At 44.7% G+C, this 71,233-nt stretch overlaps 4 protein-coding genes across 23 annotated transcripts; 1 reads left to right on the top strand and 3 right to left on the bottom strand.

Annotated features, from left to right (window-relative positions):
* Window positions 1–81: 81 nt before the first annotated feature.
* LOC120643996 (probable carboxylesterase 18) lies at window positions 82–1,616 on the bottom strand. Its single transcript, XM_039920522.1, has one exon. It carries the CDS (start codon window positions 1,413–1,415, stop codon window positions 327–329), a length of 1,089 nt encoding a protein of 362 aa, XP_039776456.1. The 5' UTR covers window positions 1,416–1,616; the 3' UTR covers window positions 82–326.
* An 11,116-nt stretch (window positions 1,617–12,732) lies between these two features.
* Window positions 12,733–25,120, bottom strand: LOC120643995. 20 transcript variants are annotated; one of them, XR_005663292.1, is made up of 11 exons: window positions 24,595–25,105; window positions 23,712–23,754; window positions 23,338–23,371; window positions 22,411–22,595; window positions 22,181–22,228; window positions 15,224–22,048; window positions 14,768–14,887; window positions 14,629–14,697; window positions 14,408–14,435; window positions 14,146–14,311; window positions 12,733–13,418 (listed from the first exon to the last, which is right to left on the bottom strand). XR_005663292.1 is itself a non-coding variant. In XM_039920519.1 (6 exons), the coding sequence occupies exons 1-5, from the start codon at window positions 15,442–15,444 to the stop codon at window positions 14,261–14,263; spliced, it is 450 nt and encodes a 149-aa protein (XP_039776453.1). In that variant the 5' UTR covers window positions 15,445–16,247; the 3' UTR covers window positions 12,733–13,418; window positions 14,146–14,260. The 20 variants fall into 20 exon arrangements, 2 of the variants coding, with proteins under 2 accessions (XP_039776453.1, XP_039776452.1); XR_005663291.1 differs by having other exon boundaries at window positions 12,733–13,322; window positions 13,391–13,418; window positions 13,674–14,311; window positions 14,408–14,697; window positions 14,807–14,887; XR_005663293.1 differs by having other exon boundaries at window positions 12,733–13,241; window positions 13,391–13,418; window positions 14,408–14,697; window positions 14,807–14,887.
* Window positions 25,121–38,745: 13,625 nt separating this feature from the next.
* Window positions 38,746–56,994, top strand: LOC120643994 (CCR4-NOT transcription complex subunit 11-like). Its single transcript, XM_039920517.1, has 12 exons — window positions 38,746–39,041; window positions 40,748–40,852; window positions 41,814–41,897; window positions 42,869–42,922; window positions 47,256–47,395; window positions 47,504–47,630; window positions 47,713–47,850; window positions 54,213–54,284; window positions 54,361–54,434; window positions 54,526–54,667; window positions 55,246–55,324; window positions 56,434–56,994. Exons 1-12 carry the CDS (start codon window positions 38,784–38,786, stop codon window positions 56,529–56,531), a joined length of 1,371 nt encoding a protein of 456 aa, XP_039776451.1. The 5' UTR covers window positions 38,746–38,783; the 3' UTR covers window positions 56,532–56,994.
* Window positions 43,397–47,150, bottom strand: LOC120643993. Its single transcript, XM_039920516.1, has 4 exons — window positions 46,476–47,150; window positions 44,321–46,327; window positions 44,123–44,241; window positions 43,397–44,037 (listed from the first exon to the last, which is right to left on the bottom strand). Exons 1-4 carry the CDS (start codon window positions 46,501–46,503, stop codon window positions 43,531–43,533), a joined length of 2,661 nt encoding a protein of 886 aa, XP_039776450.1. The 5' UTR covers window positions 46,504–47,150; the 3' UTR covers window positions 43,397–43,530.
* Window positions 56,995–71,233: the final 14,239 nt, after the last annotated feature.

Below are 71,233 nucleotides of genomic sequence, written 5' to 3'. Positions count from 1 at the left end.
ATTTACAAAACAAACTATAAAATTAGTTTTTTTATTTTATTTAGATTTAATATTCTATGTATTTACCGCAATATTCGATGCGATAGTTTTGAGATTTAATTTTATGCAACTAAACGAGACGGTAGGAAAAAAATGTCACCTCTGTGATCCCACACTAGTACACTTGTGACGGATCCCGCACGCCTGACGCGCCTTGTTCGATGAGGTCCACGTCACGCAACATCCCAACGACCCGGTCCGCGTCACTGACCCCAGTCACTCACCCGACGCAATCACCCATCCACCAACCTAATCATCCGCTACCCCCAACCAGAAGCTCGGCGTCATCACTCGCTGCCGCTGCCGCTGCCGGCGACGATGTCCTTGATCCTTAGCATGAGGTCCTTGGCGTCCGCGAACTCCGGGAACACGTAGAAGGCGTGGATGGCGCCGGGGTACTCGAGCACCCGCACCTCCTTCCCCTTGGCCCGCAGCGCGTCGCAGTACCGGCGCTGCCAGTCCTGCAGCGGGTCGTACCCGCCGACGACCACCGTGGCCAGCGGGAACGCCGGGGCCGACTCGATGCCGGCCACCGCGGCGTCGGGCGAGCACGCCTCGTGGGCGCGGTCGGCGCCGGGGGGCAGGAACGCGCGCCACATCCAGTCGGTGCGCGCGACGCTGACGATGGGCGCGCCGTCGAGGCGGAGCTCGGCGGGGGTGCGCTCCTCGCCGCCGAAGAAGGGCTGGATGGCGACGAGCCCCGCGAGGCGGACGGCGGCGAAGCGCGACGGGTCCAGCGCGTAGCGGCGCGCGACGTGGTGCGCGATGTTGCCGCCCGCGCTGTCCCCGGCGAGGAAGCAGCGCGACGGGTCGAGCGGCGGGTCGGCGCCGGCGGCGGCGGTGTCGTCGAGGAAGCGGAGCGCGGCGAGGCCGTCGTCGTAGGCGGCGGGGCAGCGGTGCTCGGGCGCGCGGCGGTAGTCGACGGACAGCACCGCGGCGCGCGCATGCCGGGCGATGCGGCGGCAGGCGGCGTCGTAGGCCGGGGACGCCGCGGAGAGGTACGCGAAGCCGCCGCCGTGGAAGAACACGATCACGGGGAGAGGCCGCCGGCCGTCCTGCTCCCCCCGGGAGCCGCCGCCGCCGCCGGCGGCGGCGGCGGGGGCGGGGTAGAAGAGGCGCGCGCGGAGGGGTGCGGCAGCGTCGATGACGACGTCCCGGGACGCGACGCCGTTGCGCGGGGCCGCCGACGCCGCGACGCCCTTGTCGAGCACGCCGAGCAGGCGGCGGTTGACGGTGCCGTCGGCGCGGCGGGTGGCGTCGGTGAGGTACCCCGCGGCCAGCACCGCGAGCCGCGTCCGCCACGGCATCGGTGGCGCCACGCGGACGCGGCCCGTGACGGCCGCCGGCGCCGGCGCCGGGTCCGCGGCCTCCCCCATGGCTGTCGCTCCGGGCGCAGGAACCGGCAGAGTTCGCCGAGTGGTGCTGGACTCTTCGAGTGGGAGGATGGAGAGGACACGACAAGGCTGTGCGTCGCCGTCGCCGTCACCTCCCTCTCCTCCAGATCGGCCTGCGCTTAAAATAAGCGGAGACGGAGACGCGCACGATCTTGGGCGTCCGTCCTTCCTTTCGTAGCGCGGGTAGTTACCCAGTCTTCCTGGCAGGTGGGTCCGTCCGCGTGCGCGGCGAGCTGGCAGTGGGTCCGGGTCGCGGTCCCAGGTCGGCGTTCCTGCCGTGGCATTTACGAGGTGCCCGGGTAGTGGTGGGGCCGAGGCGTCAGGGAGCGGTGACGGAGGAGGCCGCCGGGGCGCTCGCCTTGCTGCCCACCGCCGCGGCCGGCCGGTTGGTTTTGTTTCTGGTTGGCGGTGGCCGGTGGGTGGTTGGCGTTCACCTGTTCGGTTGGCTTGTACCTGTGGTACAGTAACACCGTTATTATAGTACCACCGCATATGGTCAGAATCTCGGTATTTGAAATTCTATAGTAACCTTTTGCTATAGTAATCAGTCGTTATAGTACCACCAGTGCTACAGTGCTCCTTTCTCACATAAATTAGCTCTAGCCAACCGCTCCAGCCCAGCGAACAGGTGATTGGCAGAGTCCGTGGTGGCAAGTAATGGCCATGGCCCCTTGCAACAGAGGCGCCCAGCACGTCACGTGCCGGAGGCGGATCCCGTTGCCGGGAAGTAAAGGACATCGGCGACCACAGAGCATGGATGAGGAGTGTTGTGTACAGACAGGACTTCTTCCAGAAGGTGGAGCCGTAGAAGGAAACTCGTCGGCTAAACTGGGGCCCGGTTACCCAGGCCCAATTTTATTACCAGGGCGCCGGTCCAGGAATGTGTTCCGCCTTTTTTTCATTTTAATATTTAAAAAACTTAAAATTTCAAAAATATATGGCCGTTCCAAAAAATTTAAAAAATGGGCCCCTGTCGCCCATGGAGAGGGCGACAGGCCCCCTGTCGTCTAGGCAGGGGGCGACAGGCCTTTTTTGTAAAAAAAATTTACAAACCGGTCCTCGGTAGGGGGGCGATCTCCCCCCCCCCCCCCCTCGGGCGACAGGGTCCCCTCCTCTATATAAGTCCCCTCACCCCCATTCCATCCTCATTTGAACCCAAAAATTCCACCAAAATCTAGAAAAAAAAGAGGAACTTCCACCAAAAATCCTGAAAAAAGAGAGGGGTGTGGAGAAGGGAAGCGGCGAAGCCCTGCCGGATTACGCACTTGTGATCTGCAGATAATTATATTTGAATCCATTGATATTGTATATCAATTTAATATAATTAGTGCTATAGTAGAAGACGTTTGTCCGGACATGTGATGACAACACCACTGACTTTTCTATTAACATAGGCCTACACCAGGGGTCAGCATTGAGCCCTTATTTATTTGCTTTAGTGATGGATGAGGTCACAAGGGATATACAAGGTGAGATCCTTTGGTGTATGCTCTTTGCTGATGATGTGATGCTAGTTGACGAGAATATGGCAGGGGTTAATAGGAAGTTAGAGCTGTGGAGACGCACGTTAGAGTCGAAAGGGTTCAGACTTAGTAGGACCAAGACCGAGTACATGATGTGCGATTTCAGCGCGACTAGGCATGAGGGGGGAGACGTTAGTCTAGATGGGAAAGTGGTGGTCCAGAAGGATACTTTTCGGTATTTAGGATCGGTGCTACAAAAGGATGGCGACATTGATGAAGATGTTAGGCATAGAATTTCAGCTGGCTGGTTGAAATGGCGGCAAGCTTCTAGTATCCTTTGTGACAAGAGGGTGCCACAAAAGCTAAAAGGCAAATTCTATAGGACAGCAATTCGTCCGGCGATGTTATACGGTGCTGAATGTTGGCCTACAAAAAGGCGACATGTGCAGCAACTGAGTGTAGCAGAGATGCGGATGTTGCGGTGGTTTTGTGGGCACACAAGGAGGGATAGAGTCCGGAACGAAGTTATTCGGGATAGGGTCGGGGTGGCACCAATTGAGGAGAAACTTACTCAGCATCGGCTGAGATGGTTTGGACATGTCCAACGAAGGCCTCCTGAGGCGCCGGTGTGTAATGGGGTTCTTGAGCGGGTCGATAATATAAAGAGGGGTAGAGGTAGACCTAAACTGACGTGGGATGAGTTGGTTAAGAGAGACCTTAAGGATTGGAATATCTCTAAAGAGATAGCTTTGGATAGGAGCGCTTGGAGACTAGCTATCAATGTGCCTGAACCTTGAACTTATTTATTTCGGGTTTCATCTCTAGCCTACCCCAACTTGCTTGGGAAAAAAGGCTATATTGTTGTTGTTGTAGTGCTATAGTAGAACAATTTAAGTACGAGTTCGAGGATAGAATTAATTTTTGGATAATGAAATATAGAATTGTAAATTTATAATGATAGTACCTTATTGATATTACAGTATAAGGCAATGGCTGCCTCCAATTCTGGAGGATTTTCATGGACCGAAGAAAAATCTAGTATAATACTTGATATCATGACACATCTTTTAATCAGTAAAAAGTTGGATCCATTAGCGAATGGTATGATAGAGATGGTGTTGTCCAAAATAGTAGAATTTGAATATTTCACAATGTTTCGAGGTATTACAACGCAATATGTAAAGGGACACCTGCTAGAACGTCGAAATATATACATGAGACAATGTGAACTAGCGAATCATCCTAATGTCATTGGATTCTTACAAAGTTCTTGTAAGATATGGATGCGGACAGAGATGTATGAGATGCACATTAAGGTAACTCTCATTCAGTTCTAATTCTGTCCGTCATTTGGAATCTATATTTATAAAATAGTAAAATTGTTGTTTAATTATATGCTAAGATTACCCCGAGGACACGGAGTTGATTAACAAATCGATGCCAAATTTCCGTAAATTGGTATGTATCTTCGGTGGACTTATGCCGCAAACTAGGCGAAGGAGGTGGAGAAGATCTTCGGGTGATAGTACTTGGCCTCCACAAGAACAAATGACCGGAGGTTCGTCAAGTCATGCTGCAGCACCTCAAGCACCAAGTTGTGTTAACTAGAATGACGACATTGATGAATTTATGCCCCCCCCCAAACCATGGCCTCCAACACATGATGTTCCTCCCCCTAACATGAATCTAGATCCAGAAAAGAGAGAAACGGAAAGAGAAGAGGTTCGTCAAGTCATGCTGCAGCACCTCAAGCACCAACTTGTGTTAACTGGGATGACGATATGGATGACTTTATGGCCCCCAAACCATGGCCTCCAACACATGATGTTCCTCCCCTGTACATGAACCTAGATCCAGAAAAGAGAGAAAGGGAAAGGCAAGAGGTTCGTCGAGCCATACTACACTACCTGCACCACCACCATCTGTCAACTGGGATGACGGCCTAGATGATTTCATGCCATGATCTATAACATATGATGTTCATCGGTTTAAGATGTATTCGCATTTAGTATTGTTAATGTTGTATTATGCTTGTATGTATGTCTCGTACCTAACTTGCATTCGCTGGACATGTACATAATGTCGAGTTTGAATTGTAGTTAGTCCTAATCGAGCATCGAAGCATAAACATACCATCTATTGAATGACCATTTCTCCTTAGGTGCACCTCGAATGCAGTGTGAAAATGGCTTCTCAATTGAATTCCTAGCCTCTGCAGCCTGACTCGTGCTGGTTCCTTATGCCCTTACCTTCACTTGCTCTGCAGTCAACTGATCAAGCATCTGACATAAAGTATTGAATTTTCTCTATTGATTTTGGATGCACAACCTCTTAAACATGTTCTTAAGATCCTTGTTTTTGAAGTGGTCATAGAAGTTTGCGCCCATATGCCTAATGCACCACCTGTTGTGGACATCGGGCCATAATGGAGGCGTTGTCGCAGTTCCGCGTTGCAATTTCATTATTGATTGTAGCAGACCTGCATGCCTATCACTAATAAGGCACACATCTGGACGTGCAGCAACAACATGAACATCACTCGTTCAAGGAACCAATACCAACTGTCTAAGTTCTTATTCTCAATAAATGTAAATGCAAGCGGAACTATTTGGTTGTTGCAATCTACCCCGATTGCGGTGAGTATCTGTAGGGTCGAGATGGCGGACTAGAGGGGGGTGAATAGTCCTTTCTAAAACTAATTGCGCCGGCTAACCGAAACTTATGCGGAATTGAAACTATTCGCTTAGCCAAGACTTCACCCCTCTAACTATGACTCTAAGGCACCTCCAAAAAGGTCCTACACAAAACAAATGGAGTGCCAAACTAGTAAGAGCTCTCCTAACAATTCTAATGCCAAGTCATACAAGCCTAAGCACTAGTACTTCACAAACCGGGGGAGCTCCTACACAATTCTAATGAGCAAAAGCACAAAGCCAAACCTAAACTCACTAGATGCTCAAGGATAAGGATACACAAACTAAATCAAAGAGCTCAACATGCTTAGCTACACAATTTAAACAAGAGCAACTAATTAAGCTACACAAGCTAACTAGTTACACTAGGATCTCTACTTCTAGCTACACAAGCAAGAAGATGATTAGCAAGCTACACAAGCTAACTAATCACTAGAGAGAAACTATACAAGCACAAGATATAGATGAATGTAAACACAAGACTTGTGATTTGGAGAATGCAAACCACCGAGAAGAGTAGACAAGATTGACACGGTGATTTTTATCCCGAGGTTCACTTGGTTGCCACCAAACTAATCCCCGTTGAGACAAGCTCCAAGGTTGCCGCCGATCCTCTTGCTAGTGGTGACTCTCAAGTCACACTATCTCACATGGAGTGCTCACACCGAGCTCTAGCACATGATCCGGTCGGACCACTTGTTGCTCTTCACGTCTCGCTCAACTAGAGTTGCTCTTCGCGGCTCTCGCGGGGTGAGCACAATACCCCTCACAATCTCTTCTCCGGAGCACCGCACAATCTTCTTGCGGGCTTCAACGCAGCCTCTTGCCACCAAGCCGTCTAGGAGGTGGCAACCTCCAAGAGTAACAAGCACACCGGCTTGCAACACGATCACCTAGTGCCACTCGATGCAATCTCTCAAAGCAATCGCACTAGAATCGCTCTCTCACTCGATCGGATTATTACTTATCAAGTTAGAGTGAGTAGAGGGCTCTCAAGCACTCTCACACATGGACACCAAGTCCCCAAGGTGCTCAGCCACCTCAAATGGCCGGTCACACCCTCTATTGATAGAGGGAGGCCCCAAACTAGCCGTTACACTCAAATCCCGTGAAAACAGAGCACTCGCGGACTGTCCGCCTTACAAAAACCGGAATGTCCGCCATTCAAACCCAACGGCTAGATCTGTAAAGATAATGTGTCAGAGCCGACCGTTAGAGCCCTTCGCGGACTGTCCGCGCCATATTTGCGGACCGTCCGCCGTTCAGATACTCCGAGCACTCAGAGAGATAGCGTCTCTGGACAAACTTAAAGTTTGAGGGGCGGACCGTCCGCACCCCTTGAGCGGACCGTCCGCCCTTCACTCTTAAATCCCACCAGGGACCCAACACGTCTCTGGTCAAAATGTTAAGTGACCTGCGGACCGTCCGCGTCCATGGGCCGGACCGTCCGCAGTCCAACCTTTCATCCCAAGCCAGAGAAACAACCTCTCTGGACGATTTCTCTAAAACACCTTCGGACTGTCCGCGCCCCAGGAGCAGACCGTCCGCAGTATAGCCTTCAAGCCCAAACAGAACTGCAACCTCTCTGGACAAAAAGAATTAAGCTAGCGGACCGTCCGCACAACAGGGCCGGACCGTCCGCCCGTCAATTCTTTTTCCCTCAAGTTGATCAACATCAACTCCAACTCTTTCTCCTTTGCAAATGTGCCAACACCACCACGTGAACAACACCATGTGCATGTGTGTTAGCATTTCACAATCATTTTCAAAGGATTTTCACTTGATCTCACCACGCCACTTGATCCTAGCAACATCGCAATGTTAGATTGCTCAAGTGGCACTAGATGACCGATATGCAAACAAGTTTGCCTCTCTTAATAGTACGGCCATCTATCCTAAATCCGGTCATGCACTTCTCTACACAACCTTTGACCGGTGAAATGAAATATCCTACAAGTCATACCTTTGCCTTGCGCATTCCATTCCATCTTCCCAAATGTTGATGCCACACAAGTACCAAACTCCATCAAGCCTTTTGATCATCTTCATGAGTCAACACTTGGCTTGATCTTCCTTGAATGATATGATCCACTTCATATCATTACATGACCTCTTTGGTCCATCGATCTTGACCTTACTCGCTCTTCACCGTTGCATTGGTCCATCGGCGCCAAATCTTGCCCAAGTTTCACCGCCTCGTGGTCCCTCGCTTCAAAGCCTTGACTTGCTCTTCTCCATTGCAACCGGTCCATCAAGCCAAGCCTTGTCTTGATCTTTTTCACTTTGGTCACATAACTTCATATCATGTCTCATATGCAATGAGCTCCTCGATCACACTATATGAGCATAGCATCAACCTTTAGCCATTTCTCCTCCATGGCACACGTTGCTCATACTAGTGTCTTTGTGTGGACTAATCTCCTGTGTATCTCAACATAAACACTTATTAGTCCACCTAAGTTGTCACTCAATTACCAAAACCAAACAAGGGCCTTTCAGTATCTGACATTTATACCTTCCAGTCAGAAATGTGCCATCAATGCATATCACCGGAAGACAACACTGAAATGCCCTGACACAGGCACCTAAGCAAAAGAAAGCTCGTTGCACAATGCTTTGCCCCCTAGTCACGACTGGTATGAGGTATGTATCATAAAAGCTTCCAGGATTTCTAGCAGCAGCCTGGGATAACATACGAGGTAGGTTATCATATGATGCCTCGTATGTGCTGAACCGCATCTCGAACACTTTTTGTTTAGCCCGCCATGCCTTCAAATAACTAATGGTGTACTGGTAAATCTGCTCAATGTGTCGAACAATCATTTTTGGCTAATAATTTAGGTTGTCCATAATCAACTCATATATTTGCTTTGCAACAAAGTCGCATGATATATTGCGATGCGAGGGCTGAACTTCTGACAGCAAATAAGTGTGCTCTGTCACAATGGAACATTTCCAGTTCGACTTCCATTTTCCCTTGAATGCATGTACTCGCCATGGACATCCATCATTCACACACTTCACCTCATATTCTTTACTGCCAGACTTCACGACTCTAAATTCTCGCTTCAATGATATTACCCATACTCTCACAGCATCTTTTACGGCTTCAATATTCGGATATGTTGCACCTTGCACTACCTCATTCCCTCTGTACTCCACTCCTGATTTCGTACGTCTTCTACGACATGATTGCCAAAACTATGCTCCTTCCACTCTTTTGGCAATGAGTACTGCTCGTCATCAGATGAGCCCTCATATTCTTCTATCTCCATTGCGGCTTGGTCTTCTGCCTCCATCTCGTCCACGATGCGTAGTACTAATTTTATAAACTAATTTACTACTATGTAACTAAAGTATCATTAAACTCCTACTTAAAGGGTTCTACTATAGCACTAATTAAATTAAATTACTCTACAATACCAATGGAAAAATACATAAGCTAAATGTACTAACCTGCAGATCACAAGTGCGCAATCCGGCAGGGCTTCGCCGCTTCCCTTGTCCTCACCCCTCTCTTTTTTTCTGGATTTTTGGTGGAATTTTTTGGCTCAAATGAGGAAGGAATGAGAGTGGAGAGCTTATATAGAGGGGGGCCCTGTCGCCCGTTGGGGCACCCCCCAGCATCCGCCCCGCGTTGACCGAGAATCGATTTGTAATTTTTTAAAAAAAAAGGCCTATCGCGACAGGGGCCCATTTTTTAAATTTCTTGAAACGGCCATATATTTTTGAAATTTTAATTTTTTTTAAATATAAAAATGAAAAAAACGCATGTGTTCCGGTTGGTACGAGGAGGCCTAGCCAGCTTGATTTGGTGGGATTACGGAGAGATAGATGATCTTTCGTCAGTAGGCCGAATCTACCTGCTAATGTCCCGTGTACGGCCCATTAGACCCGGCCGAATCCGGAAAGAATATGCATTGCGCGCTGCAATTAGAGAATCCATCGCCTGAAGAGATTATTGGGCCTTGCATTTGGCCCAATAGCGCTTGCATATCCATCACCTAAATATTATTTGGACTGTTATATAGAATTCAGACCAATATATAATTTTTTTTAATTCGTTTCAGTGGCTTGTGAGCCTAACTTGTTGTGTGTCTGTGTACGTGATAGACTAATAGAGCTGTGACTTTTTTCTGTTTTCTTTTTTTTCTCACTTTCTTCATTTCTCATTCTTTTTTATTCCTTCCTTGCTTGTTCCATCTTCTGCTACTTTTTGCTTCCCGTCGTCATTTTCATTTTCTTTATTTTTAATCTTGCCAATCTATTTAGTTTATTTATTTTTATTTTTTTCTTTTCTATTATTTACTTATTTAAACTTCCTTATTACATGTTTAGTTGTTTTATTTCCGGTAGCAACACCAGCCACGCAGGTCAATTCCTAGGGCTCACAGCCCATAATATTTAACCCTTTTCTTTCACATTCTGTAGATGTTATCCATGCATGCAACTATGCAGACCGTTGATTCTCTAGTTGATTTATTATGCATGCGTGCATGTAGAGTATGCATGCGTATACCCATGCAAAGGCATTGATTCTAGCCTATGTAGCCATATAGCTATTTTCAATTCCACTGTAATTCTTTCTTCCTTTTCCTTTCTTTATTTTTTCTTTATTCCTTTCGATCATATTTTTTTATTTTTCTTATAAGACTGCATATCCAAAAACTTTTTTTACTTTTCTTTCCTTTCATCTTCTAATTATTTATCTGCATGTAACTAATTTGTTCACAACGTCAAATTATTTGTTCGGTTTTTAGATTAAATTGTTCCGTGACATTGAGCTATTTGTTCACGATATTTATTTTTTAGTATCTATCCTATATAATTAAATGTTCGCGATGTAAAATATTTTGTTCGTTATATATTATTATTTGTTCATTATTGTTTAACTTTTTGTTCGCAGAAAATAATTATTTGTTCGTGTTCTTAAAATATTTGTTCTCAGTTTCTGAAATTAAGTATTCATCATTAAAAATATGCTTAAAAGTTCGTTGTGCAAATATAGGCAAGTGTGATCTTGTTTGAAAGATCTTGTCATAAGAAAGATAATGGTGCAATCCAAAATTAATTTGGATGCTCGGATTAAGAGTTATAACTTTTTTTAATTCTGATTTTGCATGCATGTGAATGATGTCAGCACTTTTGTCTAAATCTGTATGTATCAACAAATTCTCTTCAGTAGTCAGTAATATATGCAACACTTAAATGGGCTGCCCCAAACGTTCCCTTCGGGTGATGGTTTGCAAAATCATCGCTTGAAGCGATGTACAATCACGCCAGGCCGAATCTACGCAAAGAGATGAAGAAAATGGCGGAAAAAGTCCTTTTTCCTCCCTTGACTTGAGTCGAATCTGTTTTTTCTTTCTAGGCAATGAAACTGTTCGACCGGCCTCCTCGGATCCTCAGAAACAATTCACATGACCTTCTTGAGCGGGTTTGAGAGCGGTTTTTCTATTTTTCTTTTATGTTTATTTTAACTAAATCTTTAAAAAATCATAGTAATTACAAAAAAATTCATAAATTGGATAATCCAATTTTGTTAGACTCCACAACTCCACATGAGTAGATATACGCAGTGAACATATTATATGATATACTTTAGTACAATTTTTTTGTTGTATCTTTAGATATATACTTTTCTATAATTAATTTATAGCTACAGTTTCTGTCATTCAATTATTGTGAAATTTTTATGGTAGGCTATTCATTATATGATTGAGCTGTAGTAAAACTTTTATGATTATTGGATCATATATGACTAATCTTAAAAAAAATGTATGATTGAGTTATAGATTTATATTTTTATTATTATTTGATAGGTTAGGATATTTAATAAGAATTTAATAATTAGAGTTCAAAATTATATTAAAAATAGCGATGAAAAAATCTATATCAATTTTTTAATGTGCATTGTAAAGTACACTACTACCCTGCAAAGTATGAAATTAAAGCAACTTGTGTATGGAGAAATAAAAAAAGACAAAATGTATTATAAAGTAAAATAATCTAAATTGAACCAAATTATAGTATAGAGTGTTATTCAGACTCTAACTATATTTTTTTGAGATGCTTCCCACTGAATGCACAACGCCGAATATTCGCTTTCATGGGGAGTCAAACCCAGAACCTCAGGTGCTATTCAGGCTCTTATATCCACTAGGCTACATGCCCTTCATGACTCTACCTATATTCTGAAGGGAGCAAATTAAACTTTTTTACTTTCGTAAACTAATAATAAGAAACTCACCAAGGACACAGGTGTGTTTCTGACAACATGACAAGTGTCCCCTGTTGATCGATCATTTAGATTGACTAGTAGGGTGCTGCGGCATGTGTTTTAAAAAATAATTATTAAAAAATAATTGAATTGTATCGAACACCTACTAAAAATTCAAAAATATTTATTAATTTCATAGCAATCCAATCTAATCTAATATAAACTAACGAATGAATTCATACCGCCACTTAGAGTTATGAAAAATTATATCGCAATTTGATCAGGTAAGAGCAGGGGCCAAGCAGAGGAAGGATAAAATCATAAAAATACTCATATTTTTCAGTCTAGCACCCGGGCCAGCGTAAAATTATTTAAAAATGATTAGATTGCATTGAACTACTGCTAAAGGCCTCATTTGTTGCGCAATGAAATAACCAAAGGGAGTTTACATGAGTATTTGGAGCCAATCAAATCCATGCACGGTGAGGGAGAGAAAGAAGACATGACTCCGTGGATCGTCATTTGAGTGCGCTACACACGCCCGAATTAAACCAAACAAGCAATCAGACCTATGCGCTACGGGGTAAGAGATGAGGGTTCAGGGTTTGGGGAACCGGCGCGCTTCGACACAACCGGTGGCAAGGATGACAACGTCCAGAACAACCGATGCTGCCGACCAGGACAGGGCACCGGTGACGAGGATGGCCTGTAAGTCAAGGTAGAAGTGCAAATGTTAATGCCCATGCGTTTGCTACCAACTTGCACATGCACCGCTGAGTTAGACAAACTATAATATAATTTATTTGATTTCACATCGCTCTACAAGCAATATCGCTCTACAAACAATAATATGATTTCTTTCATTTTCTTTGAAAACCCACAATTTCCTTCAAATCGATGCTGAATCAAGATCTCTATGAACATTATTAGGCAATAAAAAAATTCAACATATTCTCTTGTCACCATGTTCATCAACTTTTATGTCAAGTAACAACTTAGACTACTTAATGCTACGATCTGGAAACAACCAGATCATCATGAATATTCCTTGTATGTATAGAACTTGTGCATTAACAAGCGACGACACCCGTGTGCTATAAACACTGCATCTGCAAGCAAAATAGAATCTACAAATTTTCTAGACTTATAATCAGAGCATGTTGAGGGTCGAGGGACAAAATCTCCATGTTGAGGCTCTTGGTGCTGGGTACAATGCTAGACAAGCCATTTGTTCCAAGACGATATTTTCTGCTCCAGCCCAGCCGTGAGCACCTCATGGTCAGTGTGCTCAATTAGGTGATTTGCTGTGTCAACACTACAACTGAAAGAAAACCAAGGAGGTCTACGAATCAGAAAGCTAATGCAAAATTGCTTTCCTAGGATGGACCTTTCATTTCTATTTTGGCACGCCCATATACCCCACCACTAAATCCTGCACAGATTTTCCACAAAACACCATCTTCAAGCTCTAGCTGTGAGCTGCTTCTCCACTCCAGGATAAGTAGGGAGCAGACTGTTAAGATATATAGCAAGACAATGATACAAGAGACCTATTCACATTCAAAATGGTGGAAACCTTACCGCCAAGCCATTTGTGTAGTCAAAGCAGCTGCAGATGGTATAAGCAAAGCATTAGCTCAATTGTGAACGGGCAATTAAAGTTGTGGCGAAAAAATAGCAACCCATTTGTAGAGAGAATACGTGTAGCATGATGGTGTAATAACATCAACCAGGTCGTTTGCTGGCAGGCAAAAATAGGGAACATGCATCGAATTAGGCCATATATAAATTAAAAGATTCCATTCTGTTCCATTGTGGAAAACCCCAAAGAAAGCGTCAACATTATAGGCAAACAAATATTTACCTCATCAATATGTGTATCAAAATGCTTTAAGTGATCCTGTAAAAGTTCTCGGTTATACAATGTCATCACACATCAAAAGTTTCTAAGCGAAAGCATAATAACACCTTAAAATGTTTCCCGAGCTGTTGATTTGTAGAAACACATTGGTTATAGACAGGTGCATATATCCTGTGCGACAATGACATTCAGAAGAACCAAACCAGACTTGTAATCACTTTCAAAGTTCAGCCACATTGGACACAGAAGAACAAGGATTAAGCTTTCTAGCTGTGACTCAATAGTACCCAAGTAGCTAGAAGAACAAGCCCTAAAAGAAGAGAATAGAGCTTCTCTATTGACATCATTGTTTCTGAAGGCACTTAACTTGTTTTATGAAACAACAGAAATTTATCTAAACAGCCAACACATAGGCAACATAATTTTTGGTATATACTGCTCATCAACAAAAGTATACGAAATAATAGGGGCAAACCTTGGTTCCAGTGTTTCAAAGGCGACAAGTCTTGAGCTGGGTATGGCCAGATGCCTCGGCATACACTGCATGGATCTTCTTGCTCTATCCACACCATTGACAAGCAAGACCCTTGCTATATCTCTATTCTACTCTGTATGGCAAAATGCTGTGGTGTCCATCCATCCTGAATTAAAGGCAATATATTATTAAAGGAATTCATGTGTCCGTGAAGGCCTGAAAAGGGTTGAGATGATCTAATTTTGGCAGTATATTAACATACCTGGCTATTTGATTTTGTTATGGCGGAACTGCGGAAGAAAGGAACATTGTTGAGTTGCAGCATGCCAAATAATGTATTTTTTCTTTGCAAGAAAAAATAATGAAGCACCACAAGATCAAACTTGGAGATTAATTGTAACACAAAAAATAATTGATGTGAATGAATCCCTAGAGCAATTGGCATAAGAGATCAGATCATGCCAAAAAAAAAGGGAACGTTACCTGCTTTCCACCTTCAGATCCATCAGACAAACCCTATCAGGTTCCACGCACTCCATGTCAAGCATCCATCTACAAATGTTACACGACAATTCAGATACAACACGTGGGTCCAGTGCGGAAAAAAGATTGTTTGCAGTACTTGGTATTTAGGGGGACATTAACGACACAAGACTGCTACCCAGGGTTCGGGTTCTCATTGTTGCACTCTTGCCCTTTTTTCGTCATGTAGGCTTCGTGACACCTCTTGATACATGCATCCCTGACATCATCAGAAATTCAGTCATAATAGATGTAACAAGGAGTATCGCTAGCCTGTCTTCCTGCTCTACAATAATCTTTCTTGGAACAAATTAATTATACTTAAACCAGGAGCCTTAGTCTAAGCCGTGGGGTTGAGTAACCCTGAATTAGACTATAATCATTGCTAGGCTATAATATTGTTTTGTCCATCATTGCTTGTAAAACCTACACCATATCATCCCTAAATTAACATTTATCAAATCCTTCTAAAAATGCTAGCTAAGCAGTTTGGTTGTACCTGATGTTAGAACTATTGGATCGCCTAGGAGTAGATCGAGTGGTTACTTTCTTTTACCAGGATATAGAAGTTGTAGGACACCGTGGGTTCATCGGTGAAGTTCTGCGTTGGGGCAGCGACGCGCAGCGCAGAGACGTCGTGGTGGCGGTGTTGTCGCAGTGCAGGGGCGGCGATGGCCTGATGGCGACGGCGTAGTGGAGCTTCCCGTCGCTGACAGCCCACTCTTTAGATCGGATTAGGGTTAGGACGGTGGGAAAAGTGGCGGCAGTGAATCTCATAACCCTAGCCACCAGCACCCCACCTCCTGTTTAGGCACTGCGCGACGGGGGCCCACCAGCCTTGCATTGGGCTGGGCGCTCCCGATCAGAGCGCGAGTCAAAGGCCCAGTTGGCCGTTGGACCAACTGGTGGAGATCAACACAACATTCTCCCCCTTGATCTCATCTTTTACTTTTAAACTTCTCAACTTGAACTTAACTCTTTACTTTTTCTCTACTTGCTTTGCTCTTGGTCCTCATCTTCGGTACGTAGGGCATGCTTCGTCATGACAGTTATCGCTTACCATCAGATTAATAGCCACAATGCACATTTCTGTATTGAAACAAAACCTTAACCTTTCTTTGGGCCCTTTAGTAATCCAGAAATCATAGGCCTCCCGTAAAAACCCATGTCGACTTGGGCGGTAAGCCTTTGGTAAGCGGATCCGCAAGCACTTGCTTGATACTTTGGTGCTCAATGATGTCATATGATTCTGGATTTTCTCCTTCGCAACATATAACTCACCGTCAATGTGTTTGGCAGCACACTTGACATGTTGTCATAGGAGTGAAAACATTCGAATGGCAGCACACTTAACGGTTTCCTCAACCATTTTGCGTGTCCTTTAGCCTCATATCATGCTAAACTTTGGGTACAAGACCCATGATATGATAACTATTTTGCTTTGGAGCTTTTCCACAATAAAACTCTAAGCACGAGTGTTAGCTACTACTGTGGGCTTCACTAAACATCTCGCCAAAATTTAATTCTTTTTACTCACAACCTTTTGAGAGTACATGTTCCTTTCTTACTTAACATGAGGCTGACAATACTTTGCAAAATTACAAAAATATTCTATAACTCCATTCCAGTGATCTATTGCTAGACTGGACTTCTGCCAAAATGTCCCGGATACTTGCGCTATGTCAGGGTAAATTCTTTTGAGCACTAATTTTGCTTCCAACAGCTGAAGCACATGGAACCTTTTTCTTTTGATCGATCATATAACGGTTCCTAGAATGCTGAAAATTCCAATACTATTACCCTTGATAATAGGACAGGCGTAGGCTTGCTCGCATGCATACTATATATCTTTAGAATTCTTTTCTAAATATGCTCTCTGCGATAGTCCTGATACCCCCTTTTCTTTTATCCCGGTGAATTTTCTTTCCTAGAGCGAATGACTCTTCACCAAGATTATTCTTATCAAAACTAGAGGTCATAATAACCTTCTTTGAACTTTTCCATCTTTGAACTTTGCATATTTTCAATTTGTCATCTTGCATTGACCTTTACTTAAAACCCAAAATCTTTTTTTTTGTTCTCACAAAGCATTAGATGCCACTGTTCTGAAATATGATTTCATTAGGTGGTATTCCAATGTTATTTTCTTTCCACAACAGAAACCATTTAGTTATGTCATGTATATACTTTCTGGTACAAACCTCCATTGGGAGATATTGCTCCAACATCCATCTGATGCAATTCTAAAAACAGTATGCCACCATTGTCTTTATAATTCTAAAAGAACCCTTTCATGAGACCGCATAAAATGTCTCATTATATCTTATCCTTTTCTTTGCATAAATCCTTTTGTTACAAGTCGTGCTTATCGACTTTCTATGTTCCCTCTGGAGTCACATTTAATCTTGTAGACCCATTACAGCCTACAGTTTTGGCTCCTTTAGGAACTTATTCTATGTTCCAAAACAGGTTTGGAACTTCTAAGTCTCATGACATCTCTCATGGCTTCTTGCCACTTTGATGAATGAGCACCTCATGGCTTCTCTAAATGAGATGGAATTATCTTCATTTGTACTTCTTCACTTATGTGTATTTTTTATCTTTTAACAATAGAAATGTCGAGACAATTTTTGTGCTTGAACTTCTCATCAGGCCTTAGTTCTCGACATACTTTACTCCCCCAGATTATCCCATCTATTATAAAGATGAAATATCTTCATGCTTTTGTTTGGGTTTGATCTTTACGAGCCTCATAGGGTGCTATAAGCACTATCTTTTCTTTTGATTGCTTTGAGACTCAACTATCTTTTCTTCATATTTGGAGCTGAAAAAAAAACTCCAGGAATTTTGCTTATTTTCTTGAATGGGGTATCAATGTTATGACCGTTGTACTCTCTTTTCGGTCATATTCCTCTTTAATAGATCATTCTTGCTTTAAAATGCATCGCATTTAACTTTGCAGGGAAATTCTCTCTAAATTTTAATCTTTCTTGTCTTTCTAATCTTTCTCCCCCTCGAAATATGGCACAAACTTTGCTGCCATAATTTCGAAACTATTTTTAACACTTGTGAACGAGGAGCCTTTCATTACTAGAACTTTATTCATACGACCAAGTCATACAAAATAATGAGAGTACCATTTTCTCATTCCTTTTCAAGAGCACCTCAGAGTTCTTGATTTGTTGCACTTTCAGGAACTCATCAAGTTCTTCATTTTGCTATACTTTTGCAAGTCATGCTTGCAATCTTGGTTTGCATACAACTTTCTTTTTGTCCTTCGATTCTTTTCAGGTCACTATTCAACATACCACTATAGTAGTGCATGAGAATTGTTGGGATAACTTTAAAAGCTCCCCCAGACTTCTTTACTTTTATGTGATACTCAAGTAGCATATGAGCCATCACAACTTTTCCTGTCATGCAGGATATAAGTGACACAAGTGCCAAAAACTTTTCCGACATGCGGTATAAAACTTCAAAGGCATTTGCAACGCATGTTTAATTCAACGTTGGTCAAATTGAATGTGTGTCAAACTCATTTCAACCATTATCTTTACTATTGAAGGACAAGGAAAAAACATAATATAGTAATAAAACTTTGGTCACAATGACTAAAACATGCACATATACTTTCTTTTCTGATTAAATCTTCCCGTTGGTTCTAATTTAATCAGAAAATTTAACGAATTACAATATTTGTAAAACTTTAGTGAGAGAAACCAAAAACTTTTTGAAAACAATTGCATCTCTTTTCCATATCAACTAAAAGTCAGAATGGAACAAGCAATTTTCTTTCTTAACCACAACTATACAGCCGAGTAACCTCAAAACTTTATCTGTAGCGTTGATCGGAATCAACTTTTGTCTGTTAATTTCTCTCTACTTGGGAAGAATTGTATGTCTTAATTTAATGTTGATCAAAATTAAAACATACAACTTTTCTTTACTTTCAATTCTATATCACCGTTGGATAGAAATAGAACACATGACTAAAATAAAAATTATAATATTGCCATCATCAACTTTGGTCAGAAAATGACAACGTCATAATGAACTTTAAATTTCTTTTCTTTTAAGAGCAAACTAATGCTCAACTTGACACTTACAATGGCAAAATGGAGCCAAAATATCCTTTCTTTGACATACAACCTCGGAAGCTTTTCTTAACCTTAAACTTAAAGGCTCTTTTTTCCCACAGGGAAAAACTCATCTGAGTCTATCTTTCTTTATGGCAGCGGAGAACTTTTCTTTCTTTCATAAGATTTTCTTTGTCTTTCTCTCTTCTCTGAAAAATTGATCACTTTGATGCAAAAAGGTTAGAGATTTAACATTGAACTTAAAATCATAATATTGTTATCATCAACATTGGTCAGAAAATAACAATATCATAAATTAACTTTAAACAAATATCTTTCTACTCCTCTATTCAAATTTTCTCGTTGGTTCCAATTTAAATAGAGGATGAGACTTTTTACTTTGCAGCGGAAACATAAAAATTCTATATTCTTACTCATGTATTCTCTAAATAATTCTCCCGTTGGTTCGAATTGAATAGAGATGAAAACCTGATCAATATTCAAGGAAAATGTCTCTGAAAAAAAAATTCAATACTGTTACTGTGCTCTTTCGCCCAGCAGGCAAAAACAGCCAGCAGCCTGTAGCTGAGCCGCTTGGCCCTGCCCCGCCAGCTCTCCTGGGCTTGCTCTTCTCTCTTGCCTCCACGCGGCCCAGCAGCCAGCAGCAACCGCCTGGGCCGGCGGCCCAGCTCACGGCGCATCGCACGCGCGGCCCAGCAAACAGTGGCTTGGCCCGCTTCAGCTCCCGCCTGGGCCGGCGGCCCAGCTCGGCTCCCCTTGTCTCAATCCTGGTCGTCCAGCGCAATCGGACGGCTGTCCGCCTTCCTCGCGGGATCAAAACCCGTCGCCAGTCCTCCCCCTGAAACCCTAGGTTCCATTTGCTCCCCCCTTCTCTCTCTCATGGAGGCGGCGGCCGCGGGGGCTGGCCGGAGGAAGGACGGCGCCGCCGCCGGCCCCTTCTTTCTGTGCACCGAGCGGCGGCGGCCCTTGGCTAGAAGGAGGTGGCGGCGCCGCCGCTGCACGCCCCCTCGCCGGTCCCTTCTTTTCTCCCCCCGACGAGGCTCGACTCTTGGAGCGGTGGCCGCCTAGGGCGCCCGGAGGAGGTGGCGCCGCCGCCGCCTGCCCCCCCCCCCCTCGCCGGCGCACACGGCCCGAGATCCACGAGCCCCTTTCTCAATCTCTCCCTGAGCACACTGAGCGGCGGCCAGAGGAGATGGCGCCGCTGCAGGCCCCCTCGCCGACGTGCGCGCTCGCCGTGGGGAGCGCGCCGCCGTCGAGCGGCTCCGGGACGGCGCCCTGGGCCCCGAGCGCACGCGTCGAGAGGGTCCTTCCTCTAGCGGCTCGGGTCTTCCTCTAGCCGGCGCGCAGCGATGGAGCACCGGTGAGGCGGCAGCTCGTGGGTCTTCCCACGCAGCTCCGGCCGGCGGTGAAGGTGAGTCCCGCCGGCCTTGATCCCCTAGGGTTAGGGTCTTTGTTCTTTCGATTAGATTCAAAATAGAAATGTCTTTCTTTCCTTTCTGTGATTCTTTCGATCTGAGTTTGGATCCATTCCCAAATCGATCTACTTCGCTAGATCGGCTAACTGATACCATTGTTAGAACTATTGGATCGCCTAGGAGTAGATCGAGTGGTTACTTTCTTTTACCAGGATGTAGAAGTTGCAGGACACCGTGGGTTTGTCGGTGAAGTTCTGCACTGGGGTAGCGACGCGCAGCGCAGAGACGTCGTGGTAGCGGTGTTGTCGCAGTGCAGGGACGGCGATGGCCTGATGGCGACGGCGTAGTGGAGCTTCCCGTCGCTAATAGCTCACTCTTTAGATCGGATTAGGGTTAGGACAGTGGGAATAGTGGCGGCAGTGAATCTCATAACCCTAGCCACCAGCACCCCACCTCCTATTTAGGCACTGCACGACGGGGGGCCACCAGCTTTGCATTGGGCTGGGCGCTCCCGATCAGAGCGCGAGTTAAAGGCCTAGTTGGCCGTTGGACCAACTGGTGGAGATCAACCCAACACCTGACTGCAGTGATTTCTCCTTCTTAATCTTAATTCCTAAGTTATCAGCGTTTTTTCCCCTAAATATCTAGAATCCCTTTCCTAACTCGTGAGTTCTCACCCTTTGTTCTCTAAGAAAGGTGCAGAGGCAAAGTTCGGCTCCAAGCGGAAGCTGTCATCAGGGTTGAATTTTGCTGTAGAGTGGACAACGATCTGGCAGAATAGAACAACCAGTGAGCAAATCAAAGCTAATAAATAAAGGGCCATAAGCTGGACAATGTCTTTTCTTCCATATGCTCATCAACCAACACATCGTTGAGAGAGAAAATAAAATGTACAGAGAAAACATGGCTGACCCATTAAGTTCAGAGTTTGTTGTGACCTCCCACTCCCTTGGCCAAGTGAAGATATTAAATAAACAAGCTTAAACAAGCATTAACCAAATCAATACATCAAAAAAATATTAACCAAACAGCAGGCTTAATATTTTCTCCAAGTACTACATGTCAAAACAAAGCTAACCCAGCTGGTTTTATCCTTTTAGCATGCTCCTAACTCCATATATGCATTTAACAAGCTACAAAAGCATTTATATAGCATAAATAAAAATGCATAGAAAAAGTTATCATACAACACTTTTCGCAGTTCTTTCATATAGAGCATAGTAGAGTGCACATGCTACATGCAAGTGTTCAAAATATTTATGGCAAATAAAAATTTTATATCCAGGGACAGGCATGTGCAGCACCAACATATTCAATACCACAATCTTTTTTATTGACATCGAGCTTTCAAGAAGTGTTGAAAACAAGAATTTTACATTCATAAAGAAAATCAAGTAAACATGTATTTTTAATTTAACCAATGTTGTATGCATAACTACAAATTCTAATGGAGATGGACATTCCTCATGCATATGTTTTTAAGAAACCTAGCAAAAAAAATTTATAGTAATAAAAATATATTTTATTACAATTAGTTTGTTACAAAATACCCAATAAAATGGAATACTCAATTGGCTCCATCTTTTCTTCATTTTGATTGCTTTGTAGACAAAATCAACAACACTATGTAACAAAATAGAACTGAAGAAATCCCCAAATCATGGGCTGTGGATACAGCCTACAGGACACCCCATATGTGGTTGCAGGCAAAATAAAAAAACAGACGCATCTAAACATGGGAAATTGTCCTAAACAAACAGCAGTATGCATGCATAGCATACCTCCTCGCGGTCATGTTCAATTTTGTTCCCCTTGCTTGCAGTCCTCCCCCTTTTTCTTTAAGTCCTAGAGGTTCCATGAAGCACTTTGCTGTTGGGAAGAACAAAATGCACTCTTATTCTGTGCTGAGAAAAAAAATATAAAAAAAAGATGTGCAAGAACCAATGCATTCTCAAGCTATAAAAATAAAGAATGAGTCACAGTAAGATTGCAGAGGCACACCTGTATTGTGGTAGCAGGGCTTGGCCTAGAGCTGTCTGGCGTCTTGCTCTACAGAATTGAGAATCAGCATGGCACAAATTAGCTTCTCACCAAAGAAAGCTGCTACTCATATCTCAACCAAGTTTTAATGGAAACATGTATAAAGAAGCAAGAAATACAGAATATAAAATCTAGCATATTTATTTTGAATATGGAGAAGCATAGTAGTAGACAGGGAGGCCAATGTGTACCTTCATCAATCATCGTGAATTGCATCCAAAAGAACAAAGTAGATGAACAATGCCATCCCTCATGGCCTCTAGCACTAAAACTCTTTCCTCCATTTCAAAATATCTACACATCTAAATCCTATGTTAGCTCTTTCTCACGAAATTCAAGAACCAAGAGCCAATCCAGCCTTTCCGTGGTACTTAACCTACATAATTGAAAGAGCAATCAGTTTGGCAAGAAAAATATCAGCTTAACAAAAGTGCATGTTTGGACCTTATATATAATTCGGTGGCAACATTTTTGCACATCGCTGGTTTTAGAAAATGGGGATGCAATCGCTGCTTTTCTCACCTACCTTCAGCCAAGCAATATGCATGAACTGAATTTTTTCTGATCTCATTACCATTACAGAAATAAAGGAAGGAATCCATTATTGTTCATAAGAGCAACAATTTTATATAGCATATAAAACTCAATATCTGTATACAATGTTGACTTGAAGTTTACAAACAAAACTTCTTTGGTTAAACTCAAAAGATATGCTAACACCTCAGATAAGACAATCAAATTAGATTTCCTTATGGGTTGAACCAATATGAGTAAGAATTTAGATTTTTCTAACTTGAACATCAGACTTTGTTTTTGGGAAAATCAATAGGATCCGAAACAATGGTTGTCAGAGGATTGATTTTGGAAACTATAGGAACAAAACAAAATGGGACTTGAGCTTGTGATGCAAATGCAACATGATAGAAAAAATGAAGCTAAGGACAAGATTAATTACAATGGAATTGATCTAACTCAGTGGCTGAACCAACAGTTAAGAGTGGTGTGGGATTGCTAACCCTTGGTGAGAGGGAAACTCAAGAAATAGTAGAACCCTTTGAACTTTAACTGTTCAGATTGCTCACTAAAGAACAAACACATTCATGACAGAACAAACATACCCTCCCTCTATATCCACTCCTCCATCATCCATGCCTGCAAATAATTACACAGAAGATTAGCCCTTGGTTTTTCAAAAAAAAAAATCCCTTGCAACCCCAGGAATTTCACATCCCTGAGCATTGAAAATGGAAAGTAGAATCTATAGCTACATTTGATCAGAAACTTTGATGCTCCCTTCCTATCTAGCGCACTGCCCATTGGCTCAAAAGTTTTACACAGTTTAACAGTGTAACTAACCATTCAAGTCCAGCATTCTCCAGAAAGTCTCAATTGTCAATTAGGCACAGGATTGTAGCAGATGTTCTAGGCAGATTGCTATTATATATTAAAGTTGAAAGAAAATTGTAAGCATATAAGGAACTAAAGATATGACCTCCTGCTGCTGCTAATGGCGCCATCTCTGATCACAGAGCTGCCTGAAATGCACAAGCACAATCATCAACAAGGTAATTTAAAAGTTGAGCTATTACACTGTCACCTCTGACCTAAAACTGTAGGGAAAAACATACTTATTTTAGAAACATACTAATTTTGTTTTGCTAGAATAAAGTGTCAGAAGAAACGTAGTAGTGCAATGTCACTCCCAGGTCCCATCTTAGGACATACAATTTCTGACTAACCAACAAAATGCAAAGATTAAGTAAAATATTTCAACTTACTAAATCAAGAAATAACTGAGTGGAAAGGTCAGTTACGTAAATAACGAAGCAATGGTTTTCACTTTTCGTCAGGCTGTCCTTCATCAAATTTTAACACAACATATAATAATGATAATAAACCCTGAAACCTCTTAATCGATTAATTAATGCAAAGACTTGCAATTCTAATGTTTGTTGTAGAAAAAGAACAAAAAAGGCTCAAACTACAACTACTGAAACTAAATACGTCCAAAAAAAACTAGCATTGGCTCATATTCTGCATATGTTTACTGTTTACTGCAGTGCCAACAATAGGTGCGAGCTCAGTAATCTGGTAGTATTTTGATACACAGACACACAGGCCATGGGAATCGACACAATTTTGTTAGGAACAAGTTACATCACAACGCAAATAGCACCCAAAAGTGGAGCAACTACATTGGTGCACATACGCATTTCAACGAGCACTTAGCAAGCAGAGCTCAATTACACCCTGAGGCAGTAAAACAATGGTGGCTGGCGTCACTGTGCGGCGAAATCAGCGGCAACGTAGGGCACGATAGCATCCAAGGAGCTGGGGAATAGAGAGAGGAGGTGGGGGTCCATTTTACTCCTTACCCATCAGCTGCTATCACCGGAATCAGCCGCCTTGACTGCCTCTGTCTCGTCGCCGCCGCCTGTTTGTGCTGGCGGGTGTGATGCTCGTCTCGTTCGCCCGTGCGTGGCCGCCGTTGCCCTTCCAAGTTTGCCCTCGACGTCTTCCGCCTCGCCGTGACACGCCGGATGGGGAGAAGAATTAGGGGAGGCGCCGGAGGGGAAGGCGAGGGGGAGGCTCCCCCACGGCACCAGGGAGGCAGCGAGGAGGGGGCTGACAGAGGGCGCCCCCACGGCAGCAGGGCGGAGGAGAGGGGTCCCCACGGAACCAAGGAGGCGGGGAGGAGGTTGATAGGAACGGCGATCCTACCGCGACTACGAAGGTTGTAGGGGTGTGTGGATGGAGGGCGAGGCCTTGGGGGTCGCCGGCGAATGGGCGCCGTGGCGACCAGCAAGGGGCGGCAGCAGCGTAGAGAGCACGAGACAGAGAGAGTCGCGAGATGGGGATGGCCCGTGAGGCCAAGGCCAACTGAGATTCAATTGTAAGCCTATCTTTTCCAAGAATCAAGAGTGTCATATTTATAACTTACAAATATTTCAATTTATGGAAATAAACTTAACCCTTAAGTAAATAAGATTGTGGTCCTCCTAGCCACTTGCGCGCCGCCGCCGCTGGTAAGTGATCAGCGACGCTAGTTGGGGGCGCCTGGGCCTGCTGGGCCTGGCCCATAACATCTCTCCGCTCCTCGGGAAACAGCTCGTCCTCGAGCTGGAAGTCGGGGTAGCGCTCGACGAAGGACTCCCGTGGCTTCCAAGTCGCATCGTTTGGAGGTAGCCCCTGCCACTCCACGAGAATCTCCCAGGCGCCATGCTGAAAGCGTGCCCGCTGCAGCAGGAGTCAAGACCACCCTGCCATCATGAATGGACGGCAATGGCGGCGTGGACGCAGGAGGGTCGCCGTGGAAGGGCTTCACCAACCCCACATGGAAGACATTGTGGAGGTACGACCCCTCTGGAAGCTGCAGACAATAGGCCACCTGCCCAATGCGCTCGATCACCTGGAACGGACCTGCGTAGCGGGGGCCGAGCTTGCCCTTGGGACGGCGCTCCAGCGAGTGGGTCGGCCTGTGTAGCAAGCAGAGCCAGACCCAATCACCCACCGCAAACTCCAGCTCGCGGAGGTGAACATCGTAGTAGTACTTGGCGTGCTGACGCGCTTGGAGGAGACGCTCGCGGACATCGGCGAGGAAGGAGTCGCGGTCGCGGAGGAGCGTGTCGGCAGCGTCCGTCTGGGCCGTGCCGACGGTGTGTGGTAGTAACGCCGGCGGAGGCCGCCCGTAGACCACCTCGAATGGCGTCGCCCGAAGCGCCATGTGGTATGAGGTGTTGTAGCAATACTCCGCACACGCGAGCCAGTCAACCCAGGCTCGCGGGCGGTCATCCGTGGTACACCGCAGGTACATGGCCAGCACCTTATTGATGATCTCCGACTGGCCGTCCATCTGAGGATGAAAAGCCGTGCTGAAACGGAGCTGGACGCCGGCCATCTTGAACAGGTCGCGCCACATGTGACTCGTGAAGACTGGGTCCCGGTCGCTGATGATGGACGTCAGGAAGCCGTGGAGCCGAACAATGCCGTGTATGGATGGCTCAGGGCGATGAAGTGTGCATACTTGGAGAAGCGGTCCACCACGGTGAGGATGACCGACTTCCCGTCGACCTTGGGCAGGCCCTCGATGAAGTCCATTGAGATGTCCGCCCACACCTGGGAGGGGACCTCGAGGGGCTGGAGCAGCCCCGCTGGCCGCTGTGTCGGCGTCTTGTTGCGCTGGCATGTCGGGCAGGCGCGGACGAACTCCTGCACCAGCCGCCTGTCGTGGGGGATGTAGAAGTCGGCGTGCAGATGTTGTAGGGTCTTCTGGACTCCCTCATGGCCCGCTGAATGAACCAATGAGAGCACCCGCTGGCGGAGGTCGTGCTGGGCGGGCACGAAGATGCGCTTGCTGTGGAGGAGGAGCCCGGCATCCCAGCACCAAGGAGCCGTGAGGCCCTCACCCTGGAGCTGGGCGGCCTCGTCGTCGGTGGAGGTAGTGGCCCAAATGTCGTCGACGAGGCTGAAAGACGGCCCGGAGATGGCGTGGAGCGCTGCTACGTCGTCGGAGCTGGACTCGCTATCACGGCGAGAGAGGGCGTCGGCCGCGGAGTTGAGGCGCCCCGGACGATACTCCATGGCGAAGTCGAAGCCGAACAGCTTGCTGAACCACTGGTGCTGGGGGATCGCCGCTGGTCGAGGAGGTACTTCAGGCTGTAGTGGTCGGTGCGGGCCAGGAAGCGGCGCCCCCACAGGTAGGGCCGCCAGTGCTGCACAGCCTGTACCAGGCCAATAAGCTCCCTCTCGTAGGCTGCCAGCTTGACATGGGAGGCGGCGAACGGCCTGCTGAAGAAGGCCAGGGGTTCGGACCCCTGGTGGAGTACGGCGCCAAACCCGGTGCCGGAGGCGTCGCAGTTGACCACGAACTGCTCCTCGAAGTCCAGCATCTACAGAACGGGACCTGTGGAGAGCGCCTGCTTCAGCGCCGCAAAAGCCTCCGCTGCTTCTGCGGTCCAGGCGAAGGCCTCCTTGCACATGAGGTGAGTCAGGGGGGCGGCGATGGCCCCTAAGTCCCGGATGAACTTCCGGTAGCACCCGGCGAGTCCCAGAAAGCCGCGGACGCCCTGGGCCGAGCGGGGCTCAGGCCAGGACACCACAGCCTCCACCTTGGCATTGTCCTTGGCAACGCCCCCATCCGAGATGACGTGGCCGAGGTAGGCGACCGAGCTGGAGCCGAAGGAGCACTTGGAGCGCTTGAGGTGGAGGTCGTGGGTGCGGAGCGCGTCGAGGACGAGGTGGACGTGTTGCATGTGCTCGGACCATGAGGAGTTGTAGATCAGGATATCATTAAAGAAAACAAGCACAAACCGCTGAAGGAATGACTGCAGGACGTCGTTCATGAGAGCCTGGAACGTGGCCGGTGCATTGGAGAGTCCGAACGGCATGACGAGGAACTCGAAGTGGCCGCAGTGGGTGCGGAACACGGTCTTCTCCACGTCGGCCAAGTGCATGCGCACTTGGTGATAGCCAGAGCACAAGTCCAGCTTGGTGAAGAAACTGGCGCCGTGTAGCTCGTCGAGGAGTTCGTCGACCATCGGGATCGGAAACTTGTCCTTGGAGGTCTTGTCGTTCAGTGCGTGGTAGTTGACGTAGAAGCGCCAAGTGCCGTCCGTCTTCTTGACCAGCAGCACGAGCGCCGAGAACGGGGAGGTGCTGGGTCGAATGATGCCCTAAGACAGCATCGTGGCACACTGGCGCTCGAGCTCGTCCTTCTGCAGCTGGGGGTAGCAGTACGGCCGGACCGCCACTGGTGCCGTGCCCGGTAGTAGGTGGATCCTGTGGTCGTAGGGGCGGGACGGAGGCAACCCGTGCAGCTCGGCGAAGACGTCATCGTACTACTGGACGAGGACGTCGAGGAGGGGGCGCTCGGGGTCGGCGGCCAGGGCCTGCAGGCTCGGCTCGAAGATGTCGTCGCGGGGGGATCCAATTCCCCGCCAGAAGATGCGACGCCCGTGCCACGTGAATGCCATGCAGAGGTCCTTGAAGTCCCACAGGATTGGGCCTAAGGTCCGCAAGTAGTCGATGCCGAGGATGACGTCGAAGCCGCCCAGATCAATGCCGAGGCAGCTGATGGTGAAGTCCTCCTTGCCAATATGCATGGCGACGTTGCAGGCCACCAGCCCGCAAAGGCACGCGGTCTCCGTTGGCCACCGTCACGCACGTGTTGGTCGTAGATGTCGCCAGGCCCATGCGACGCATCAGATGCACGTGGACGAAGTGGTGCGTGGAGCTGCTGTCGAGGAGGGTCGTGAGGCGGTGGCCGTGGATGTAGACAGGTACCATCATCGTGTCCTCCGTGCGGATGCCGGCGATGGCGTGCAAGGAAACCACCGGGGCGGCCTCCTCGACTGGCTGGGCATCGGCGTCTCCGGCCGCCGCATCGTCCTCGCCGTCGGACGTGTAGTCGCTCACCTCCAGGAAGAAGAGGTGCTGGCACTGGTGTCCGCGGATGTAGGGCTCTTCGCAGTTGTAGCAGAGGCCCTGGCGGCGGCGTTCCACCATCTCACCCGGCGTCAGGCGGCGAAACGTCCAAGGCGGCGGCAATAGGGCGGCCGGGGCCGGCAGCGCTGGGACTGGTGCAGCCGTGCGAGGTGCTGTCGGTGGCGGTGCTAGGGGGAGGCGCTGGGGAAGGCGCCCTGAGCGCTGCGGCGGCGCGGTCGGAGTGGCCGCCGCGTGACACTCAAAAGCCCGTGCCAAGTGCATGGCGTCCTGAAAAGTCTGGGGCGTGGAGCTCGACGTCGACGCGGATGTGGTCTGGCAGGCCACCCACAAAGAGGTCCGCCTTCTGTTGCGGCGACAACTCAGGCGTGTGGCACACCACAGCGTTGAAGCACTCCTGGTAATCCTGGACGGCACCGTGCCAGGGGAGCCTTGCCAACTCCGAGTGGCGATTGGAACGGATGGATGGCCTAAAGCGCTGGTTGACGAGCTCCTTGAGGTGCTCCCAGGATGGCATGCCCTCGTCCTGCTCGAGGGCGTAGTACCAGGTCTGAGCCACACCCGTCATGTGGTATGAGGTGAGTCAGACCCGATCCGACGCTAGGGTGCGCTGACCGCGAAAGAACTGCTCACAGCGGTGGAGCCAGTTTAGCAGGTCTTCAGCGCCGTCGTAGGAGGGGAAGTCGAATGAGGGCACGTTGAACCCATCCGGGATCGGCGATGGTGAGTGGGGGAGCAGGATGCTGGTGATCGGCAGGGACGGCACCATTGTGGGCGCCGCGCTCATGACGGCGGCGGCCGACGAGGAAGAGCCTGCCATCGTCGAAGATCCAAACCCTGGCATCCTGTAGGGGAAGGAAGCGGTGGAGGTCGGCGCGCGCTGCGACTCCACCGCCATCAGGCGCGCCTTGATGTCGTCCAAGGCGTCCAGGCGGCCGAGGACCTTGGTCATCATGGCCGCCAGTCCTTCGATGGTCATCGGTGTAGGGTTCTTCCCTTCGTCGCCTAGCATAGCTGATACCAGGTTGATAGGAACGGCGATCCTACCGCGACTGCGGAGGTTGTAGGGGTGTGTGGATGGAGGGCGAGGCCTTGGGGGTCGCCGGCGAATGGGCGCCATGGCGACCAGCAAGGGGCGGCGGCGGCGTGGAGAGCACGAGAGAGAGAGAGTCGCGAGATGGTGTTGGCGCTCCTTAAGTACCCATTTTATCCCTTATTTATCCTTGATAATGGCATGAATTCAATATCAAAATCACTAACCATCCTAACCCCGGCCTAATTATTGGTCATTTTCACATTTGCACATATATTTTGGAGTAACTTTGTTTTTGCAGGTTTTTGGCCTATTTTGGAGCATGAAATGATGAGGCCCATGATCGACCGCTAACACGGAGAAAGACGAAGGCCAAAGCCCAAAAGAACGACCAAAGCCCATGGTGATTCGAAGCCTATTCATGCACATCCACCTTCCAAGAGAGCCCAAGGACCAAAGCACGAACCGTAAAACTCTGGGGACTTAAACAGAAGATGCTGGAGCTTGGACGACAAGCACCCCTATCTAATTCGCGGAGATAATGACATCTAAAGCCCACATGTAAAGGTGAAGAAAGTCAAAATGTCAAGAAAAGCCACATGGAGGAAGATGGGCTTGAGATTTGGAGGTTTACCCATGGATCAACTCAGCCCGAGAGATATTCGCGCAAACAGCATGATCTTTCGGTGCGGATTCAGAGACTTAAACAGCCTCTAATGGAAAACGGTTGAATACCAAAGTTGTGGGCCTCAATGAGATCTTCGATTTGGACATATGGAAGGCCCAATTTGGGTCAAGGAGCTAGGAGATATGGCCCCCGAAATACCTGCTGCGTAGACAAGTCCGAAATCAGACAGATTTTCTTCCGAGGCTATTTTGGGGATCTTATCTTTGTTTTCAAGGAAAGCAATGAATACCAAAGTTTGATATAATTTCGTGGCACACAATCTGGACACCGAATTTGCATTATTTAGAGTACAGACATAGGAGATATGGCGTCGGCAAGGAAGGGCTGCGAAACAGGAAAATCTGGACGAGGCTGATTTTATGAAAACCAAGTTTGCTTCTCTCCCAAGGAAGATCTCGTGCAAGGCAAGGTGGAACACACCCCAAGGCTCCCCAAGGGCATAAATACAACCCCCTAGGTGCCCAAGGGAGGGGATCCAATCCACCCAAAACTCGACGAAAACCTAGGGCTAAGACCGGAGGAAGACGACGGCCGCCGCAAGCCTTCGAGGGTACCTAGGAGATGGCTTAGGCCACCCCTAGCCGCCATGGCCTCCCTGCGAGGTTGTGCCATGGTGGGGTTCGAGAGTCATCCCCAACATTCGTCGGGGTATGTACACATACGATGGTGATATCAATCTACTCTTTTTTCTAACTGTCTCGACTTTGGTCTACTTCAATGCATGGTTTCTTTCTCATATGTAATGCATCCATATGTTCATAGTAAGATTAGATCTATTCGTGGTAATTAGTCTACATCTTGCGGATACATTGAGGAAGCACGTTTTAGCTAGTGGTTGATTACCCTGGTGTGGTGACAGCATGGCAGAAGGAAAAGTTCTAGCGACGACATGATGTGGAATAGGATCGATGGCGAGTACTATGGGAGTCTGGGGTAAAGCTTTGGGAAACCTATGCGTCGACACGCACCTCGCACCGGCGACCTTGGGAAAGTAGGCCGCATGCGAGCTGCCTTTCTAAGAGATGATTTCGTGTACCTTTAGTTGAGATGCAATCTATGCTTTGATCACCTTTTTCACTAGAACCGTACCTAGAGACGATAGGCCCTAGCTCCTTGGTTGTGTTATCTCATCTACGGTTGTGGGTGTGATGAACACTTATGCTTCATTCATATCTATCAAGTGTTCAATTTATATGCAATTTTCGCTTCATGTTTAGGATAGGTTTGATAGATTAGATGGTAAACCCTAGTCGGTTCGCTTCCGATCCACGGATGATAAACCTTGGGGGAGTACTCTAAGGAAAAAGCTACCACGATCCGTGCGCTTGCGGTACGTAAATTGGCGCTTTAAGAAGCGTCAACAAGCTTTTCTGGTGCCATTGCCGGGGATCGGCAACTCGAACCCTAGGGCGATCTATCTAGTTTTTTGGACTAACCCTAATTTTTATTATTGCATATAGGCTTGTTTTCTTGTTTGTGTCCTTGAAAGCAGGTGGAAAAAGTTAGACACCAAACTTGGACTTCGAGAAGTCCATAATCCACTTCGACAAATTTTAACAATCGGCAACAAGATGATCGAGGAGCCTCGACATGGAACATCGACAACGTCCACATCGACATGACGGCAACAACATCAAGATTCGCTCTTTAGTGGTAGGTGCTAACTTTTGTTAGTGGCCCAGCATCCGCTATCGAGTCCCCACTCCCCAAAGCAAAAGATGATAAATAAGGTATGCCGCCGTGTCAATTGATTTTAAAGACTGATGTTTTTGGGAAGAATTGTTTGTTCAAGCAATAGGTATGAAGCATGCCCGCGAAGAAAATCGTGCGATCATCATCATCTATGAAGTGTTACTGTTGTGATGAGTTTTTCGTCCAAGATCAGAGAAGTACCATGAGTAATTAATAGATTATTTTGAAGCGCCATCAAGTCTTCTTTCTAACGGATCAAGAACCATCAGCTTTGGAGATCGGTGTGAAGAGTTATGATAAAATCTTTCAATGCTGCGCGTTCTGAAATCCCTGTGGACAGATTGCAGCGCCGTAATAAAATAAGTATAACTTCTTTATCCGGAGTCCAATCGGGGCGAATAACCACTTTTTTGGAAAGATAATTTGATTCAACTTGCAATGGAGTAGAAGTTTGGTACATTCTCTACACTGGATGAAGGGAATTCAACGAGGACAGAGGCAGTGGCAACCGACGAAGAATGTGATGATGATGTCAAAGGATGATTGGAAGGCTGTGTATACAAAAGATGATGATTTGAAGTTAACCAAAGTTGGAGGCAACAAGATTAGAAGAACCACAACACCAACTATCTTCTCCAGAGGGATGCTCGATATACTTCTAATCGAGTGATGCTATCAAGGAAGGAAACTGTTCGGATCATCAACACGAAGCACAGGAGCATCTTCTAATCCCGACACCTTGGGTAAAGCAAGAACAACGGAGAAGACACATTATTGAAGCCGCGATATTTTCTAGTAATCAATGGTGATGACCTTGAAGCCTAGGGACGCACGACACTATGCTCCAAAGACCACATGATCGAGATCATTGACATCTTCGGATGAATTCACAAGAAGATATTATTCTCATCAATGTCCAGCTCGACCTCAGAAGCAAATAGCGGCATATTTTTGGATATTCAAAATCCCCATGAAGTTCCAGTTCCAACGGATCAAGAATGAAGTCGATCGAAGTTTCCTACAAGAAGTTATGGCCAAAACATCGAAGGTCGTGCACTCTGAAATTTTCTGGACAGCATGCAGCGCTAAAGTAAAACGGTCATAACTCTCTCGTTTGGACTCAGTTTAAGATGAATGACCACTCGTTGGAAAGGTAATTTCATAAATATTTCAATAGATCTATATTTTGGTATATGTTCTGTTGAGTATACAGGAGAGATTCCTTGAAGAATAGGCAGGAGCAATGCGATGAGAACAAGATAGAGAAGATGACGATGACAAAAATGAAGGGGAGCTTGGGTGATGCTTTCATCAAGCATACGTGATAAAATTCAGAGGCTTGGAGAAGAGGAAGAACCCCAATGACATTGGCAAATGAAGACACAAGCGGTCGACTTTCGACAAATGAAGATGTTGCAAGCAAACCACGAGGGATTACAAGAGGCGACATCAAGCTGCATGGACACTTTGGATTCTCGCACGAAGGACCATGGCTTCACATCAATGAGAAGGTATGTGAGAAAGTCAAGCTCTATGACTTTAAATGAAGCGCTTTGCGTGATGCAACCCGTTCATTTTATTTATATATATATATATTAATATGACCGTCTACATTGCACTCTTTAATCGGAATATCAAGTAACATTGTACCGTTGCTCTAACAAAAACCACAACTTTATGTTGTTCATTCTAAATATTATTGAGGGAGCACTTTGTTATTTGATCTTGGGAAACTTGTAGACCTTTTTGTGTGCCTTTTAGTATTTTGAGTCTTTTTCTTTGTGTCTTTTTAGAGAGATTTATGAAGCATTGCACCACCCTTTGATTCTAAACTTGTGGCTAGTTAACTTAGGCTAACTTTTTTGTTTTGTTTTAGACCACCTCATCATGCCATATCATTTTGTTCACCCACCCCATGTTGAATTGCATAACATGTTGTTCGTCTCACCTTTGCATTGCATTGCATGTTGCATAAAAAAACTTTTTCTAAAAAACATTGACTAGCCTCGCTTTTGAGATCCTAAAACCCTTAGGAAAACCACTCATAGAGCAATCCTAAAACAATAGATTATGTTTTTCATTCAAAAAAAATCTAACTTTTGTTTCTCTCTAGTTTTTTTTTAAAAAAACCCACCTTAGATAGAATTTCTATACCCAACACTCTCTCTTCAAAATTTTTGATTTAAGCCAAAAATATAGGAAACCCATAAACCTACTTCTAAAATCTTGTTAGCTCGGTTACTTGATACTTTTTCGATAAATAATATTTTCATTGACAAAAGTCTCACTTCTTATGAAGTGTCGCGAAGGTTTTTTGTCACTCTTAGCAATTGTTTTTGAATAAGCTAGTTGCGGAACGACATCGAAAGGTCCTTTCAACCCCGCTAACACCTGTTTTTGCTAACTTTGCATTTGCACTTTGCATCCATTCCATTGTTCATGCACTCATTTTGCTAGCTTGGTCTCAATCTTATTGATGTATGCTTTCCTATCTATGTAGTGCTAATCATGATAGCATTTACCTTTTGCAATCTTGTGTAAACATGGTGTTTAGACATGATTGAAGACCATCATCATTTAGTTACCAAGCTATGAGGTTGCATTTGGTTGGTTTATAAGCTTTGCAATGCGTTTTATTTTTTCTTGTGCTATGAATGTCTATTGATCTTGGATAGACATGGTGTTTTGACCTTGGTTAAATAAGTCTTTTTGGCTATGGAGAAGTTCGACAACCTAATTGTAAACATGGTGTTTAGAACTAGGTGTAAACGTTGTCTTTGTTTATATACCTTCCTCTCATTTACATTTACACTAGCACACACGTACACTCACTAGTTTCGCTAAGCTAGCTATGCCACAAATTGAGATCTTAGGAATGGTGGGTTTGTTGGCATTTGTTTCTACTCCCAACTGTCACCTTGGGGTAGACTGTGCACTTGAATTGTTTTGCAGGCATGACAAAGCGTTCCCATGAATTCGTGATCAAAGAATGAATCAAATTCGTCAACATCTCCAAAGGTCGAGAGCAACGCCCGCTGTTTTCATCAAATTTTGCTCATGGATAGAGAAATAAACCCTGGCATCCCGTAGGGGAAGGGCGCGGTGGAGGTCGGCGCGCGCTGCGACTCCACCACCATCAGGCGCGCCTTGATGTCGTCCAAGGCGTCCAATGCGTCCAGGCGGCCGAGGACCTTGGTCATCATGGCCGCCAGTCCTTCGATGGTCATCAGTGTAGGGTTCTTCCCTTCGTCGCCTAGCATAGCTGATACCAGGTTGATAGGAACGGCGATCCTACCGTGACTGTGAATGTTGTAGGGGTGTGTGGATGGAGGGCGAAGCCTTGGGGGTCGCCCGCGAATGGGCGCCATGGCGACCAGCAAGGGGCGGCGGCGGCGTGGAGAGCACGAGAGAGAGAGTCGCGAGATGGTGTTGGCGCTCCTTAAGTACCCATTTTATCCCTTGTTTATCCTTGATAATGCATGAATTCAATATCAAAATCACTAACCGTCATAACCCCGGCCTAATTATTGGTCATTTTCACATTTGCACATATATTTTGGAGGAACTTCGTTTTTGCAGGTTTTTGGCCTATTTTAGAGCATGAAATGATGAGGCCCGTGATCGAGCGCTAACACAGAGAAAGACGAAGGCCAAATCCCAAAGGAAGGACTAAAGCCCATGTTGATTCGAAGCCCATTCATGCACATCCACCTTCCAAGAGAGCCTAAGGACCAAAGCACGAAGCCGTAAAACTCTGGGGACATAAACAGAAGATGCTGGAGCTTGGACGACAAGCACCCCTATCTAATTCGCGGAGTTAATGACGTCTAAGGCCCACATGTAAAGGTGAAGAAAGTCAAAATGTCGAGAAAAGCCACATGGAGGAAGATGGGCTTGAGATTTGGAGGTTTACCCATGAGATCAACTCAGCTCGAGAGATATTCGCGCAAACAGCATGATCTTTCGGTGTGGATTCAGAGACTTAAACGGCCTCTAATGGAAAACGGTTGAATACCAAAGTTGTGGGCCTCGATGAGAGCTTCAATTTGGACACATGGAAGGCCCAATTCGGGTCAAGGAGCTAGGAGATATGGCCCCCGAAATACCTGCTGCGCAGACAAGTCTGAAATCAGACAGATTTTCTTCTGAGTCTGTTTGGGGGATCTTATCTTCGTTTCCAAGGAAAGCAGTGAATACCAAAGTTGGAGATAAGTTCGTGGCACACAATCTGGACACTGAATGTGCATTATTTGGAGTTCGGACATAGGAGATATGGCGTCGGCAAGGAAGGGCTGCGAAACAGGAAAATCTGGACGAGCCTGATTTTATGGAAACCAAGTTTGCTTCTCTCTCAAGGAAGATCTCGTGCAAGGCAAGGTGGAACACGCCCCAAGGCTCCCCAAGGGCATAAATACAACCCCCCTAGGTGCCCAAGGGAGGGGATCCAATCCACCCAAAACTCGACGAAAACTTAGGGCTAAGACCGGAGGGAGACGACGGCCGCCGCAAGTCTTCAAGGGTACCTAGGAGATGGCTTCGGCCACCCCTAGCCGCCATGGCCTCCCTGCGAGGTTGTGCCATGGTGGGGTTCGAGAGTCATCCCCAACATTCGTCGGGGTATGTACACACACGATGGTGATATCAATCTACTCTTTATTCTAGTTGTCTCGACTTTGGTCTACTTCAATGCATGCTTTCTTTCTCATATGTAATGCATCCATATGTTCATAGTAAGATTAGATCTATTCGTGGTAATTAGTCTACATCTTGCAGATACGTTGAGGTAGCATGTTTTAGCTAGTGGTTGATTACCCTGGTGTGGTGACAGCATGGCAGAGGGAAAAGTTCTAGCGACGACATGATGTGGAATAGGATCGATGGCGAGTACCATGGGAGTCTGGGGTAAAGCTTTGGGAAACCTTAGGCGTTGACACGCACCTCGCACCGGCGACCTTGGGAAAGTAGGCCGCTTGCGAGCTGCCTTTCTGAGAGATGATTTTGTGTACCTTTAGTTGAGATGCAATCTATGCTTTGATCACTTTTTTCACTAAAATCGTACCTAGAGACGATAGGCCCTAGCTCCTTGGTTGTGTTATCTCATCTACGGTTGTGGGTGTGATGAACACTTATGCTTCATTCATATCTATCAAGTGTTCAATTTATATGCGATCTTCGCTTCATGTTTAGGATAGTTTTGATAGATTAGATGGTAAGCCTTAGTCGGTTCGCTTCCGATCCACGGATGATAAACCTTGGGGGAGTACTCTAAAGGAAAAGCTACCACGATCCGTGCGCTTGCGGAACGTAAATTGGCGCTTTAAGAAGCGTCAACAGATGGGGATGGCCCTGTGAGGCCAACTAAGATTCAATTCTCAGGCTATCTTTTTCAATCAAGAGTGTCATATTTAACTTACAAATGTCTCAACTTATGGAAATAAAGTTGACCCCTAAGGAAATAAGATTGTGGCCCTCCTAGCCACTTGCGCGCCGCCGCCGCTGATACGTGATCAGCGGCGCCTGGGCCGGCTGGGCCTGACCCATAACAGAGGGGGCCCGACGGAGGACGCCCCCACCGCAGCAGGGCAGAGGAGATGGGTGTCACTCGGCGTGGGGAGGAGGGGGGCGTGCTCGGTAGAGGGGACGAGGGGGGCAGCGAGCAGGGCCAGGTGTAGGCAGCCGGGGTCGGGTCTCGGGCGGCGGCTCGGCGGGGAAGGAGAAGGGAAGCATGATTGACGGGTGGGTGCAGTGGGTGGGCAGTGCCACGGCGAGATTTACGGGCGGGACAGGCGTGGCCGCGTGGGTACACAGGCGGGTAAACGAATTGTCTGGAGACAAAATATTTTGCGATCGGGAGCGCGGCCTCCCAATTGAATGGGCCGGAGGGCTGTTTTCGGTCCACCAGATCTCCATGTTAAACTTTTGATTTTACAAGTGGGCCTGATAGTGGTGGTTTGTGAGGTGGGTATGTGGGCTAATCTTTGTAAAAAAAGTTTTAATTTCTATGGATCCTTATAGTATATATAAATAGAAATGTGGAGACATTTAGATTAAAAAATCGTATATTTCCTAAACCACAATTTACCTATTGAATATGATATCTATCACGTATAATTTTTTATACCTGCCGCCTACCGGATCAACTCTAGCTCTAACATGAAAAAACTGGAGCTCTAAGATACAAATACCGGTAATCAAATAAGACCGTGTTTAGTTCCGTTGCAAAATTTTTTTTTCAAAGGAATCTTACTAATTTGAAGTACTAAATGAAGTCTATTTATAAAACTTTTTGCACAGATGGGTTGTAAATCATGAGACGAATCTAATGATGCTAATTAATCCATGGTTAATCAATAATTAGCAGATGGTTACTGTAGCATCACTGTTGCAAATCATGTATTAAGTAGGCTCATTAGATTCGTCTCGCGATTTACAGCCTATCCATGTAAAAAGTTTTATAAATAAACTTCATTTAATACTCCATATATGTGTTGAAACATTCGATGTGATATTTTTTTTGTGTTTACGGATCGGATCGAAACAACGCTTAGAACGTGATGCCGTGTGATTGTGTGAACCCCGACTAGCAGCAGGCGAAGGGGAAGGGCAAAACCGTCCAAACCATTAAAACCTCACGCTCCCATCGAAGCCAATAAACCCACTCGCCGTCTCGTTCTAACCCCTCTCCTCCTCCCCCGCTTCCCCACCCGACCATGTCTCTCAACGAGGACGACGCGGGCGACGCGGGCGGCGCCTCGCCGCCGCCGCCAGCTGCCCCCATCCCCGCTGCGGCCCCGAAGCCGTCTACCTACGTGCCCATGGGCGCGCTGCGGGGCGGCGAGTGCGCCGACCTCCTGGCGCTGGTCGCCGCCGTCACGCGCCCGCTCGAGGACGCCGTCGCGGACTTCCGCGCTCGCATCGCCCCCGAGCGCCGACTCCGGTTTGGCTCCGCTGTGAGCTTCGTCCTCGAGGTGAGTGCGTTCTCGAGATCCCCGAGACCCTCCTCGCCGCCGATGCCTAGTTTCAGGCGCCGCTCCGCTTGGAGCCACGAAAATTGGATTGTTGGGTGCTCGGGTTTTTAGGGGTGCTTGGGCCGAGCAAGTTGGCGTAACGTCGGGTGGGGTTTTGTGCGCCGGGTTGATTGGGGAATAGTTAGTTTCTGAGGCAATGACTGGGCCTGGCTAATCCGATTGTTGGTGTGATTGGTGAATTTTGTGTTTTCTTTGGGTGGTTTCAAGTGGCCAAGTGGGGATTCAGTGAGTGTTTACTCTTCTCTTGGCGGGTAGTACGTAATGTATGAAATTCTGGCTGCTTTGCTTATACGAAATCTCCAATGTAAGAATTAGTGAAAGTTTTCGCTTAGGCCTTGTTTGGATACATTCAAATCCCCTTCAATCCAAATGATAGGGAGGGATTGAGGTGGAAAATTTAGTTCATTTGCCCCTCCAACCCATATGTACTCGGAGGGAATGAGTTTATCCAAACAAAGCCTTAGGTGGATTGGGGAATTGTGGATCGTGGTGAACACTACGATTGGAAATTTAAAATTAGTTGCCTTCCTTTTTTTCCCCCTGAATTAGTTGGCTTCTTGGGTTGGGTAGGCTTCACTGGATTTCTGAATTGTGGTTGGCTGTGAACTCTAGGTACGGCAATTTAATTGTACGCCCCTTTCAAGTTTTGCACTTAGTTTGCTAATTCGGTTACTGCTGAGGTTATATAGGAGTTTGGTTTGGAGCAGAGCGGTGGATTGACTGTAGGTCAATTACTTCTCAGAAGTGAAAAAGTATCAGGTGTCGATGAGTTTGTTTGATGTCTGTAGCTTGAATCTTGTACTGTTTTAGCTTGTCTAGTGCTCTTACTATGATCCTTGCCCTCAAGTTACCAGTACAATGCTCTGGTGTCAAGTGTCAACAGAGTAAGGGCCAGTGCCTCAGCAATACTATGCCCAAGCCAAACTCTCCAATGACCCCAGTGGATGAGATCCTTCAGGGTCCTGTCCTGAGAAGTTGGGATTTGGGAACAAGGAAATAATCGTTTTTTTTCAGCTAGGCATGAAATTCTATACACACATAATGGTATCTTTACCTGTTAGTTGGGATAATCAATGGGCAGGTAGCTGAGATATCCTCTGTTGTTTGGATCATTTTTGCTGGAAGTATACCTTCTGGTTTTTATTATATTCTCCACTAAAGGTCATTAGAGGTATGCATATTGTTGCATGTGTCCTTTGTTACATTTATACAATTTTATGAAAAAATGGCAAAATGTTGAATTTTGTCTCATCTATTTCGTAATTGAGTTATTAATTTTTCTGTTTTTGGAGAATTATAAATAGAAAGGCACACACATAAGAGGCTTCCGGAGTAGATAGGTTTGATGACATTTGTCAATTCACCATGCTCAAGGCTTGTCATTATAGATTTGTTTGGACTGTATATATGATTCCAGAGTCCAGGCTTAACTAACTTGTTTAGTCTTAAGGATAGGCTCAGTAAGCATTTTTGCTCGATATTTGTTCTCCTGAAGGAACTTTTTGTTCATCTGTCACTGAACTTACCATAAAATATGCAGGCAGGCAGTTCATTATTCCATTTGATGCTCTATTGTTTCTTGGATTTATTCTCTTAGCAAGCAAAAACCAGGCTTCAATTGTGTTACTTTTTTTTTCTCTGATCAGGACAAAATGATGCTTCAACCTGCTGAGCGTTTAATTGCATTTGTAATTCTACATCAAGGTTATTCCTCACAGTTGGCAAATCCGTTTGTTCCTCTTTTAATAAATGTAAGCTGTAAACTTGTCTATTCCTTTATGATTCATTTTCAAGTTGTAAATTCTTTGCCGTATGCATTAACTAAAGCTATCTAAATGGGAAAAATCATTGCCAAACATTCAAGGGAGGAAAAAAAATCTATAAACTTCATAAATCACCCACTTTTCAGTTGCCCATGATATTCCATTTTTGTGTATAATAACTCTAGGCCCAACTTTAATCTTTCTTAACCAAGAGATTACTGAGTCCTTGCTGATATTCTGATGGAAAAATAGCGGGCATTACAATTTTACATTAAGTTATTGTTTTTTCAGTACATTATATTTGGCCAGTTGCTATTAGCAGTCGAGCTAAAGTTTTAACAGGCCCAGGTCTAAGCTGTAGTCTTATTTAATCCTATCTATCGAAATAACATGCGCGCAAGTGAATGCCATCCAGTTTTTACATTTAAGAGGAATAGAGGGCTGGGCAAAAGGGGAATCCAGGGTCTTTCTGTAAATTAGCCATTAAAAAGATCACTCTGCAGTTTTCTTTTATGAAGTTGGTTGGTATCACTATCCAAAGGGTCGATGTCTTGTAATTTACTTAGTATTTGCCTTCCTTCTTATAGGGCCTTTCTACAAACTTGGTACCTTACATTCATGATGTGTATGCTACTGTGCTAAACACTTTATCTTTAGCTAGGTGAACCTGTTGGAGAGTGTCTTAAGTTTAGAGGTGTGATGTAATAGTTACACAGATTGGCATAATATCTTACCGCAGTTCTGAAAATTGGCTATGTCATCCTTTTGTTTATCATTATGCTTAAGGATTATGATCTTTTGTCCAGAAGAAGTCAAGTTACTGTTGCTGTGTTTCATATGTACAACATCAATAGCATGATCCAGCGTTTTGCAGATCTATCTGCTTTCTGAAGTGTTACATAAAGCATATACTGTTGGGAGTCGTTCAAGACTTTTTTTTTTCTTGCAGGCTGCATGTGATGAAACCTCTGAGAAAGCAGAACGGGTGTTTCTCCAACTTTTGTTAAGTTCGACTAATGGGGACAGTAATGAGGTATTTTTCTTGCTCTATGTCTTGCGTAATTGTCGAATTACTTGTGTTTATATTGGAAACTTTACATGAAATTAAGCTGCATAAGTGCTGAGATATATAGTGCAGGATAGTGATGGAACACGGCGATATGCCTTCCTTCCCTAAAATATAGTTGTGCTCTGATATGCATATGTAAATAGTTCATCTTGTTTTCAGATATATCTTGAAAGTTTCATGACCTTTAAGATGAAATCCAGGTAGGAGGTCATACCCTCCTTCCATTTTTGTAAGGCGTGAATTAAATTGAACATTGATGAAGATTATTCTTTGCAATAATTGTCACTAATTATAAATCCATGGTGTTCCAAATTTAGATTGATTATGAAAATCTAGTGTTATATTTCTGTATCACAAAACTTATACATAATTTGTCCAATTGTTTGTCTAAACAAGCAAATATTGAAATGTGCATGTGCCTTATAACTTTGAATGGAGTACTGTAATGGTAGCATGCTAGCATGCTGTATTGGATAATTGATAGTAATGGTAGCATGCTGTATTGTATGGCTTGCAGTTGCAGCTGCCAATTGCTGATTGGTTTTAAAACTGAGAGCTGTTTTTCTCTACTGCTCTGCTAGCTTCTTCTTGAGTTATCCACATTTTGTTGCCTGTAGTAAAAAACCAGTCCAGTTGGCAAGACTGCCTTGTTTGGGATTGAGGTATTCTGGCATTAGAAGCTTAGGGGTTAGGATGTTTGTTTTCTATGTTAAGGCGTTTGTAAGTGGACTTAGATACTAAACGATTCAGCATTAGTTTCTTGTCACCTTGCTGAAATACATCAGAAAATGGTAGATCTGCTTCGCTAAGTTTGTGGTAGTTCTCAATTCGTATGTTTACTGAAAGATGTACGTCACAAGTTTGTAAGGTAGTTCTCATTTTATACATTATACACTTGTCATGTACTCATGTATAATAACTCTGCCTATGTACAGGTTCTGAAGCAGTCTGCTGTAGATTACTTGAATGAATCTGATTATGCATCTCAGGTAAATGGTTCTACCTTCCAATGTTTTTAAATCGCCTAATCGTCTGATCGAACAATGGGCGGACCAGACGACTAATCGTGATTAGTCGTCGACTAGGGTCGATTAGTCGAGTCTGATCGACCCTAGTCGTCCCCTAGTCGTCCAGGACATTTAGAATCCGTATATATATATTCTCATATAGTATAGGAGTTAAGTATTGAACTACTAGTATATATTCTCATATATATTTAAGGCCAAGAAAGTGTCTAGTTTTCTATGTCTAGTACTGATTACTGAATATAGAGCAAATGGTGACTTACTTGAAATTGGTTCCTTGTCCTCCATAATCCATACTCCATCCATAGCTCCTGATCCTCTTTGCAAACTCCATAATTCCATATTCTTGCTGACTTGTTGCTGTTGTCCTGTTGAAGCTGGAATAACAAAGAATTAACAAGTTAGAGCACTATATGACAGTAGCAGGCCAGCAGCAACAAGTACAAAACCAAACTAATAAAGAAGCAATGAAGGATAAAGCAACAATGGTCCAGGTCCAACACAAAGCCAAAAACATAGTTCAATACATAACAAAAGCCAACTAGGCCAGGCTTATGATAAATCTCTAATCTCTACTCTAGTAAATCATCATTCAAATGGAAGCCTGCATCCTCTTCAGTTCCAGCAGCAGCAGAATCGTCATCCTCCTCCATTGCTTCATCTTGTTCATCACCGTCATCATCTTCAGGGATAACTGGAGTTGGAGTTGGAGTTGGTTGGTTCCTTGGACGCTTCTTAGAAACATATGTCATCATCCTACCAGAGGCAGCGCTAGAACTCGCATGAGCAGCAGCAGCCCTAGGGAAGTGTCGACCTTGGAGACCTTCCGTCGCACCGATAACTTCATCCACGTTGCTCCAAGTAATATTACCATCATCACCTTCATGAACCGGATCACTTTCACAGACCCATTCATTGTCCCATTGAAATTCGTCAAGCAAGAGAGGGTTGCTTCTCTTTCCTTTGGAACCAAGTTCTCTAATTTTTTGAAACCTATTTTCCATCTTCCGGTTGTAGCTAACATACACCAACTTGTTCAACCTTTTGTGCTCCAACCTGTTTCTCTTTTTGGTATGGATCTGCAACAAAAGAAATACAAAAGCAAATTCAGATCAGATCAGATGTACAACAACAAATCAACATTTAATAGCTTACAATACTTACATTAGAAAACACACTCCAGTTACGTTCACACCCAGATGCAGAACAACAAAGGCTAATAATCCTTTTTGCTAAACTTTGGAGCTCGAATGCTAGGCCACCATATGAACCCCACCAACAAACTACAACACAAAGGAAATATTCATTAGCTTCAACAAAGCAGGACAAAGGAAAGGAAGGAGACAATTCCTGAAAACTTACTAGGATTTTTTTTACCTCTATCTCTTATTGCTCCTTGCTTTGAGAAGCAATCTCCTTCGGACCTTTCGTAGTCATCAGCTTGCTTACTAATCTTTGTTTGTTCATCCTCATCACTTATCATCTTCCACATAACATCATTAAACATGGATCTTAGTCTTGCAGCTTGTCTCCTGTCTTGGTCCCTTATGGCAAAGAACTTGGCTGCATTCAAGTATAGGGCAGCCCCATAGAGTTTTTGCTCCATCTGGTTTTCCCATCTCTTCCCATAGTATTCTAGTACCTCAGCAAGTAATCTTGGATTGTGCTTCAAAGATTCCTTTATGGTGTTTTTTGCCACATCCATGGCAGCCATGATCTCAGGAGCCGCTGGTGTCTCATCTCCATCTGCTATCCTTAGAGCAATGAGAAGTGGTTGTGAAGCTCTTAGGCAATCTTCAATATTTTTCCAAAATGGCATTGAAAGAACAATATTCTCCACTTGTTTTCCTTCTGTAGTATTGGAGAACTTAGTATTATGCCATTCATCACTAACAAATAAATTTCTCAAACCATTCCTGTTCCTATGCATACTTGCCAAAGTGAGAAAAGAGGTAGCAAAGCGAGTCACAGCTGGCCTCACAAGATCTCCACCTATCTTCTCTCTCATTTGGTCAATAAGTCTCCCATGCTTGTAGATGAATCTGGACACCTTCCTTGCATTATTGATGCAAGTTTTGAACTCCTTGATCTTACCAATGTCCTCCAGCAACAGATCCAAGCAGTGGGCAGCACAAGGTGTCCAAAACAAATGTGGAATCCTTTCCATAAGAATCCTCCCAGCTGCCTTGAAGTTAGCTCCATTGTCTGTGATTATTTGCACTACATGTTCCTTCCCAACCTTTTCAATTTCCTTCTGCAACAAATCTGCCAACATTGTTGCATTTGCAACTTGACTTGAAGCGTCAACAGAACCAAGAAAGAAGGTGCCTGCTGGACTGTTGGCAAGAAAATTGATCAAATGACGTTGCCTTGTGTCGGTCCACCCATCGGACATAAGTGAGCACCCATATTCCTTCCAAGCCTCCTCATGCTTCTTCCTCAATATTGCTGTCCTGGCCACAGCCCTGTCAAGCAAAGGGCACCTCATCTCATGATATGATGGAGAGCGGTAGCCCGGACCATACTGCCCAATGGACTCGAGCAATATCTCCCAACTTCTTGAGTTGATGACGTTCAATGGAATATTATTCTCAGAAAAGAAATCAGCGGCATGGTCATCAACAATTTGTTTGGCCTCCTTCCCTTTTTTGGTGCAATGCTCAAGAGTAGATTGAGAGGTTTTGGATTTATGCCTCTCTGCCACTACTTCTTCCGGGGACTTGCAAAGCAATGAACTCACTGACCTTGAGTGCTTTTGAGTTTGTGGCTTTGTTGGTGCAGCAACAACAAATGATGTTATGCCCGATTGAACAATTCTCTTCTTTGCTTGCTTCACCTTTGCCCCACAACTTGGTTCAGGTTCAAGTTCACCTTCTCCAACCGCTGCTTCATCACCTTCTTCATCCGATAGCATTGACACAACCACATTCCGTGCATTCTTCTTCAAGTAAGCATCCATCTCTCTCGAAACTAATTCGGGCACATGTTCACATTTGATGCAATCAGCACTCCCACCAGAAAGGTGCTGCTTAAACCTTTTGATTCCGGCAGGAATAGTTTTCTGGCAAAATATGCACTTCACAAAGTCCTTCTTTGTTGGATCAGGCCACCACCCAAATTTCCATCCCGGGTCTTTGGATTTTGCCTTCCTCTTCGGATCGACGGCTTCGGCAGCAAGGTGTGGCGGCAGTTTTGCTATAGCCTTCTCAGCATATGCTGCAGAATCTGGAGCAGTTGAGGAAGAAGAACCAACAATACCAGTGGAGGCAGCCACTGAAGGACGGTCGGCAGCGTCACCACTCCCACCAGCACTGCGTGCATCTGCTTCGGGCATTATAACCTCCACCATAGCGCGCCTCCGCTCCCCTTCTGCACAAGACGCAAAGGAATCACAGGATGCAATGGTGCTTGGCAGCAAATCGGCACACTGGAAGTCTGGAACAGAGGAGGGAAAGCAAATCGGCACATTGGAAGTCTGGAACAGAGGAGGGAAAGGAGGGAAGAAGGAACTGCTCACCCGCACTATCAGAGGACGACGAAGCCATCTTCTCTGGAGCTCGCCGGACCCGTCACCCGTCCTCGCGTTCGCGCGCCGACAGAAGGAGGTCGCGGGTCGGGGCAGCTCGCCGGAGGGAGCGGATCAGAGGAGGGAAGAAGGGAGCTCGCGCGCGGCGCCGGCAGGCCGTGGCGGCGGCAGCAATGGAGGGAGCGGCGGCCTAACCCTAGTGGCGGCAATGGAGGGAGCGCGGCTCGGTCGGGACTGGAGAGTCTCGGAGTCGGGACGGGGAGCGGATCAGCGGTCGGAAGAAGGGAGCTCGCTCGCGGCGCCGGCAGGCCGTGGCGGCGGCGGCGGCAATGGAGGGAGCGGCGGCAATGGAGGGAGCGCGGCAATCGGGAGTCTCGGAGTCGGGACGGCCGGACGGGGACGGAATGTGTGGCGCTGGCCGCTGGGGGCTCTCTTGAGTTCTAACCCTAGTGGGCTTTGGGCCTCTCAATTTCTCACCGGCCCACAAACAATCTAGCCCAGTTACAAAACCTGATCGAGAATACCCCTAGTCGGGCGATTAATCGCCTCTAGTCGCCGATTAGTCGCTCGACCGGTCGATTAGGCTTCCTGATCGAGTCGTGGACCCTAATCGAGTGCGCTGGACCGATAAGGTCGATTAGTCGCGATTAATCGCTCGATTTGAAAACATTGCTACCTTCATATAATTATGAAACCTAGTGGATACAATTTTTTAGGCAAATTATGTCCAGTGCATGTTGGATTAATTGTTGAAGAGCATCTATTTTATAGGTTTTATTGCCGAGAGAGCAGCTTGAGAAGCAATGCTCCCGTGATGCGGCATCATCCCTGCAGAGTGGTTCCAGAGATGCCACTGTCAGAAATGCTATTCCTGACCCAGATGTTTTTCAAAGTTGTGGGAGTCCAGCAGAGTATGTATACTCAACTATATTCTTGCATTGACTTTTGATGGCCATAGCTTTGGTTCATTTTACTTCTATTAGTTTGGTTATGAACCAAAACTTTTTCATTATTTATAGGGTATCACCAATCAAAGCAAATAGAGATAACATGATTGCTAGTTTACTTCAACAAACATCACTCAAAGGATTGCCTCCTCAATGGATACGACCCCCTCCACCAAGACTTGAAATTCTTGAAGGGGAGGTAAGGTTGCATGTAAGAGTTGTTTATTCATATGCCACTTTTATTTCTGAACATGTATATGCATTTATCTATGAATGTACAGTTACAGTGGCTGAACCTAGACAACAACCATGAGCTACTATGGGATGGTAGCATGTGTGCAGACACTAGCCGAGGGGCTGTGATCCGAGAGTTGGTTGAAAAAGCTTGCAAAGGTCCACTTGCACCTGCCCAACAAGAGGTTCTTTCTGCAATCTTATTCTCAAAAGTGTGCAGTTGTTAGAGCTCTGAATATTTTACCATTTAATTTTTATTCTGCGCCTTGTTTCATCCCTTTATTTAAATATTTTCTAGAAAAATAGAACTAAGCCCTTAAAACTATTTCTTTAGTAGATCCCTTTTTTATTTGGGAAAGGTCTTATGCGTGCCCTGCAAACATCCTTGCAATGTAAGTCCACCCTGAATACTTGTCAATGCCAATGTTCCTTATCCCATGGCTCACTTGTTTTGGGCTTTTGAGGTACCAAGTGCTTTGATATGTTTAGGATAAAGATACAATGAGCATAGGGTCACACATGTCAACAGATTTGTCATATTCGTTTTTTTCCCTCACTGCTTTTCTCTTCTCTCTTGCTGTGTTCTATTCTCAATTGTTGCTATAATCCCAAGTCCTTCACTAATTATTGAGCTGTTGCTGAGTGCTGGTTGTTTAATTGGTGGTCATGGGTGGTGAAAGCACTAACTATTGAGTTGTTGCTGAATGTTGGTTATGGACGGTGAATGCCACCAAGGGAGCAGCTAGTATAATATGGTAGTGTGTGATTGCTAAGAAGACACGTAACGGTGTGCAAATGCATAGTACGCCTAGGCAACTTGGCAACCGAACACTTAGGGCAATGAATGGCTGGCCAATGCAACTAGTCTCAACCATAGTCACGGAAATCGGGGTCGAAGGTATCGTTCCTCGACCCGGAAACACTGATCCCGTCCCGGAAACGCGGGGTCATTTTCGTCCCCGCCTTGTAAAAATCTCTCATAAGGACCGAATCTTGTTCCTCGACTCCATTGACCCCGAATCTTTGTGACTATGGTCTCAACCTGATGTGACTTTTGATGATACGAGGGGCAGCTAGAGCAGTCTGGGCACAAGGACAGTTGGGAATGCCAAATGGTTGATTGCACGCAAGAGGTTAGGACTCTAGATTCTAGAACTAATTGCATACTCTTCTCTACAAGAGTACAGAAGGTGACATGCAGTGATTCTCCATCCAGCTCAATTATGGCAAATTATGGAAATATATAATCCGTTGATTTGATCTTATTAGTAAATACTTTGTTTAAAAAGAAGGAACCGAATTGCTTGTATAAAGAAAGCAGAAAAGACCATGTTTTTCAAAATATATTCTCTACTGTTTAGTTCATATGGATTTCTTGTTTTTACTACACATTGTTTTTTAATTTCAACTAACTGATAGTTCAGGAATCTTCTGCTCAAAACCAGTCTTAAAAATGAGCCTGTATAGTTCACCTAGAAATACGAGCCTAAACACATACAATAAAAAAATGAGGGACTCCCACAAAGCAACTAGGACTCTTGATGGATGTTCTTCTTGGAAAATAGACTAAACAATGGCATTTTCGTTTTGCTTTTGACATCAATTGCAAAACACCCTGCTTTTTTCCCTCAATCCCATATAATGCATTGATGCATTGTTTTTACACTGAAATGTGTTAGTAAAGTTGTGTGATAGCAGATAGTGATGGATGTGATATTTGGGTGCAAGATGCTCAACTCTGATAAAAAAGAGATCAAAAGTTATTGCGTTATAGTAAAGTTGTGTTGCAAATTCTGCACTCACATTTTTAAGGATGGTACTACATATTGGTTAAATGCTCATCTTATGCAGTATATTATTGGAAATACTATAGTGCTCAAGTTTGTTTAATGCTAATATTTAGTATGTATGCCATAACAGAAATGTATAAATATACCTCCTAAGGGTGTATTCCTCGGCAAGGTCTACAGCAGGCGCAATCGGAAACATGGTAGCGGGCCAACCCAATCATCGGGTTCCAAACAACAATAAATTACAAAAGATAAACATTGTGGACATTTTATAGTGATTTATTACTGTTACAAAATTTAGTATTCTTGTTTACTTAGCATAGTTGTTGGGTGAATATAGAAAGGACAATCTGAGATTGGTCCACATAAGAGAAAAAGTTAGCCTCTTGTATAGGAAGAAGTCTGATTTGGCCATACAATTGCTGTTGAAGTACGATTTTGGCCATCTAACCCAAAAAAGTTCAAGATACACCCTCAAACTGTCATGATTGTATAGTTTTCACTAGTAAGGCCTAAGGTTGTTAGCCCAGTTGGTGCGAAGCAACCAGCGGCACTCCACAGGTGGGGGGTTCGAACCCCCACCGGGGTGGATTTACCCCGCCTGTGGGAAAAAACCCCCTCGCTGTGCTTCCGTTGAGCTTGGCTGTGCGACACGGCTCTTGAGCGACGGAGCCCGACCCATGTGGCTACGGCCCGGCCCAGTGGGCGACGGAACCCGGCCCATGAAGGTTACGGACCGGCCCAGGGCCAAGGTGCCGCTAGTCCAAGCCCGGAAGCCGGCTTTCGGGGGTTTTCTCGGCCGGGGTCAACTGGCCTCTTCTTAATTGAAAGCCGTGGGGGCGGTCTTTCCCCCGCCGGTCGAGTTTTTAGTTTTCACTAGTAAGCTGGTTTGTTGAGTGTCTTTTCCATTTTGGGAGCCATGTTTTCATGTCAGATCACATTTAGTGGTATTTAAAGACCATGGGCCTACAAGTCAGCCTCACTAGGTCATCTTCCTCTTCTGCCTCAATCGTCAATCCCTTTTGCTCTCATTTCCGTTAAAGATAACCCGTCGCCCATAGTTACTCCATCCATGTGGTGTGTGGCTTTATGTTGTGGAGACCTATGAGCTCTCAACGTCGTCTTTCTCTGTGAGCGGTGTCAACATATGTCGTTTTCTTCCTATTTAGCTAGCTCTTGCACCGGTACATTGTCCCCTCGAGCACCCATCCACATCTCCATGTAAACCCAAGATGCACAGCTCACTTCCATCGTAGCATCATTTTCTCGTTGTGTACAAAAGGTCAAAGGCAAGGCATCACTTCACCTTTATTCGCATCTTTGATCTACTTACATTTCCTCAAGCAAAGGGGCCAACAAATTCCCCTGAATTTCTTTGTCTCCTTACATCCTCTTCCATATTTGCTCATGCACCCATGTCCCTCGCTCCACTCAAGCTGGGCAGCCTCTAGAGCCATCAAATTTGCCATCTATAGTAAGGGAACCAGTCAATTTGTTGTATGGATCACATATAACCATGATATTTGCTACATCATCTTTCCTTCATCGATGTGATTCTCCTCGGGCCAAGGTAGTAGGTGGTGCTACAAGGTCATTGTACTTGTCTGCCTTTGTTGGCGGCGCCACTATGATGCTCAAGTCCATCCATATTTTTTTCCGCTTTGGCATGCCATCCTCCTCCGTAGCAACATCGCTCGTCCTCCTCAACAATGAGAAGGTGCTAGAACAGCTCCTCCCTCCTCAACTTTGCTTGGGATTTGGCTGGCCGTCTCTATGTTACTAGCTTGCTGGGGACAAGATGAGAGATGATGGATAGGCTCTTGAAAAATGAAAATAGACCTACATTCCTCATAAAGATTTGGACCGTACGTGATTCATCACAATAGAGTCGTGTTCCAAGTCGAAGAATAGGGTGGAATTGCAATATTCTTCAATCACAGTTTTTCTTTGGACTTGCATGAGACGACACTAAACTCTTTTTGAGGTGAATCCAGGTGGTTGATTTAGATAACATGAGAAGGGAGATGGAGGTGGAATTTCGGTGTGACTATGCACATATTGCTTCAATCGTAATGTTCTTGGGACTCACATGAGCTTGTGCCAAACTTTTTTTTTTGAGGTGAATCCATGCGAGCTGTGCCACTGCTCCTCGCACCGTCGCCATGGCAGCATGAGGGCGGTGGCAAGATTTGAAATTTTGGCGAGCTCACCCATGAATTGATGCTTCAATGGGATCAAATGGAATCAATTGATGGTGAAGAGGTGTGAGGAAAGAATTTAGAGGGGACTCGATATCGGTGCCACATTTGCCGAACGCCTCCTCTACCTATGCGTTCTCTCCGTATACCCTTGAGCACCACAACTTCGTCCATTTTGCGAGCATTGGCAACAAGCTCCATGTGCCGCCGTGCCATGCCCATGCCGCCATGGGCTCGCCTTCCTCTTCCTCCCTTGGTGCTCAGTGCTGCCTTTGATGGCCGCACTAGTTAGAAGCCCACTCAATCATGCCATTGGGATGAGTTTGACCCCTCATTTTGGGCGGATAGGCTTGTCCTACATTGCATGCAAGACCGACCTATCCCACATCGACCGCCCTAACGAATCGCTAGCAAAAGTGGGATTGACCCATCCAGTTCGCTCCATGAGCCAAACACATGGTTTGAGGATATGATCAGGAAGATGGAGAACATGGTAGTCTTCATGCGTAGGAGAAAAGAGTTGGCAAATGAGTTGCCATGGGGCACTAAATTGCTAATCATTAGTTCAACATTGTGGCCGGCAACAGGCGATCAATGGTGAAGGTACTTAGGGAAAGAAACTAATTAGCGTCCATGAATTGGGTGTAACAAAGAGTTTAGGGTATATTACATCAAGGGTTGTTGGTGGGCCATCAAGCCAACCACATAAGACATGGATAGATTGTTCACATTTATTAATCTTGGTGCCAAATTACTCTTGGAATATTACCATAAACTACGAAGTGTATTTTTAGTGGAATCATATTGAGTCTTATGTTCTACATCGATCCTACGACTTGTGATGTGACCATCGAGTATTTGGTTTGATTTAGAATCTACGATTCTGAAAAACCTTTTCTAGGCATTCTTAGACTTAGCAAAGTTTAAAAAAAGTTGGATTATGAGGCCCATGTGCCAATATCTATTTTCCCTCTTGCATAGTATGTGCATGGAGGATCCTCAGACCTCATTGTTCTTTGTGCATTCCGCTTGAGCCATATGCATGTGATTCCTTGGCTTTCTCATGAGCATTGCCGGTACCAACACATCTCTTGTTTCTCAGCTTTCCCTTATGCCATCGTTGTTGCAGTGAGGCCTCATTTCAGTCATGAGATTGCTGTGATTGGCTGAGCAAAGGCGAAGCAAATACCTATTGAAAGCAGAAATGGATTGGAGGTAAAAATAGAAGGTTTTAGATGACTACTAAATGAAAAGCAAAACATAAGAAAAGACAAGTCTCCACGCATGGATATCAACTTTGTACTAGACACACAAAAGAACAGAAATCAATTAAAACTCGATGTATGGCCTCAACCCCACAATAGTCTCCGGATGCTTTTTTTTTTCGCGATTGTGCCTGAGCACGTATTTCATTAAGAGGAAGAAGAAAAGGTAACCAATACATCTCAAGTTTAAGAACAGGGGTCTTAAACTCACGCGTTCTAAAAGGTAACCAAACTCTCGAGTCTCCGGATGCTCAAAAGTACAAAAGAAATTAATACCCATAAAAGTCCAGGTAGATGAAGGCACACCTCTTAGGTTTGTAGCTAACCTCGTAGGTTCTTGGATTTGTTGAATTCGGTTTTTGTAAGGATTTTCCAACACTGATTGTGGTGCGTCACGTCATTCTTGAGTGAACTGCAGGAACCTGGAAATTAGGTCTAGTGGTAAGGGCTGCTGGTTATTAGAGGGAGTCGGTTCACAGTTTGGACACCTACATCTTGACATCTAGCTTGAGGTTTAGATGTCGAGGGAGAAACAGTACAGATGCATTCATAAGTCTGCAGTAGCAAGTGGAAAAGTGGCAGTGGACCAGGGCATAAATATCTCTCTAAGTTGAAAGGAGTAACTTCTTGTCGTCTATTTCAGTCACATATTCAGTTAGAGATCCGTTACCCCTTTTAGAGATATGATGATACTTTCCTGGGTAGTTATGTTGTAATTGCGTTGTCCTAAATCCTAACTGCATAGTTATTTAAGCTACTGAGAATTGCAGATTCTTAAGAATATACAGAAATAAGCTTAAGTCTACTTGAACCTATCGTCTTTCTTGGCTGCCAGACGAGTGTATCGCTGGGTGTTTAATCATTCCTAGGTGCTGCCTATGGGCATGTCTACGACCTTTGTTAATACATTTCGAGTGATTGGTTAACCATTAGCTTTCTTGTTACACTCTGTCTCTTGAATGATGAAATTAAACCAGCTTTGATGCTAAAAAAGGAAACTGAAACTGAAACCTCTAGATAGGAAAGTCAGTGATAGGACTTGGAACACAAAATATGAGTTCTATCTTTGGAAACATGGAATACAAAGTAAATAAATCATAAATAAACCTGAACATTTTTGTACATAGTGGTAATAGCCGGCTATGTGCGGTTTGTTGTAGATCATTGAATATTTTACCTGAGCATGCATGTAACGGCAGATGCTCTATAGTGGTCCCAACCATACACTTATATTATATTGTGCCATTTTGATCATTTTATTTTACATCTCTAATGAATCTATTACTTCTTGCAGAAAATTGTTTTAGATTTGGGAGAGGACTGGAAGCTAGTCTATCATTGTGGGATGACACCACAGAAACTCCCTGTATGTACTTGCTTCTGACAACATGCTGAATCCTTTGCATGCTTTGTTGTTGATCTGACAAATTTCTTTTTTTCAGGACCTTGTTGAACATAATCCATGTATAGCTGTCGAAGTTCTTTCTAAGCTAATCAACTCTCCGGACATGGATGCGTATGCATAATCACTTTATTTTGTAATTTGTCTTTGTAACTATTTTGCTTTTCTGTACTTCATGTTTCATACTTGCCTTATTGTTTGACAGATACTTTGATGTTCTTGTCCATATGGAAATGAGTTTGCATTCGATGGAAGTAGTAAACAGGCTCACTACTGCAGTTGTTTTACCACCCGGATTCATTCATGATTACATCTCAAACTGTATTCGATCATGTGAAGACATTAAGGTTTGGTTCTTAATCATGCATGCCATCTTTTCTGGTGGGTCAGCATATCTCGACAATTATGGTAACATGATTCCAGCATGAGTTCTGGACTGCTAAAAGAATTATTGGGCTAATCCCTACTTGTCCTCAATCAAATTCTGATTGCCCAAGGACATGAATTTCATTTGTTATGCAAATCAAAAGTATTGCATATTATGAAATATTCATTCTTCTCACGCTACCAGGTGCAACCACTGCCAGGTGGAGTTATGCCATTAATTTCTGGTTTCGGGACCAAATCAGCATGATTTTTTGAATAAATAATTAAGTTCATGATATTGTCTACAAAGTGCTGTATGATATTCAAATATTTTAATTTCAAGTTTGAATTTGTCTATTTAGTACAGATATTCATTTACTCCTTCCAATGTACTATGCCAGCGTATTTCATTTTCCTATTTATCGTTTTCTTCTTGCACATGCTAAATTGAGGGCCCACTTCTGTCTGTTGGCTATTTGAATGAAAACTGAAATTCCGCATGGCACTTTATTTATTTTATAGAATGTTGATGATGCTTCTTAATTGGCATTGTTTGCAGGACAAGTATATGCAAAACAGGCTAGTGAGATTAGTATGTGTTTTTCTACAGAGCCTCATTCGAAACAAGATAATAAATGGTGAGTGCATCAATGTGCAATTCTTGTACTGCCCCTATTTGTGCTAAGTACAGGACTAAATAATTAAGATGCCTTTAGCTGTACATTATTTAGAACTTGCATGTCCTCTGCAAGCTACTCAGTTCAATACTTTTAACTAGATTAGTAGTATGGTAATGCTTCACGAATCATCATAATTTGTCCACTGGGAAAAATAATAACGAGCTTTCATGAAGATAGCACTCTGAGCATTTCTTTGATGAAACAGATTTTCACCGGTTCCTTTCTCATTCTAAATTTGTAATAAACTCTGGCAGTTGAAAAACTGTGTCCAAATTCAACATGTTTAATTGTTAATTTCTCTCTGTATATAACTTGGTACTCCCTCAGTCCTGGAATACAGGGAGAATAAGAGACGGGTCATGCGCCCTCATGTTATCTGGTAACCAACAATAGGCTGTAATCAAGGGATAGGCCAGCCCTTAAAAGGCATGAATGGTGTTTTTAGGCATGAGTTAAGATGTGGTTTCCTAATATGCCCACAATTCTGTATATTTGTGGACAAATTTTAAATGCCAACATCCCTTATATTCCAGGACAGAGGGAGTAGTTAGGAGGTGCTTCGTGGTTGTTGTCACTTGCCAGAAATTCGAAGTTGTTTGGTTCTTACGTAGGAAGGTTGCAAAAGGAATATAAACTGGTATACTCATTATATGTGGAAATTTTAAATTATACTGTATATGCACAGCAAATTATGTTATCTTCTGGAACTTTGGAACAATCATAGGAGTATAGTTATAAATCTGTTTCCCCTAAACCGACTGAAATTTTTGAATTTGATTTTATTTTTCACTTTTTGATAATTTGACTTACTAAAATCTGTTCCACAAAAGATGCATGGGTGCATCATTTGGGCCATGAACTGGCTCCTTACAGAATATGACTGGTTTAACTGGTTTTCAGTGAAAACCGATGGTTCATTGATATGTTACATAGAAGAATGCTGCACTTTCTCCTTTTGAGATATTATTGATTTGTTAGGCATCTGATCTTATTCCATTGTTGATTGAGACTGAAATTCCATACTGTGCAGACAATGACATCTTTTCTGAATGCTTCATTTTGTGCAGTGCAAGATCTCTTTGTCGAGGTGCAAGCATTTTGCATCGCCTTCTCACGAATAAGAGAGGCGGCGGGGCTGTTCAGGCTCCTCAAATCCCTAGAATGAAGAGCGCTGTATGATCTGCTGGGGGATTCGGTTCTCTAAACAAAATTTTCCATTGTGTACATCCGTGGCTGTGTTTTTGTCGCTAAACTGCTAATATCGCATAGGTCTGGACTTTGTAGAGCGTAGCATTCTCTTGATGTATCAGGTCATCAAGCTGTGTTCCCTCCAATCTCAGAAAGACGGGGGGAAATCGCATAGGATTTGACATATTGGGTTCGTAGGTAGAACAAGTTCTATTGGTGGTGTTGCGACGTCATGTAATGTATTATGCATGCAGCGCGAAGTTGTGGGGGGCTTCCCATTTTCGTGTATCAGGCAACAAGGGGAAGCCCCGTAGTAGACTAGGAACAGGGAATGGTCGGATGAACTCAAGACAACCAGGTTAGGTTTGTTATACATGCTGCACCCTGCATCTTCTAGTCTCATTGAAATTGTTTGAATCTGTGCTCCTGCATTCATACCACCTCTAAGTCTTCAAAATCACTGTCCGAGTACTTGATGGACTCGAGATCAGATTACATGCAGGTGAGACAGCTATTACATGCATAACATGTTTGAGAGACAGGTTAACAGTGACTGGAGCACTGCCAGATGAAGGTGCGATTGGGATTCAGATGCAGACCAAAGCTGCATCTGGTCAGCACCATTGTTCAATATGGGGGATTCATGAGATGCATTTCTTGCTCTTTTGAAAATCTTAAATTCTGGCTCCCAAAGTTTCGAAAACATCGATGGTCGGTCTTCAGAACATGGACGGTGATCACCTAGGGCTATCACGTGCGGCCGCAGTTACCTCCGCTCATCAATGGGATGGGAGACACAGGGGAAAGCGATGCCGTCCGGTACGCCGACACGCGTTGTGCCGGTGAGCGGCACCCGGGTTGCAAGCAGAAGGCAGCACCCACTCCCCCGTGTCTCGCAGCACGGTAATATTCCTGCCGTTTATGGTCAATACAGATTCTAGTCAAACCTTGAAGACTGAAATTTGTGAGAAAATATAAATCTTTTTCTAGCCTCGCCCGAAGAATGTGAAAACGTCCAAAGAAATAACAAAAGAGGTGTTCCAGTTCAAGAAGACAATGAGGGTAGCATTTCACTGCGTTTTTGCGGAACACATTACATATAGTATTTGTGGGCGTATGTGTAGACGCTTATATACATGTGTGCATATTCACTCCTATCAATATACATATAAGAATTTTCGAGAGATTGCAACATATCTCAAGATTGACAAATACCATTAGTTTTTTTCGCGACCGTGCCCGAGCACATATTTCAATAAGAGGAAAGACAAATACCATTAGCTAAATCTTAAAAAAAAATTAGAATAAATAAGAGCACCAGTGCTGAGTTGAGAACTTAATTCGGCTATGCATGTTTCACTGCAATTTTACTGAGACATCTCGCTGTAACTTATTCTCCGTCAAGGAGTGGAACTAACACATCATGTATTCTGATCTAGTGCCTGGCCTCTTGCATCGTTCGGTTCACACATGGCCAAGTTGGGCCTCTACACGTTTCGGGATCAATTAAAAGCTGCCTCTGGCTCTTTTTTGGCTGCCTGAACAGCAACAAAATTCGTCAGAGCAGAAATGCTTTGTGTTCCCTGCAAGAGCCCAAAGCAGGGCATAACCGCCAACAAGTGCCCCTTGATTAGTTGCATAACACACAAAGAGCACACAACAGAACATGACCTAAACCAATTACTGTCAGCCTGTCATGCTTATTAATCTGTCAGTGCTTAGATCGGGTTCAATGCATCAGCGTGCAAGTTGATATACAGAATACAGGCACTTCCAGTAGCGACCAAAAGGTAAGCTGGATTTGATCAATCTTATCACTTTATTCAGTAGCTTAATTCATTAGCAACTGTGTATCATGTCTCTCATGCTTACGGCTGGGCTGCTTGTATTACTACTTGAAGTACTAGTACGTGCTGACTATTAAAGGGAGAGGTTCTCCAGTTCTCCAAAAATACATATATTTTTTTTAGAAAAAAGCTCCCTTGGAGATTTTGATCTGCTTAAAACTTAGAGTTGCTTCTCATAAGTAATTAATAATTTCTATGTTCTTGAATTATACACCATTGCTTGTTTAGCAACTAGCCTATAGTAATAAGAATTACTAGAAGAAAGAAAATAGTGGCCATACCAAAAATTGAAAAAAATCAGTATTGATTATTCAATGCACTTTGGGTACAAGAAACCTAATAAAGTTAACAGAATGACATGAATTCCTTTGGACCCGGGGTTTTGCTGCTTTCGCTCGACAACAACTTTCAGTATATTATTCTTTGTGTTGCTTCCCAAAGGCAATGAATCTTGATTTAGGGCGAGTAATGTTGATTAAACCATCCATCCTAATGCGTGGCACATGGTGAAATGCGGCTGCCGCAATGGTTTGGGGAATTAAGAATAGCGACCACAGGATTCCCCATCTGTGCAAAAAAAGAAAGATGAAAAAAGATGGACGGAAGGGACCCATGTGACAGTTTTGTTGAGCAGACATGTGGGACCACACATGTGGGATCCCACTATATGCATAGTTACCAATTCCCAATATACAATTTTATGTTCGGAATTCAGGTGCTTGATTCTAGTAATTTACTCAGCAGAATTTTACGTTTCAATGTTACATTTTTATGTTTAAAATCCTATTATTATGATCCTACTTAAAGTCCCCTCAGATCCAATTTAAATTTTCAATTCTGACAACATTGATTGTGTGAACAAGATCAGGAAAAGAACCAAAAAAAAGACTGAAAATTAAATCTGTCAAACAAAATCAAGTTTGTGAGTTATGTTTCTCGTGGACACTTTGCTGGAACTATCTGATCTGCTAAATTTACGGTTCTAGTCATTACTCTAAGGGGTCTGTCACCACAAGAAGTGCTCCCTGTTTCTTCATGCACATCTCCTTTAATTTTCATCATGTTCATGGCTGATTTTATTTTTCAGACTCACATTCTACTTTGCATCCTCTTATATAGTCTAATATTCTGTTTGGGCCTCCATCCTCATTTTATTAGTATGCCGACCATACCATATTGTTTTTTCTCCGTCATCCATTGCATGGGATTCTAAAATTTCAGTTGCAGCCGGAAGCTCAATAATAACTCCAGTGCATGCTTCTCAAGTTCTCCAGTCAGAAGTTGAATTTTAATATCCTCCGTATGTCAAACTTCCTTTTTCCAATTAAAATATTTTCCGTAGACACGTTTCACTCAAAATCTAGTCAAATTTGGATTGAGCTTTGTGTTGGAAGTATATATTGGTTTCCAAACACAAAGCGTTTTCTGAAAATGGCGAATTCGCGCTGTTGGTTGGCTGTGAAGAAATGGTTATAGGAACTTGATACATGAAAATCCTCACCATTTTCCTCTGGAAGTCGGGCCCTTTAGATCCTAATCACATAAACTTGGCGGCACTGGGCGAAAGCCTCGGCCAACGTCTGTTGGAGCCGACGACAGCGACACCCTCGGGTGCCGCAACCTTTGTTGAAAGTGTCGTCGAAGGTGCCACCTCCTCACCTTGTGGATTCTCCGGAGGAAACTCTGCCTGGACAATCTAGGCGGGCGACCGCGGCGTGAAGTGTCGTATACTCCCTGGTGGCGTCGCCTTGGAGTTTGCACATTATCCCGGTAGGGATCGGCTCAAGCGGAATGTTTCGGCACTCATGTGCAAGTATATGGATTGAAAAGGGCAAGCAACGGATCATCCAGACATTAAGCTTCTAAGCAGGCGAGTGATATGATAGATTGATACCGCGTGAAAACATTGCAAGATTGAAGCGAGAACGAAGAAGATTGAAGCTTAGTCTTCTAGATTTTTTCTTTGTTTTATTGCTTTTTATTCTTGTATTTGTGAAATCCCTCATTTGAGGTCTAGAGTCTAAGAACTCTTGTAACTCTTTTGGCCGTAGTTATTCGCTTGTGAGCGAATGATCAAGGCCGGAACTCTTTTCTTAATCTAAAAAAAAGGCAATAAAGATGCCAAGGACGGTTGAACACCACAAAGCAGCCATCTCCATGTGCGCAGCAGCAGCATCTGCAAAAATCTCGCTTTTGGATTTACTCATCAATACTTAATCACATTCACCATTGTTAGGCAATAGGGTTGTTGTATACGCGCAGCTCTGCTTTACTTACTTAATCACGGCTTTTAATTTATTCTTGATCCGGCTGTCGGATGTTGGGTGTTAAGTTCCTATATACCCTTGGATGAGGAGTGTTAATCTAGTTTTTGTTCTATGTTGAATTGGTGTATTGGCAGACTGGGTGTTGGGTAATAGTGAAAATATTGTAGGCGTATTGTCTTGCGGTTGTTAGAGCTGTTAAGGGGTCATTACAGGTAGGCTGCCTTTGGAATGTCAGGGCTTAGAAGGAATACTCCAGCAGGAATCGTGGTTGCTCTTGTAGAGTTTGCTTGTGTTAGAAATTGACAATGCAATAAAGACGATAATAATGAGACGTGCAACTTTGGATACTAATTTCATAGAACTATACATAATTTTTCATGTTGAAGAAAAATATTCTCTCTTTTTGAGAACGGACATCAAGAAGAATTATATTGTTTGGATTAGTTGTGATCTGAATTGACCTTTCCTTTTTTGTATAATAAAAAAAACTTTTTGATCTTGGATTGCCAGCCTAGTTTAGGCTAGCCAGAATGGTGCAACTCTTTTGTATGATGTGATGCTTAATTAAGAAATGAAAAGGGCACATTTGGCTGTATGGGCACAGAAACACTTGCACAACCACTAAATTGCTCAGGAATCCGCTACGTCGATTTTTAAACAGATTCCATTATTTTTTTGAACCTTCCAAATTCTTCTTCAAATAATTGAACTTCTAATCTTGTTTTCAAAATAGTTAAAAATACATCAAACCGAGCTTCAGCAGAATAAAATACACCAATAATTCACTAAATTATTTTTCCATGCACAACTTGAGATGCATAACGAGTATGACTAACTTGATTGAACAGCCATCCACTTGGATCGACGTAACTGGCGCAACAATATTGGAACTTGCAGCCACATGATCTGAATTCCAGTCAGATGAAACGCCTACAGCTGCTACACCAGTTAGGACAATCTGCTGCAGATCTCGCGTTCCCATCCTTTGCTGTTCATGTTGGATTCTTCTGGGGACTGAAGAACAGCAAAACGAATACTTCATTTCTAAATTAATGGTGCAGTTCTTAGGGACATACGTGTTCACCTTGTAGTTCACACAAAGTGCCAGTACCGTATTGACAAATTGATCGCTAGCATACACACAACCATCACAATGCAATCCCATTCATAATTATACATCCTTTGTTGATGTACTCTAGAGCAGGATGCATGGGACCTAAAAAAAAGGAGGCTGGGGTTGATCCTGGTCCTTTGCCAGGAGACCAAGGAGCACCCAAGAATCTAGTGGTCACCATCCTGCCGCCATGCTCGGATCCTAAATGCACATGGTAGGGTGTTAAAAAGGTTGTGCACTTGAAGCAAAATAAAATAATAATCATGCCTTGCTAAGTGCAGTGGTATAGCTTGATTTGTGGTTAATGTCGAATAAAGTAGGGAAGAGATGTTGTTAGGTTAATCGTGGTGGCGTTAAGTTCCGAACACGTTGATTAGGGTTGCGTTTGTCTAAGTTTAATTATGGGGTGAGTTGTCCTCCCATATGTTCTTGTTTCAGTGGAGGGGACAAGGTCAACAATGGAACAACTAAGATGACGGGTAATCTATATTTTCATTTCCATGACACCTTTTCTTATGAGGATAGAGGTAGAAAACTATATATACGGGGTGGTAAAGGGCTTAATATTTTGAACTAGAAAATCTAAGGACCGGGCTCTAATCTTATACAATTTTGAACTAAATAATTTAAGGGTCTTATTGGGCTGTGAAGAGGCCACTAGAGCTATGGCCCATTACCACCCCTATATATACCTGGCCTCCAAGTATACCGGCTGAAGATTGTTTGGATAGTGACAATTCGAGTTCAAGTTTATAAAATCAGAGTGATCCCTTGTTCGAACACCAGCAATCATGCTATGTATTATCCCTCGCTTCCTTTTCATCCTTATTATTTATTTCTTCATTTGTAGAGGGCCCTTTGCATTGTTTTCAGGAAAGTGTAATTTGGCTAAATGTTGTTCAAATGTTTTTTTGAACTTGGCTATTTTACACTAGGTCAGCAGCTGATTTTTTTTTTTGCAGCAAGGTACCACCTGCTACCTTCCTGAATTCTCATGACCAAGTAAAGATATATAATACTACAGATCATGCTCCACTTCACATTCTAAAACCTCGACACATGTCCTTCAATATCGTTTGCCTATGGCACAGGCATTTTCCACAAATTGTCAAGTACCGAATTGCCAAAAAAAAAAACTCGGGGTCTGGTGGCCTCAACGTATTTCATTAAGGGAAGCAATTCCTGGTCGAGAAACACCCCCCCCCAACCCCCACCCAAATAAATCCTGGCGCAGTGCGCCAGTGAGGGATGTGCCATATTCTTGTTCGGCAATACCTCAAGCGCTCTCGCAACCCCATCACAAAATCCAAATTAAAGAAACAAAAGAGAACACCGCGCAGGGATAAGATCAAATGATCAATCTGTGATCCAGTGATTGTGGCTACCATGCATTGGAGCCCAAGTGCTGCGTTCTGGCAGAGAATACAAGGCAAAGGAGTCAGCCTTACAAAAGGCGTATCTTCAAGTTTTTTTTTCGACCCACTTGAACATAAGGCAGGAGCTCAGCCTCTCAAAAAATTTAAGAAAAAAGAGCTAATAAAGAACACGACCAACTTTTGAGCAGTGCATCCTGCTCACATGTATGCAGATCTTTCGTTTATATATAACAATTAAAACCAACAATCCATCGATCTCTATCGACTTGTGCTGATCATCACAACGAAGAGTTTTTTTTCTTTTCTGGAAGCAATGGTCGTATCTCTCGATCCCGAAGCTAGCTCCCAATAATGCAAGCTACTACATCTGGACCTTACAGAGGCATTTTTCTAATTTCTAACACCATCATCTGATCGAGTCCAAATAAATGACACTGATGGGCTGATGGCACATCACGAACAGTCGAGTAGAGCTTTTGTGCGACGTGTGCAGGGGTGCATGATTGGCGCCAGACTGCGCCCAACGTGGCCGTGCACTCGTGGTGGCCTCCCATTGCAAGCTCGGGAGACCAGAGGGCACGCGCCGTTTGGCGAGGCAAAGCTAGCCCCTGCGTCCATGCATGCCTGCCTTCCAATTATTCGCGGGAATCGGCTATGGTTAGGAGCAGCAAGGGGCTAAGATCTTGAGCTCGGATCCCGATGGGGGGGTTCATGAGTGGTGGAATTTGGTAGAGCCACGCATATATATCCTCGTGAACGAATAATAATAATAATAAGCAGGTCGCTAGCTAGCCTCTCGTTTGGTTATGTTGACAATTAGCTTTTTGTTGATCAGTGTGGAATGTGGATACGGTGGCGTCACGATTTTCTTATTCCTACAAGCTACACTGAGAGGCCTCTCGATTTAGGGGTAAATCGGATGTCCTTTTGTTACTTTTGAAAAGACTAAACAATTATGCATGTGCGTAACTACGGACAAAGTTGGTATAAGTATTGAATACGTATTGGTGCCTGTGTATTAATTTGTAGGAGTGATCGAGTCGTGGACGGAGGAAGTCGGTACGACTCGCATACAGGATGGACTAAGGTCCACCTATCAATAACATAGGTGAACAAAACCAACATACCAAACCAAAAATTTGACTGAAAACATTACTCGCTTTATTTTGAAAAAAAAGATAAGGAAGAAAGTAACTCCACTGTGGGAGAAAGTACCTCCACTGCAAAAAGGTAACGATAAAGGAATTCCGGTTATGGGTGGCACTCTGGTGAGTTAGGGTCACTGCCAGAAAACGGCACATTTGTCCACGAACGTTAGTACCGGTCGAATTTAGTATCGGGCAAAAGCTACAGTGCCCTTGGGAGCCCATTAGTACTGGCAGGTGGCTCCAGCCGGTACTAAATTGCGGCGCCGACAACGAGGCACAACGGCTAGCGACCATTTAGTACCGGTTGGAGCCACTAGCCGGTACTAAATGGCGCCGAATTTTTTAGTACCGGCTGGTGGCTCCAGCCGGCACTAACCTCTACATTTTGTACCGGCTGGAGCCACCAGCCGATACTAATGAGCCTACTATAAATCAGCCACCTTCTTCCTCTCCGAGCCCGAGCCAGCAGACAGACCGAGCTCGAGCTTCTTCTTCTCCATGCCAATTTAGTGAGGAGGTGCTGCCCCATTTTCTCAAGTTTTGTGGGGATTTCACTCATCCAAGTGCACCAAAGGTTTGCAACTTCATCCTCACTTGTTTGATGGTCTTCATTCTTTGTTTCATGCTCCATAGCAAGAGAAATTTTTGATTTTTAGAAATAGTAAGAATGAGCACGATTTCTTTGATTTATGCATGGATTTGATATGTATAGAAACCATTACTTGAATTTGGAGAAGGTCTATTGGATAGTTTCAATGTGGATAATTTATAGTGATTTTTTCAATTTTTTTCTAGTGGCATGGTTAATTAGTTTGGTATTTGTTATGCATTTAGTTACATTATTTTGACACTCTAATGATGTAATTATTCGGGCTCATATGGAAACCATCGAGAAGTTTAAAAAATCTATGTTTCGGATCATGAATATGTCGTTAACCTTGATCCTGCAGTGAAAACACTGCTATTCGGGGCTAGCATCGATATCCACGATGCGGTGCGGTATATATGAGGATGCGATGAAGGAGTACGGTCTTGATCGCAATAATGAAATCCTCACCTTTGAGCGAGTTGAGAATGAAATTATCCAGACTAAGGCCATACTCCTTCATCGGGTCCTATTGTACCGCACTGTGTCGTGGATATCAATGCTAGCCCCGAATGCCAGTGTCATCACCGCAGGGTCAAGATTAACGACATAGACATGTTTCGAAACAAAGATTTTTTTTCTTCTCGATGATTTTAGAGAAAGTGAGCCTGAAACAAAGCCGTGAACATTGATTGCGCATCCCTTATGGTGTGGAATGACGTGTTCGTGTTGAACTGAAGTGTCAAAATAATTATGATTTACAATTTATGTTTTCATTTTAATTCCAATATTTTGTTCAGTTTTTTTACATTTATTTGATTAGCGTACTGAAATTAGTTTTGTTTCTTAATGAGACATATAATTGACCTATTATTAATATTACTTCTTATAAATGCCTTTGCAACATGATGCTTTTGAGCGTCGAGCTGCGGCTCGGGCGGCGGTACGCAATCAATTGGAGCGCACTGGTCATTCGCTTGAGTTCCACCCTACAGAGCGTGTTGGTCTTGTTAGCGGTCGTATTCGTCGTTTGATTAAGAAAGCTTTTTCATATATTCTCACTTGACAAAGAAAGCCGCAAATTTTATCATAAATTTAACATCGAGTTGCATGGTACTGATGATGATCGTGAATTGATGGCTCGATATAATGCAAGACATGAAGAGTCGGGGCTGGCGGAATTTGACCGTTCCGTGTCAAGACTTCGCAACGCAGTTCACGAGGCATTGGTCAAAAGATCTCATGATGAGTAGTTTGTATTAGATAGCTAGCATGTAGTGTAATCTATATATTAATTTGGACTTCTATTTATCATGTTGTTTAATTTAAGCATGTTATGTTATGGATATTCGAATTCGGACCTTTTGTATTTCAATGTTAAATTCGCAGAAATGGCTTTTGTATTTCATTATGTTATGTGCCAAATGATATGAATACAAGTAAAATAATATTGTTACTTAATACAAAATTGTAGATCGATGGACCGACAATAGATGTAAGACGACCGGTGCACCATGGCCTCGATTAATGGTCTAAAGTCTTTTCTCGATGCGGCGGAGGCCCACAAGTAATCGAAAGGTTTCATGTGTTGTCCATTTCGCCTTTGCCAAAATAAAAAGGAATACTCTAAGAGAAGCACTCTACACCCCCGCATTTATGAAAAGGGTTTCATGGATAACTATACTCTTTGTACCAAGCACGGTGAACCTGGAGTTGTGATGCAAGACGGTGAAGGAGATGATGATGATAATATTGCAGACTGAGCTCACTTATATGAAGCGGGAGCCTTTGAAGATGAACCCATGGACGATGCTGAAGAAATGGATGAGGCTGGAGAAAATGCAGGAGAAGACCAACCACCTGATGAATTAGGTCAGGTTCTAGTGATTCACAAAGAGATAGTGAAACTTTGAAGGAGTCAAAGAAGTTTGAGAAGATGTTGGAGGATCACAAAAAATTGTTGTATCCAGATTGCAAGCAAGGACTGAAAAAGCTCTCTTTTCTAGCACCGGTGCTCTGGTGGTTACCGATGTACTCCTGGATCTAGAGGGTGGCACTCTGGTGGTTACCTATGTACTCCTAGATCTAGAGGGTGCTCTGGGAGGCAGCCGGCCGAGCGGTGGAGGTGGCAGAGGACATCCAGTGGGCGGTATATGGGCAGGGGCATTCACGGGAGATAAAGAGGACGACAATGATGCTCAGGGATTCTCAACTCAAACGATAACCTTTTGCTCCCTGGGGCAAAGGTGCTTCGCACCACAGATAGACTACGTAATTAAGATTCCATTTCAAAGGCGCTACTTTGCCGAGAATTTTGGACATGTTCGGGTCGATTAGAGGTTCAGCGGCAATTCTTTTTTCTAAAGATTTTAGAGAAAGTGTGGCGGCGGTGTGGTTTCGGAAGCGGAGGAGGAGAGGGAGGGAAAGAGGAGGAGAGGGGAGGGGAGGGGAAGGGGATCGGAAGGGTAATGGAGGGAGCGGTGGAGTGAGAGAAGGGTGGTCCTCGCTGGCGTAGGAGGCGACGCCGCCGAGAGGGAGGTCGACGGTAGTGGTGTGGGCAGACTAGTGGCGTGGAGGCTGGATGGCTTGGAGAAGGGGAAGGGAGGGAGCATGGTGGCTCTCGCCGGCGTCATTGCGCGAGTCAGGCTACAAGATGTGCTGGCGGAGGTGGCTAGATGGGCGCACACTGTCTCATTGGAGAAGATGAACAGATGGAGATTGATGTTTTTTTTAACCACACCCGCGGTCTGTCTAGTTGGATCGTTAATCTTTGTTACTATTAGCCTATATAATACACTGCTAGAAAAACGACCTTTCATCACACAAGGTTAGTACCGGTCACCTTTTACCGGTATGCGTACATAGATACACTCATGTTAAGCGAGAAAGGTTCCAAGTTCCAAACGTATGTGTTCACGTAGCATAAGTCACGCTACTCTACATTCCAATCATTTACAACTCCAACCACAGAGCACAGGTATAAAAGGGGGGTGTCTCTAAGCCATCCTACAGCAGCACGCACATCAACATCTCTGAAGCACCTCACCAACTAGGCAACAAGGAAGGCCGGAAGGAGGCCAAGGCGAGACGCGCCGCCGCGCCGCCGACGCAGCGCGCCAGCAGCCATGAAAAAGCCCACAACGCTCCTCCGGTCGTTCTCCTCGCGCCTATCCACGCGTCTCGCGCCGTCCCCGGCAGTGGCTCCGTGGCCACCGGTCCGGTCCGCCTACGACCGCTGGCTCGCCGCCGAGCTCGAGGAGCTCCGCGCGGACCCGCTCACGCCCTGCACTAGCGCGACATGGCTCGCTCGCGCGCTCAGCGTCGCCGCCGCCGCGCAGAGGCGCCTCATCGTCGCGTCGGGCGCGGCGAGCGAGGCCGGCGCCGGCATTGACCGGAGGACCATCGACGAGTGTGCCGACGACACCGCGGAGCTGCTCGACGCGTGTGCCGGCCTCCGGGACCGGCTGAGCGTGCTCAGGGGCTACGTCGCCGCCGCGCGCACCGCGCTGCGCTGGCTCGAAGGCGGGCACGGCGGCGAGGCGGCCGCGCAGCGCGCCGCGGCGGCGTTCGCGGAGTGCGAGGCCATGGAGCGGCGGTGCGGCGCCGTGCTCGCCAAGTGCGGCTCCAACCTCCGCAGGCTCGGCGAGCGGGCGGTGCTGAGCGGCAGGCAGCCCGCCGCCGGCGGGCACCGGTCCGGCGGCGAGGAGGCGCTGTCCGGCGCGCGCGCTCTCGCGCTGCTCGCCGTCGGCGCGCTGGGCGCGGCGCTGACGTTCCGGCCGCGCCGGAACGTGTCCGGCCTCGCCGGCCACGCCGGCGGCGGCAAGGCCGCTGCGCAGTGGGAGTTCGCGCTGCAGGAGGTGCAGAAGCGCGTCAGGGAGGAGTACGACCGGCGGAGGAAGGAGGGCGTGCCGTGCATGGCCGAGCTCGACGCCGCGGCCGCGGCGGGGCGGGCGGTGAGATGCACCATCGCCGGCGGGCAGCGGTGCCCAGAGAGGGTCGCTGCGGCAGCATTGAGGCGGTGCAATGAGCTGGAGGATGCGGTCGCGGAGTTGGAGGAGAAGGTTGGCGAGCTGCACAGAGAGTTGATAGGTGTTAGGATTGTGCTCTTAGAGTGGGCTCAGCGAGCAAGAGGGCATGAGCTGCTTAGATTCGACTACACTCCATGGCAGTGGACTCCCCCTCATTCTGAAGCATCATGTCCAAGATTTTCATGGTCTAGAAAAAGTGATGTTAACTAACAAAAAACTCTACACACTGCGTTTTCATCAGGTGACCTAAAGCTGTCCGCTAACCGAGTTAGCAGACTAATGCACAACTAGTTAGGGTTGAAAACGGTCGGGATCGGTCGGGATAACCCCTTTATCGTTTTCACTTTTACATTTTAATATGAAAACGATATCGAAAACGAACAAGTCGAACACGAATACGAATACGGACTCACGGTATTTCGAAAACGAACCAATTCGAACGGAAATGTGTCGAAAGCGAACGGTTTACGGAAAGGCAAAACGGAAACACCGACCCACTACGATCGTATCGTACCCAATCATCTGACAAACTTGACATGCATACATGAAAACACTAGACAAATATTAATAGCACAAGTATTTGTAAACATGGTAATAATTAACAACCTCATAAGTCAACCACAACTCTCAATCCCACACATAAAGATAGAACATTGAACAAATTCACAGCCACGACACGACCACACTTCACACATAGTAGTGCAAAGGAGAGAATCTCATAGACAAATAGTTTAATTTGTTCCACATATAGAATAAAACAAAAGTCTCAAACAGGATGTGGGTTTGGGCTGTAAAAAACGGGATATTTCGAATTTGTGAAAACGGGATATCCCGATCAAATACGGGAAATACGAAAACGATCGGGATACAGGGCAAACCGTTTTCGACCCGTTTTCGAATTTGACATCCCGTATTTCGTATTTATTCCGAATTTGTCCGAAAATACGAAAACGAGCCGGTAAAATGTAGAAATCGGAGCGGAACGGAACGGTATATATCCCGACCGTTTTCAACCCTACAACTAGTCGCGCTAAACGAGTAGTGCACGACTCTATGGTACGGTCGGACTTGCACTGCCAGTTGCTAGTATGGAAGGATCCGCGCATGCAACGATTGGATGTTGTTTTCACAAATGATTAGAAAAGAATATACTTTCTCACAATGATCATTACTCTAGTGTCCGTTTTAAAATTGGTTTGCACCATTGTATTTCTTGGAATAAAATCTACAAAATAAGTTCCATAGTTGATGTGTTTTGAAGTTGTTTTATGCGCCAGTCAAGTTATATTGATTGCAAGTTGTAATTTATGTGTAACTATGCAACAACTTATGCATAAAACTTGTATACAAATTGATAGATGATGATTTTTACTGATACAACTTAACGACATACATAGATGCAACATTTCAAACTTATACTATATAGCAACTTATGTTGTATGTCTATTTTTTCTAGTAACAACTTTAGATAAATGTATCAACTTGTAAAGATTGATTAATAAATTATGTATAGACAATATCATGAAGTATATCTATTAACAACTTATATAGAAATAATATGGTAACTTATATAGATACTTCATAGAGCTAAACAACATGGATAATAAAATTAATTTTTATAGCAATTTATCTACATAATTTATTTTCTGGTTCACACATAAGTTGCTACACACTTAACACATAAGTAACTACTACACATTCAATATAAGTTGCCAGTTTGTAAAAAGTAATTCAAAATATATGCATCATGGGTCTAGTTTTGTAGATCTTATCGAAAAGAATACAATGGTGCAAGCGGATTTGAAATCAGACTAACCTGATGAAAGTTATTTTAAGCTCAAACAAATATAAAAATGGGCTGCCCAGTTTCTCCTCATAGGCCGCACGGGGTCGCTCGCTCCATGCTAGAACGATTGGTCATCCAATAGATTTTTTCAAAATTTAAACAAGGAAGATCAAGTTGTAACCATATATAATATTTCCTAGACTAGACGATGAGGCTGCATTATATTCCGAAGGAGTGTCGAATTTGTCGTTACAAAATAAAAAAAGTCATGGTGATGAAGACCTTGGCTATAACTGGCATACTCATTTAAGATCGTTAGATAGGTGAATGGGCGACTATGCGATTGAGTTCGACCTATCTCTGAAAGGATATGAGACCTTACTTTGTGTATGTTTGGCATGGCCTAAATTAGATATCTTTCTACTTCCTCCATCCACAAAAAAAATGCAATTATAGGATCTGTGCCGATCAAACTAGTTAAAGTTTGACCAAATTTATAGTAATACTATTAGTGCTTATGTCTCCAA

The sequence above is a fragment of the Panicum virgatum genome, chromosome 8K (genome assembly GCF_016808335.1).
Source record: "Panicum virgatum strain AP13 chromosome 8K, P.virgatum_v5, whole genome shotgun sequence".
Taxonomy (NCBI): domain Eukaryota; kingdom Viridiplantae; phylum Streptophyta; class Magnoliopsida; order Poales; family Poaceae; genus Panicum; species Panicum virgatum.
The sequence above is the reverse complement of the archived record's forward strand: the minus strand, read 5'-3'. Positions and strand labels throughout refer to the sequence as shown.

Coding starts and splice junctions, on each gene's coding strand:
- LOC120643996 (XM_039920522.1), bottom strand. CDS start 1,415: ATGGGGGAGGCCGCGGACCCGGCGCCGGCGCCGGCGGCCGTCACGGGC.
- LOC120643995 (XM_039920518.1), bottom strand. CDS start 15,444: ATGAGATTCACTGCCGCCACTTTTCCCACCGTCCTAACCCTAATCCGA. Junction 14,888..15,223: donor CCTACAACTTCTATATCCTG/GTAAAAGAAAGT, acceptor TGATGATGTCAG/GGATGCATGTATCAAGAGGT. Junction 14,312..14,407: donor TAACAAAATCAAATAGCCAG/GTATGTTAATAT, acceptor CCTTTAATTCAG/GATGGATGGACACCACAGCA.
- LOC120643994 (XM_039920517.1), top strand. CDS start 38,784: ATGTCTCTCAACGAGGACGACGCGGGCGACGCGGGCGGCGCCTCGCCG. Junction 42,923..47,255: donor AATCTGATTATGCATCTCAG/GTAAATGGTTCT, acceptor TCTATTTTATAG/GTTTTATTGCCGAGAGAGCA. Junction 54,285..54,360: donor TGACACCACAGAAACTCCCT/GTATGTACTTGC, acceptor TCTTTTTTTCAG/GACCTTGTTGAACATAATCC.
- LOC120643993 (XM_039920516.1), bottom strand. CDS start 46,503: ATGGCTTCGTCGTCCTCTGATAGTGCGG. Junction 46,328..46,475: donor GTCGTCCTCTGATAGTGCGG/GTGAGCAGTTCC, acceptor CGTCTTGTGCAG/AAGGGGAGCGGAGGCGCGCT. Junction 44,242..44,320: donor TAGAGGTAAAAAAAATCCTA/GTAAGTTTTCAG, acceptor TTTGTGTTGTAG/TTTGTTGGTGGGGTTCATAT.